General features: G+C 40.2%; 2 protein-coding genes across 2 annotated transcripts; one reads left to right on the forward strand and one right to left on the reverse strand.

Moving 5' to 3' along the window:
- Positions 1 to 8438: 8438 nt before the first annotated feature.
- On the reverse strand, positions 8439 to 9325 carry LOC147890007 (protein SRC2 homolog). Its single transcript, XM_087390943.1, has 2 exons — positions 9184 to 9325; positions 8439 to 9101 (listed from the first exon to the last, which is right to left on the reverse strand). Exon 2 carries the CDS (start codon positions 9066 to 9068, stop codon positions 8616 to 8618), a length of 453 nt encoding a protein of 150 aa, XP_087247069.1. The 5' UTR covers positions 9069 to 9101; positions 9184 to 9325; the 3' UTR covers positions 8439 to 8615.
- Positions 9326 to 33485: 24160 nt separating this feature from the next.
- Positions 33486 to 36653, forward strand: LOC147890008 (2,3-bisphosphoglycerate-dependent phosphoglycerate mutase 1-like). The gene is made up of 9 exons (XM_087390462.1): positions 33486 to 33870; positions 34073 to 34320; positions 34746 to 34969; positions 35062 to 35180; positions 35281 to 35437; positions 35534 to 35635; positions 35788 to 35907; positions 36021 to 36080; positions 36193 to 36653. Exons 2-8 carry the CDS (start codon positions 34074 to 34076, stop codon positions 36063 to 36065), a joined length of 1014 nt encoding a protein of 337 aa, XP_087246588.1. The 5' UTR covers positions 33486 to 33870; position 34073; the 3' UTR covers positions 36066 to 36080; positions 36193 to 36653.
- The last annotated feature ends 35436 nt before the right edge of the window (positions 36654 to 72089 follow it).

A 72089-nucleotide genomic window follows, 5' to 3' on the forward strand; every position in this document is an offset into this window, starting at 1 on the left:
ATAATCTGTACATTTTTACAATCCCTACTAGTGACTATGAAAAATGGCGCACGTACTAACCAAATATGCATGTGCACTTATCTGTTGGGGATGAAACTTTGCACGGCTCTTAGGCTACCCTAGACCTACATCCATGCAAGATTTGGTCTCTAAATAATTTGGTATGTGCTAGTGGAAGATATAATGCGTACATTTTTACAATCCCTACTAGTGACTACGCATGAAAAATGGCGCACATACTAACCAAATATGCATGTGGACTTATCTATTGGGGATGAAACTTTGCGTGGCTCTTAGGCTACCCTAGACCTACATCCATGCAAGATTTGGTATCCAATTGATTTGGTATGTGCCACGTGGAAGATATAATGCGTACATTTTTACAATCCCTACTAGTGACTACGTATGAAAAATGGCGCACGTACTAACCAAATACGCATGTGGACTTATCTATTGGGGATGAAACTTTGCACAACTCTCAGGCTACCCTAGACCTACATCCACACAAGATTTGGTCTCTAACTGATTTGGTATGTGCCACGTGGAAGGTATAATGTGTACATTTTTACAATCCCTACTAGTGACTACGTATGAAAAATGGCGCACGTACTAAACCAAATACAATGTGGACTTATCTGTTGGGGATGAAACTTTGCATGGCTCTCAGGCTACCCTAGACCTACATCCATGCAAGATTTGGTCTCCAACTGATTTGGTATGTGCCACGTGGAAGGTATAATGTGTACATTTTTACAATCCCTACTAGTGACTACGTATGAAAAATGGCGCACATACTAACCAAATATGCATGTGGAATTCTCTGTTGGGGATGAAACTTTGCACAGCTCTTAGACTACCCTAGACGTACATCCATGCAAGATTTGGTCTCCAACTGATTTGGTATGTGCCACGTGGAAGGTATAATGCATACATTTTTACAATCCCTACTCATGACTACGTATGATCCTCTAGTCATCCTCTAACGTGGCTCCTGTATGACCCGCTGCCCAACAGTCTACTGTGTGCCCTCAGGCAAAGCCGGATCAGATGTGGGCCAGCCTCATCTCCTAGATCAGATGGGCTAGCCTCATCCTGATGAAGAGGAGGGCATGCTACACGAGCCAGCACTGCCATCTCTACCTCCCTCGCCTCCTCTATGTATGCGCGCCTTAGCTCCCAAAGTCGTGCATCTGTGAATACTCGTGCCTCAAATCCCGCACGAGTATCTCTACATGTAGAAGACACTGGTGGTCTCGGCCCCGCCCAAGCTTCTGCTCCACCCACTGCTGTAATGATATATGAAGCTCTACCTCTCACTCAATACGATGTGCCTCCTCTACTCGTGCCTCGTCACCTGGCACGAAATCACCATATGAGAAGTGTCGCGGAACACACGCTGCAACCACTGAAGTATCAGCACCCTCCTGCTACAGCAAAGCTCTCTGTGCCTCCTCCCTATAGTGCTTTGTCAAGACCACATGGGCAAATGGATCAATGGCCTGATGATGATGAGGATACAAATCATCCATGCCTAGTCCTCTGTATGTGGCCACATCAATGTCAACAAAGCATATAGGGCACACTGATTGTGCCACCATGTGGCGGGTCATGCAATGGAGATGTGCGATGTGGCTACACCCTAGTCCAAACCACCCTACGGTGTCAAAATCCTCGTGGCAAAGGACGCAAGTGGCGGTAGGAAGCCTGGCTATGATTGGTGCATCTATGGGTGTCCTAGTCGGCACATCTATAGGAGGAGTAGGGTATAGGGCCACACTAGGGTCGATCCTATGGCGAGATGGATCACGACTAATATGTCTCAACTGCAAAATATAGTGCTCTGCTCGATGGTAGGCTATGCATGTCTGAATCCTCTGCTCCTCCAAATCTGCCTCCAACTATCGTACATGAGACTCCATATCCTGTCGCAGTAGATAAGGCTGCCAAGCAAACATGTCGCGTACATGGTGAGAATGAACCAAAAAACTTGAGCTCAAAACATGTAACAAAAAAATAAACTAAAATAATCAAAATAACTAACCTTGATCCTAGACTCAGCCAACAATGCCTCCAACTTTGCAATCCATGCATCTCGAGTCTCCAACTCATGCTGAGGTGGTGTAGATGTGGGAGGTGGTGTAGATGTGGAAGGCTCCATAGATGTGGGAAGTGGAATCGAAAGTGATCTCGATAGGGCAGAGACCATGTCGTGCAAGGATGAGGCCACTGAATGAACATCCCCCCTAATCCATCCTCCAACAGCTCGCAATGCCAATGTAGGGATAGTGTGCAGCTCTGGTGCCTCGCATCAATGCCGAACACCTGCAATCTAATGCTCCTGATGCCCCATCCTACCATGTCCCGCTCCTAATCCTGGATGGCGTGTACTAAGGTAGTCTACCCGATGACCAAGCACAAACTCGGTGTATAGCTGCATGGCAAATGACCTAGCTATCTGACGGTTGTGAGGCAATGGACCACCATTCGCAGCGAGATATCTCGGATAAATGTGTGTTACTATGACGGGGTGCCTACAACGTAGAATATAAAAGGGCTGCCTTGATCGTGGTCGCATCGCCTCAGTGTGACCATCCCAAAACATATCCTCTAAGGCCTGCTTGTGAGGTGACTCATGCTTAAACAACTCTCGAATGGCTCTCCAATGCAAGCCATGACCATCGATCTCTACCTCAGCCTGTGCCTGAAAGGTATCCAAAACGTCCTTAACTATGTCTAATCAACCTAGAGCATCAATGACTGAATCTAGACTCGCAACCAAGTGAGGGGGTGCCCTAGCATCCTGTAGTGCCCTCATCTTAGCTCTCAAAATCGCTATTTGCATATGAATAGTGGTGCCAGAACCTGCACGCTGGCTGGCGCATGCACAAAAAAACACATGGAAATTAATATTCTATTTGGGTAATGAAAATTAATATTCTTTTCAATGGGACTTAATAATCTATTTGCGTAATGAAAACTTTTAGTTGGCCAATTTTGATTGAATTTTTGCAAAAGCTCATGACAAGGTTTCATGGAATCACATAAGTCTTTGTATTTGTCTATGTAACTATATCCATACATAGATCTACAACCTTCCCTAGTTCCATATTTCTATAGTTTCACGTGCCACCTAAAGGGATTTCTAGCCACATGATCTACCCTCTCCTTGCATCAACCTCTCGCACCATATGATTTAAAAATGATGTGTAGGTGAATGTGTTGTTCAAATCATCCTATTTGTTTGATTGATTACACTTAGTCACGTACTCCTTGATGAGGTAGGATGTCATTGGGATTTAGATGTTATTGAAAAAGGGATTTAGATATACATCCTTGATCTTATTTCATTTTCAAAGAAATTTCAAACTTTGTGTTAAAGATGCTACACTTCCCTAATTTGAAAAATAATATAAAAACTACTTTAATATCTTTTTTAAAATAAACGAAATAGATGATTTTAAAAAACAAAATATATACATTTTGACATTTAAATAAAAACTTCACTAACTTGGAAAATAATATAAAAGCTACTTTAAACTCTTATTTTCTTTTTTTTAATAGATGATTTCTAAAAATAAAATTTAAACATTTTTATATTTAATTCAAAACTTTACTAATTTAAAAGCTAACATAAAACTACTTTAATCTCTTTTTTTTTAAATAGATGATTTTAAAAAACAAAATATATATGTTTTTTACATTTAAATAAAAACTTCACTAAATTAAATAATATAAAAGCTACCTTAAACTCTTGTTTTCTTTTTTTCTTAAATATGATTTAAAAAATAAAATTTAAACATTTTTTTATTTAAATAAAAAAAGCACTAATTTGAAAAATAACATAAAAACTACTTTAATCTCTTTTTTTTAAAATAGATGATTTTAAAAAATAAAATATACACGTTTTTTACATTTAAATAAAAACTTCATTAACTTAAATAATATAAAAGGTACCTTAAACTCTTATTTTCTTTTTTTCTTAAAGATGATTTTTAGAAATAAAATATAAATGTTTTTTTATTTAAATAAAAAAAGGACTAATTTGAAAAATAACATAAAAACTACTTTAATCTCTTTTTTTTTTAATAGATGATTTTAAAAAACAAAATATATACGTTTTTTACATTTAAATAAAAACTTCACTAACTTAAATAATATAAAAGCTACCTTAAACTCTTATTTTCTTTTTTTCTTAAAGATGATTTTTAAAAATAAAATTTAAATATTTTTTTATTTAAATAAAAAAAGCTAACATAAAAACTACTTTAATCTCTTTTTTTTTAAATAGATGATTTTAAAAAACAAAATATATACCTTTTTTATATTTAAATAAAAACTTCACTAACTTAGATAATATAAAAGCTACCTTAAACTCTTATTTTCTTTTTTTCTTAAAGATGATTTTTAAAAATAAAATTTAAATGTTTTCTTATTTAAATAAAAAAAGCACTAACTTAAAAAATAATATAAAAACTACTTTAATCTCTTTTTTTTTAAATAGATGATTTTAAGAAACAAAATATATACATTTTTTACATTTAAATAAAAACTTCACTAACTTAAATAATATAAAAGCTACCTTAAATTCTTATTTTCTTTTTTTAAAAGATGATTTTTAAAAATAAAATTTAAACATTTATTTATTTAAATAAAAAAAGCTAACATAAAAACTACTTTAATCTCTTTTTTTTAAAATAGATGATTTTAAAAAATAAAATATATACATTTTTTACATTTAAATAAAAACTTCACTAACTTAAATAATATAAAAGCTACCTTAAACTCTTACTTTCTTTTTTTCTTAAAGATGATTTTTAGAAATAAAATTTAAACGTTTTTTTATTTAAATAAAAAAAGCACTAATTTGAAAAATAACATAAAAACTACTTTAATCTCTTTTTTTTAAAATAGATGATTTAAAAAATATATATATATATATATACATTTTCACATTTTAAATAAAAACTTACGTAATTAAAAAAATAATTAAAAAAAGTTTAAAACGCATTTAAAAATTTGAAATATTTTATAATTAAATAAGATATTCCTATAAACTAAAATTTAAATAAATTTTCGCAAAAAAAAAAAGCTACATTAAAAAAACCTTACCTAGAATCTCCCGCTCCGTCCATCTCCGTTGCTCCGTCGGTCCTTATCCGTCGCTCCCGCAATTCCGTCGATTTCGATGAGGAGAGCTTGATCGAGGTTTGAAGAATGAGGGGGTCCCTCTCTTTATATACGAAAATTTAGGGTTTCAATACCACAATCGAGGTATTGGGATGCCACATACCTCGATCATGGTATTGGACATGCAACATACACCATCGGTCCAGCATACCACTTGCGATGCCATATACCTCGATCGTGGTATTTCACATGCCACATACACATCGCCCCATCATACCTCGATCCAGGTATAGACATGCCACGATACCTCGATCGAGGTATCTCAGCTGCCAGTAAATGTCAGATGTCACATACCTCAATCATGGTATTTGACATGCCACATACGCGTCGGTCCAGCATACCTTGATCGAGGTATAGACTCGAGGTATTGGCTTAGCTCGGTTGTCCTCGTGTGTGAATTTCATTGGAGATAATACCTCGATCGAGGTATTTCACACCGAAGCAAAACCTTTGTATTTTCACTTGAGGGGGTGTCACACTCACCCGCAAGTGGTCCCGAAGTGGACACCCTTAGCTTGCTACCTCCCTTGAACTTGTGCGGTTTATCATAGAAGGTCCTATGGTAGATAAGAAAATATTAACGTTGGTCCGTTTGTGACAGAATCAGAGAGGGATGTCTTGTATGCGAGTTTGACATCTGCATTTGGGTATTTACTTTCAAAAGTATACCATGGTATAGTCTTACGTAATCATATGACTGTCTTGGAAGGCACTGCCATTCAAGTCTTACAGCCTTTCTTGATGTGCTTCCAATCCAGGGGTGGTGGCAATCTAATCAAAATTCCTTTAAGGACTCTTGAGCTTCATTACTTTGAGGACAATAAGGTTGAGCTGGATGCAACAATGGTGGATTACAGAAAGCCGATGGATCTTGATTTGATACTAGAGATGACAAAGAATTTATTGAATGATGGGTGGGAAGTAGCATTGTATCGAATGGATTTTGCTACTGAGAAATTGCTACGCCAAGGTAGAAATGTAAATGTCATTGATACCTCCCATCAGATTGAGTTCTTTGACACATATTACAGTTCTTTGAGGAGGAAAATGTCAAAGAAGAGGGTAGTGAGGAAAATATTAAAGACGAGGGTAGTGAGTTTGAGGGTGATGATTCTAGCTCAGGTGATGATGAGAATGAAAGCTCTGCATCCGATGACTTATGCCGATAAGAAATCCGCACAAAGAATAAGGGTAATCAATTGTTAACTAGAGTCAAGGAGGTTCCACTCATCATACAGGAAGGCCCCCGGTAACAAGAAGTAGTAGTACAGCATGTCGTAGGAAAATGTAAGGATAAAGAGGTGAAAGCACTTCCCTTGAAATTAAAAGTGAGGAAGGCACCCTTGATCTTGGGTGAAGGACATGCAAGTGGATCTCAAGCAAGGAAGCCTTAACCAAAGAAGGTATGGACGAGGCAAAGCATGACTAGGAGGAGTTACTAGGAGGCATAGATGGTTCTTCAACCATGACCTTATAGACTCCAGAGCAGCCTACTAGTCAGGAACCTAGTAGCCAGGACCCTACTCACCGAGAACTTGGTCATGAGACTCTAGAGCAGCCTAGTAGTCAGGTGCTTGGAACTGAAGAGCAAACTACTGAGGACCTTACTACTGAGACTCTAGTCTTAGAGCAACCTATTAGTGAGGACCTTGGTAGTCAAGGGCGCATTGAGGACATTGGTACTATCTTAGAGCAGCCTATTAGTCAAGACCCTGGTAGTCAAGGGCCTGGCATTGAGGACATTGGTACTGAGGAACATGATGGCTGACGGCTTTGTAATCACAAGTGTTGAACTTTGCAAGTTTTGAACTTCTATGTAAAGCGAATATCTAATAAAAAGTTAACTACTTTTTTGATTTCTTTACTCTCATTATTATGTATAAAGATTGTTTATGAGGTCCATTTTAAACTTAATGGTGTATTTTAAACTTTATGTCAATGTATTTTTATAGTTAAGGGTGTTTTTCAATACCAAGTGAGGTGTATATGTACACCACTTACACATAAAAGGATTTATGTACACTACCTTTCTAAGGGATTTATGTACACCACCTTTCTAAAAGAAATGGTCATAAAGGTGAGTGCACACCATTTATATATAAAGGTGTTTATTTATACCACCTTTCTAAGAGAATTGGTCATCTATTGATGTTCTTAGGATGATACTAGCTCAATTCATAAGAAGTTATGAAGATGTTTATGTAGACCACCTTTGTAAGAGATTTGGTTATGCATTAATGTTCTGAGTACTTAATCACCAAATCTTTTGTTTTGAGTTGTCAAATCTAGTTCAAAAAACAACATTACTAGTATATTAAAAAATTTTGGACTGTTTTTAGTCTATTTCTCAAATTGGACTTTACACAAGTCCAAAAATTTTGAATAGTGTGTTCATTATACAATATAAAAAAGTGATCCTAACAAAAAATTTCAAAAAAAAAAAGTACAGAATGTATATCTCTACACAATGATTGCATCCTTGGAGCTTACCAAAATCAAAATTTATCATATGTTGCATTTTTAACTAGAGGCACAAGCATAATTTAAAGCAATTGGGACATTCAACACATTCTAAAAAATATATCTTCCCTAAATGATATGCGGGGTTTTCTTGATAAGGTGAGATGTAGAGTATGTTGTGGATACAGAGCTAACTCTTAAAACCATATGTTCGACTATCAAAAGCATATAAGGAACTTTTCTTGTCTACCGATAAATTATGCTAGTACGCATAACATATGTACTTTAGTTACATTAAAGTTAACCTTAATAACACAATTCCATTTCCATCGTACCCATTATACAATGCATAAATTCATGCTAAAAAGAAATTTCAAAAAAATTTAGTACAGCATGGTATACCTTTACATGATGATGTCCATTCTCGAAGCTTAAACGAAAATCACAATGGCTTTTTATTTTGAAGCGCTTTCAAATGAGTACCCATGTTGTATGGTTTCAATATAGACGTGGCCCTCACAAGAATTTAACAAAAATATTAAGTAGCATTCCCATTGTCCATTTAGTTAAGAGACTATATTTCACAGTGTTCATGCAAGGTCCTTAAAGTACCTATTTTAGTGTTCATGCAAGGTCCTTAAAGTACCTATTTTCTTGGGTTAAAATTTCATGACATTTTAACTTGCATTGAAGAGATTTTAAATAACTATTCAGTCTAGACCCTCAAAAAATGTAACAAGAATATTAAGAAGCATTCCCAATGTCCACCATTCACTTAAAAAACCCTTATGTTCTATATTTCAAAGTGTTGAGAGTTTTAACTTGCATTCAAGACATTTTATATTATGTAGTGTGTAATCGCATCTATCCCACTCCAAATTCAGAAAGAAAAATGAAGAAGTATTAGATGCCAACGTAGCTAAGAGTTAATTTAACCCGATAGGAAAGGTTTTACTTTCTGGAAGGTTTTACTTTCTGGTGGCTAGCTTCTGGGCTACCGTTTCAGCAGAAAACTTCTTGCTCAACCGAAACGAGGTATGCAACTCGCCCTGAACACGCCCGGATGGCCTTTTCACAGAGTAGCTTGCGAATTTGAGCTCGTTCGGACGTGCAACCCCAGTTCTCAGTATGTCCGACAAGGGAATACATACCTTGCCTACCGGCTTTGAGCCCATGTAACCATGACTCGCAATCTCAATCGTCATTGTCCCAGTCCCTTGCTGCAACATTGACTCGGGAATGTTGAATTTAAATCTGTTGTTCCACACGGGATTAACCCCTCCTTTCTTGTCGATCTCGGTCGTGAATTTTACGTTAGGATCAATCCAAACTGAGGCGTATGTTTTCATGTGCGTCAAGCTTGTGACATCCTTCAGATCGTCTGCGGAGATTATGGTAAATTCAAGAGTACGCTGCTCCATGGGTGCTGGAAGGATGGAAGTCTCTGCACAAAACTAGTGAATAGAAGATTGGGTTGGATGAGAAAGGAAACCTCGCTGCTTGTGGAATTTGCTGTCCGAGAAAAAGAAAACTTACAGATGATTCACAGAGAAGAAGGTGGCAGAATCTGAAAGGACTATATCGTGGACATACAAAACAGGAGGGAGATTGAAAGACTTGCCTACTTCCAAGATAGCTTACGGGGAGGAATTGGGCGAGCTATTCCTACACAATCTCAGAGTTGAAGCAATCGGCTGGGCCTATTAACAACACAAGAAGACGGCATTTGCACTTTGCACGTCACTTTGCTTTTGCTAAAGTTCCCATCTTGTCACTCGTGCTTTTTCATTATTCCACATTAATATCTACTCCAACTTTCTAAGAATAAGGAAATGAACAAGATGAACTTCATTCATGTGGCTTGCCTGAGATGGTGCGCAAAAAAGGGGCAAATTTAAAGTTGAGAGAGAGAGAGATGGGAGGATTTCAAGGGATACAAATAGCAAGTGCAACGAGATGGTGCACTGAAAAGAGGGCTGAGAAGAGAGAGAAGAAGAAGAAAAGAGAGAGAGAAAAAGGGGGAGAAAAAGATGGAGGAATTCAAGGGATGCAAATAGAAAGTGCAACTTAGCCCAATCATAAAAATCCAAATGTGAATTTCAAAAAATTAACATTTTTAGCTTCTTAGAGTTGAACCTCCAATTAGACCTTCCCATGGGTGGGCCAAAAAGAAGTGAGATTCTTTGCATGATATAGCTAGGGCACTTGGCAACTTCTCTTGGTTTATCACCCATTTTAACTGTTGAGATGGTCTAACCTAAGGGTGTGGATTACACACCATTTGATTTCTTTCTTGTAAGGGTGGGGATTACCCCCTTATTGTCTCACACACTTTAGTCGTGGATGTATCCCTTTTATGCTAGATCTATGGTACCAATGGTACATATGGCATGGTATTTTCAAAAATTTACTTGTGAATCTAGACGGTTGTTTATGTTCCTAGTAGGTAAAGCAATAACACGCCAGTGAATACATGCATTACCTATCTACCTAATTGAGACTATGATGTTCTAATACCTAGTTTTTCTTGGATGGTGGGGCAGGTAAGTGAACCCTGACCTTGGAACTTGGACTACTTGATGGATTTGACACCCTCTTCCAATCTTGTGTTCCTATTTCAGACTCAATATGATTATAAAATTTCAATTTTGTTAGAATTTTTGCAAACTCTCAAATTTTTGCAAGTCCCAACTTAGATGTCATAAATATTTTTGTACTTGTCTCATATATAACTTTCTATCCAAATGGTGGAATTAATTGTATGGCTCATTTATTAATGGGACTTTTAAATCTAAACATACACACACACACACACACACACACACACACACACATGTATACTTCCCCAACTATGAATTATTCTTTTATGTAACCCCCAATGAAATCTCTCCTTTACACTAATCCTCCCATACCTTCCCTAATCCCTTCTCAACCCATGCACTTATTCGCTCCTTAGTCCACTTGTGACTTAAACTTTATATATATATATATATATAATCTTTACACACACATACACACACACACACACACTCCTCCCCTTACTCTGCAAATAGAGAAAATAAAGGGGAATCCAAGGACCCCTTAAGGGCAGACCCCATGATGAACTTCGATATACCACACCTTGACTTAGCATGAGCTTTTAATGTGGCATATACACACATACACGCTTGCTACTTGGAGGGGCATGACCCATACCAATGATACACACCCACATCGGCATTGAGTGGGACCATAAGCATACAATTATGATCAAACAATGCATGGGAATAGTTAGTGACATAAGAAAAACACGCGAACATTGTACACCAAAAAGGACTTCGAAGAAAGAGGCAATTGAATCAGAAGAGAGAAGGGGTTTCTCCCAAATGGAAGCCATTCCCTAGAGGATAGCAACCTTTTGCCATGAACCGAGCCTTGTACTTATCCAACGTGCCGTCGGACTTGTACTTGGTCTTGTACACCCACTTGGTGCCGATTACCTTGCATTTTGGTGGTCGATCCACAAGGTCCCAAGTGTTGTTCTTCATTATGGAGCCATACTTTGACTGCATAGCCTCCATCCACCTATCATCACCATGTGCCTCTTCAAGACACTTGGGTTCATCACCACGGATCACCTCTGTCATCAACGCATAGTTGACCAAGTGTTCATGCGCCCTTCTTTGCTCCTCTAATCTCTTGGACTGGCGGTGTTTGGATGGTTCCTCCTCAATGGCTAGAGGTTCTCTGCCGTCCAAAAGCTACTTTACCCACTTCGAGAATGGTAGTTGTCGTTGTGGTTCTACAGGCTCTTCTTCCTCTTCTTTATCTTGAATCCTCCCAAGCACCGTTGGGGGAGTTCGGTCTGCTGTTGGTGGTTGTACTGGATGGATATTCTGGTCCTGGTTGTCTGGGAAGGAAGCATCCTCCTCCAATTGATGCAGCTATTCTGAGAAGACCACATTGCGACTTACTATTACCTTCTTGGTAATAGGGTTATAGAGATGGTAACCCTTCGCCTCTTCACTGTAGCCTAAGAAAATACACTTCCGGCTCTTTGGTTCCCATTTGGTCCTGTTAGCATCAGGGACATGCACAAAACAGTCACATTCAAAAACTTTGAAATGTGCAACTGAAGGTTTCTTACCAGAAAAGGCCTGCAGTAGTGGAGTCATCCCGTTCACAGCCTTCGTGTAGCTATGATTTAGAATGTAAACTGCTGTGTTACATGCTTCAGCCAGAAAGTCTTTGGCAAATCTTTCCCTTTCATCATACTCCTGCCCATTTTGCAGATGATGCGCATCTTGCGTTCTGCTACTCCATTTTGCTGTGATGTATGTGGCGGGGGTTTTTGCCTCTTGATCCTGTGACTTTTGCAGTATCTTTCGAATTCAGTTGATGTGAACTCTCCACCTCTGTCTGATCTCAATTTCTTCACCTTCCTCCCCGTTTCTTTCTCGACCATTACATGCCATTCCTTGAACTTACTAAAAGACTCGTCTTTAGTCTTCAGGAAGTATATCCATATCCTTCTACTATAGTCATCGATCAGCGTCATGAAGTAGTAGGAACCACCCAAAGCTTCCGTCTCCATCTTTCTGCAGAGGTCCATGTGAATGAGCTCTAGAGGAGCCTTTGCCTTGCTGGCCTCTTTAGGAAAGGGCTACCGATGCTGCTTGCCCATCATGCAAGCTTCACATACATCGGGCAGATCTGTAATTTCTGGTAGGTCTGCAATCATTCCACTTCTATGCATCTTCTTTAAAGAACTAAGGTTTAGATGACCAAACCTCTCATGCCACAACTTAGTGTTATTCACATCGGCTCGAGCACTGAAAGCTGAGAGTTTGTAGATGTTGTTGTGGCGTGTACCTTTACCAACGACCTTCCCTTGAAGATCTAAAATCTGTGCACCATTCTTATCGAATTGAACTTTGAGGTCCCGATCCGTGATCGCAGAAACGGACAACAAGTTCCTCTTGATATCTGGCACATAAAGACCATCGAACAACTGTTTTACAACTCCATCTGACTTGAGAGCAATTGTACCTTTTCCTTTTGCTGGACATTTTGCATCATTGCTGACTGCTACCAGGATGTCATTCCCTACTGGTTGTAGAGAGGTATACCAATCCTTCCGACTGGTCATGTGGCGCGATGCACCACTGTCAATAATCCAAGGTTCATCCGTAGGTACATGAACTGCCTCTGTGCAAATCTCCTCAATTGCTACAAATAGCTCTATTGGTACTGCCTGCGCGTTGTTGCTGGACTCTTTCTTTACTCCGTTCTTCTCATCTGCAATCTTCTTTGGGCACTCATTCTGCTTGTGCCCTGCCTTGGTGCAATAGAAGCACTTGATCTTCTTCTTTCTCTTTTTATCATCAGAAGAAGATGGGTTACTAGAGTCCTTACCCTTACCTTTCTTTGATCCAGCATAGAAAGCCGAATCTTCTCCAGCAGTCCTCGTCTTTTGACGCATCTCCTCCTCCAGAAGCATCACGCTGAAATCCTCAAAGTTGAGGGGCGGATTTCTATTCTGCGTATTTAGCGCCGTAACAAGACCGTCGTACTTTGGAGGGAGAATCCGTATGCACCTTCGTGCTAGATTCTCGCTGGTGATGGTGATGCCAATCGCAGTCATCTGATCGCGCAAATTCTTCACCCTAGTGATGAACTTCTCTGCCGCTTCAGACTCAGACAGTTTCTCATTCGCGAGTTGAGTCTCCAGATTCTGAATCCGCGTCTGATTCGTGGTCTCGTACTAATTTTTCAAGACCGTCCATGCCTCCTCTGATGTGGTGACATGTTGAATTAATGCCATGATGGAATCACTTACACTGCAGACAATAGAACACAACACATCTGCATTTCTTCTTGTCCACGCAAGAATCTCATCCGCAGTTGGTACTATCTATTGTCCTGCAATGGCTGGATCCGGTCTCGCAACCGGCTTCACGTCCACCCCAGTAGTGGTGTCCCAAAGCTCATATGCGCTTAGGATGGTCTTCATCTTTAACTTCCAGAGTGGATAGTTAGTGCCGTCCAACTTTTCGCTTTCGCCGAATGGTGGGATTCGCAGTCTTGCAGGCTGGGCCATCTCTCACAATCTGCTCGCAAACATAAACACACTACCAAATCTTCTTGCTAGAGTCCAGGCTCTGATATCATGTAAGAAAACAATACAAGGTCTGTGCTCAACAGATAACAGGATCTCGTACGCAAGAGAGAAAACAGATAGTATAGAGAATCAAAATTTTGATTACTGTAGAACTGATACAATAGATGGCACTGCCTCCCAGCCGTGCGCTCCTATGAGAGAAGCTTCGATGGCGTGCTGGAAACAGTAGAGGACGGAGGCTGGATGCTAAGGAATCAGGGTTGCTATAGCCAGTGATGAAATGGGCTTCACAGGCTTGCTCTTATATAGCTACCAGTCGTAGTCAGTTAGACCCAATTGGGTGACCGACCCAGTCTACCCAAAACGACCGACTGGGGGTCGTCGGTCCTGAAATAGGCCACCAACCAACGATAAAACCATTTGGCCTAGAGCCATCCGGGATCATCTGGGGCTCCAAACGGGCCCCGCAACCCGAGAGTGGGCTGCCCCGAGAAATGCTCCATCTACCCTCAGTGCGATCAGTCATGGGATGCCTTCCCACACTTGCATGTAGCCTAGTTGGCAGTGTGCCAACTCCGTCCAGCCATCAGGCCACACATGGCCCCCATTTGGTGTACAAACCAGGACCTACTGGATAACCGAGCTACTCAAATGCCTTCTCCTCATATGGGGGGCTTACAAGTAGAGTTAGCTGGTTCCCATGTAGTTACACGAGAGTGGAGCATTGATATCTAATAGTGATAGCTTTTACAAAGAAAGTGGCAGCAAGCTTGTAAGCAGCCAATTGAATATTTACCACTCCCAATCCCCCTTCCTTTCTTGGTATGGTACAAAAAGATCATCTGACCTTTGAAATACTCATTTTTGTGTCACTTCCCCCCCAAAGGAAAGACCTGCAAATCTTGATAAAATTTTCTAAACCTGATTTAGAAGGGCACCGGCATGAGACGTAGAAAATGAAAATTGGGTAGATACAATGATTTAGGAGAACTCTTCTTCCTTCTAGGTTGGCTTGAAGATCTCTGAGTCTATCTATTATCTTCCTGTCTAAAAACCATTCCCATACGTCCATTTTTTTTTGCTTCTTTTAAAATTGTTTGAACACTTAGCACAGCATTTTTCATTTGTGAGAGCAAGATTCTACAGAGGAGAAGGCCATGTTCCATTTTTCAATGACCTGTTTCTAAACAGACTGAAGTTTGAATAAAGAGGGGTCAGCTTTAAACCATGAGCTACCTTTCCTACCATTTCCCATATCTAGCCAGGTAGAGACAGGTTTATGGTCTGATAAGGTGAGGGAGGAGAAGGTCTTTTGTTTGACATACATACTCTTTCCAGTCTTGCCTCTCTTCTAAGCTCCCCTATCTGTCTATTGCACTAGGTTAAAATGCCAGATGCACCAATGTCCACAAGTTGTAAGTTTTCCTTGACGTCTTCCCATATTTGCAGCTCAGGCCCTTTAAGCACGGACCCTTTCTAAAACCATCTACCCTGTGGCCCCTCAACCATATTAAAGTCCCCTAATATCACACAATCACTGCCAATATCCATCAGTTCTCCCACGTGGCTCTTCTAGTCATAATACCAGTTGAAACCACTGTAAAAGCTATACTTTTCAGTTTGCACTTGATGGAAATCCATCTGTGGTTTAAATCTTGTTGAAAATTGGACACACAATCTTTGTAGTGAGATAAGACCTCTATTGCAATCCCACATCTACCCTCTTCATGACAGGTGAAAAACCACACTCTTCTTATATTAATGCTTTTGAGTCTATTTAACAAGACCTCATTAATAACTTTAACTTCTTGCAGGGCAAGAAAGGTTGGGGAAAGAGAGTTCCCTTTGAGCCAATTGGCTAATTCATGACTCCTAAGAGGCCTATCATGTATTGTTGATGTAGACAAGCAAGCTCTCAAGTATCTATATGAATACAAGTCTCGATCTTGTAGCCTAAGTGAACTTGAGTCTATGCTTGTAGGTGTAGCTCTCCATCATGAGTCTTTCTTACTATGAGCCTCCTTAGATCTTTATTCTTTCATGGTATCAGAGCTTAGGGTTTAGGGGGTTCAACATTAGGTAGTTTTCTATAGAGCTTAGGCTTAGCTCTCTAGTAGTTTTGCTTAGTTTTTTAGATCTTTGCAAAAGTAATTAGAGAATAGATTAGGGTTGTTAAGTGGTAGGTTCCTTTACATTAAATGTTTTTTTAGAGAGTATCTCTTGTATGAGTGTTCCCCACTTATTGGGCCCCTAAGAGGTTTGATAAGGAGCTTCTCAAGAAGCAAAGATGCACTGTAGTATGAAGAAAAGCTCTTGAGAAGAGCTTGCATAGAAGGAGCTGCAAAATCCTAGAGAGACTCTCCTCTAGCTACGAATCAACTGAGTTGAAGATAAACTAAGCTTGGAACTGCTGCCTCCACAAGCCATCTCCCAGACGAGCTCTCCAACCAGCCAACACGCACTGCCTGTCTACACCGCCTCCAAATGAGCCCATGGCTTCCTACGATGACTAGCTTCCCTTATCCTAGCACAGCGAGCTGCCAACGAAAATCAGGGCCAAATTAGAATGTCTTATTTTCAGCAAGGGAGATTAGGTGATCGCACAATTGACAAAATCTATAGATGGTGAATTTCATGGCAACAGGCCAAGAGTAAGAAGCAACGGCGACTCTCCCGTCCAAAAGAAAATGTGAATGATTCCGGGATCCAACACATGCAAATGACAAATGACTTCAAGGGCATTAACACAAAAAACACACAAGCGCACACACAAGCACAATCAGAGCACTTCAGAATCCAGCTACTCCTTCAAGCATGGCGTTAAAGAGAATGATTTGACAACTTGGGCAAAGGCGTAGCCAACACCATCAACGACCTGCTTTGGCTCTCGCTCCATGGTACTTCAATGACCTATGCTTTGGCTCTCACTCCTACAATAGATCTCCGACTCCCACATGACCAACGTGCCCATAAGCTCCACATCGCTCCCCACAAGCTCCTGAACTACCTCGAAGCTCCAAAGGCACACAATAGAAGCACCGCCTTCTTCAATAGACTTCCAATGATGCAGCTACGACAGACTTCATTCGCAATGCTTCACTGACCACAAGCTCCTGCCACGACCGAACAGCTCAAACAGCTGCTCCAATAGGCCAAGCCTTCTTCAAACAGCTGCGCCTTTGAGCTTCTCTAACTACTGCATCAACCAGCCAATTGACGGCTCTTCAATGACCAGCCAATCGATGGCTCTTCAACAGCGCACCTTTGATGCACCTCAACAGCGAAGCATCCTTGAAGGCAACAAAGCTCTCCAGCGTCCCCTCCACGACCTCTATGCAATGAGACCTCCCATGGCTCCACATCGTAGTGTGTCTCTTCTCCAATCAGCAGGCCACATCGACGACATCGCAGCTCATTCTTCTCCCAAGGTTAGACCTTAGGAAGAAAATGACACGTGGAATGAATTAAACCAACCCTTAAGAGATAGGGTGGTTGAGCTAACTCTAGCATGGTAACACATGGCAATCCAGTCACCAGACACCTGGCAGATAGAATTTAACCTGGGTTAAGTGAATTTCACCCTTGGTTAGGTCTGGTCTGCAAAGCCACATCATCAGTGCCTTGTAGGCACACTTGCCTCCTGGTAGGCACAGTTGCCTCCTCACAAGCATAGTTTGAATTCTGCATGTGAATCCGTATGCCTCATCATCATCAAAGGCATCTTCTTCATAGAATCTTCGACAAGCCATAACTTCCAATCCAAGAGGAATTTGGACACGCTCCAAAAAGGAAAAGTCATCATCTTGTTGAGCTCTACGCATTGTCAAGTCAGAATCATTGTATGCAATTAGACACTGCCAATATTGAAAGAAATCAATTGGTAAGACCTTTGCAACAAATGACAAATCAAAGGGTGGATGCACACATTGTTGTCATAAGCATGCCAAAAGCTCAAGTGTATGAGATGACCATAGCTTGAAACATGGCATCCACACATAAAGCATCAAGGCACATGGTAGAACAAAGCATCATGCATCAAGCTATGTCAAGCAAAGAAGACAACGTGATTGACAACATGTATTAAAAAGCAAAAACCTTGCCACCTTTAGCCCATATGTTTGTAATCAAACCTGCCCACCTGAGAGTAGCCATCTAAGCACCCAAGGGAGGATTTGATCTTGTAACTCACATTTGACCACCTCCAAATGAGCCCATGGCTTCCTACGATGACTAGCTTCCCTTATCCTAACACAGCGAGCTGCCGACAAAAATCAAGGCCAAATTAGAATGTTTTATTTTCAGCAAGGGAGATTAGGTGATCGCACAATTGACAAAATCTACAGATGGTGAATTTCCTGGCAACAGGCCAAGAGTTAGAAGCAACGGCGACTCTACCGTCCAAAAGAAAATGCGAATGATTTCGAGATCCAACACATACAAACGACAAATGATTCCAAGGGCGTTAACACAAAAAACACACAAGCGCACACACAAGCACAATCAGAGCACTTCAGAATCCAGCTACTCCTTCAAGCATGGCATTAAAGAGAATGATCTGACAACTTGGGCAAAGGCGTAGCCAACACCATCAACGACCTGCTTTGGCTCTCACTCCATGGTACTTCAACGACCTACGCTTTGGCTCTCACTCCTACAATAGATCTCCGACTCTCGCATGACCAACGTGCCCATAAGCTCCACATCACTTCCCACAAGCTCCTGAACTACCTCGAAGCTCCAAAGGCACACAATAGAAGCACCGCCTTCTTCAATAGACTTCCAATGACGCAGCTACGACAGACTTCATTCGCAATGCTTCATTGACCACAAGCTCCTGCCAGCTATGACCGAACAGCTCGAACAGCTACTCCAATAGGCCAAGCCTTCTTCAAACAGCTACGCCTCTGAGCTTCTCCAACCACTGCATCAACCAGCCAATCGATGGCTCTTCAATGACTAGCCAATCGATGGCTCTTCAATAGTGCACCTTTGATGCACCTCAACAGCGAAGCATCCTTGAAGGCGACAAAGCTCTCCAGCGTCCCCTCCATGACCTCTATGCAATGAGACCTCCCACGGCTCCACATCGTAGCGTGTCTCTTCTCCAATCAGCAGGCCACATCGACGACATCGCAGCTCATTCTTCTCCCAAGGTTAGACCTTAGGAAGAAAATGACACGTGGAATGAATTAAACCAACCCTTAAGAGATAGGGTGGTTGAGCTAACTCTAGCATGGTAACACATGGCAATCCAGTCAGCAGACACCTGGCAGATAGAATTTAACTTGGGTTAAGTAAATTTCACCCTTGGTTAGGTCTGGTCTGCAAAGCCACATCATCAGTGCCTTGTAGGCACACTTGCCTCCTGCTAGGCATAGTTGTCTCCTCACAGGCATAGTTTGAATTCTGCATGTGAATCTGTATGCCTCATCATCATCAAAGGCATCTTCTTCATAGAATATTCGACAAGCCATAACTTCCAATCCAAGAGGAATTTGGACACGCTCTAAAAAGGAAAAGTCATCATCTTGTTGAGCTCTACACGTTGTCAAGTCAGAATCATTATATGCAATTAGACACTGCCAATATTGAAAGAAATCAATTGGTAAGACCTTTGCAACAAATGACAAATCAAAGGGTGGATGCACACATCATTGTCATAAGCATGCCAAAAGCTCAAGTGCATGAGATGATCATAGCTCGAAACATGGCATCCACACATAAAGCATCAAGGCACATGGTAGAACAAAGCATCAAGCATCAAGCTACGTCAAGAAAAGAAGACAACGTGATTGACAACATGTATTAAGAAGCAAAAACCTTGCCACCTTTAGCCCATATGTTTGTAATCAAACCTGCCCACCTTAGAGTAGCCATCTAAGCACCCAAGGGAGGATTTGATCTTGTAACTCACATTTGACCACCTTGCAGTAGCCAAAGGATCATGGCACCAAGGGGAGGTGTTGAGAGTTGTGGTGCCATGAGCACATAATTAAAGGCTAAGGTATGGTATAGGAAAGAATCAAAGTAGCCACCCTAGGACGTGGACTACATGATGTGAAGATGTGGATTGAGGATATCCACAAGGAGAGATGTGGATGAGAGGATCCCACATGTGTTGACTATTCAAAGGGCATTATCTATATAAGAGGCCTATCATGTATTGTTGATGTAGACAAGCAAGATCTCAAGTATCTATATGAATACAAGTCTCGATCTTGTAGCCTAACTGAACTTGAGTCGATGCTTGGTAGGTCTAGCTCTCCATCATGAGTCTTTCTTACTATGAGCCTCCTTAGATCTTTATTCTTTCACTTACCATTTTTGTTCTTCCCATTTTTTTCCTTGGAGGTGGGGCTTTTGGGAGGGACACTCTAGCCTTTGACCCGAGAAATTATTCTCTTATTTTGAACTATGGCTTGAGGTTTATCTGGCACCACAGTACTCTTTTCCTACTTTTAAACCAAAGGAAGAGTCCTCTGAGTCATCTAACTCAGAGTCACTCATATACTTGCATCCTACTGGTTGACATCATCTTCAAATTCCTTTGACCATCTAGCCTTGACCTCATTCTCCTCCATTTTGGCTTCCTAAATCCATTGCTCAGTTTCATGCTCTATCAAGGCTTCATAAAAGCATTGTTAGTAGCCAGAGGAAAAAAGACTCTGTCCTCCCCTAAGTGTACCTTAGTGTTCTTCACTCCTGACTCTTTAACTGGTGCATTGTTGATTCTTTTATTTGCAACCCCTTCCTGTGTTTGAGGTTTTTGTTTGTTATTAACAACCCACTTGGGTTTGGAGGATTGGTTAGCATGTTGCTGAGGATGTTCCTATGGGGTCTTGGATTTATTTCTTTTCAAGGGACAATTTTTAACTATATGGTTAGATAACCCACAAAGGAAACAAGAATTAGGTAAACTCTTGTACACTAATGGTTGCTCCATGAATACACTTCCATTTCTATTGACAATCACTAAGGTGTCAGGAAGTTCCCCAACCACGTCTATCTTGACACATACTTGAGGATGGCCTCTAGGGTTGACAAATTGCTCTTTTTCTACATCAATAACTTGCCTAGACTCCTACATAGATTTGGAGCTTGGTTGACAAGAGAAAATGGAAGATTAGGGAGTATTTTCAGACAGAGTATCCTCTTGTTGATGTGTGTGTGGACCTGCTAATGATCTGGATAGCTGGGATTTGTTGATTTGGAGCCTCCATCTATTCCATCCTTGGGATCTCCTTCACTGACACCGGTTCTGCCAACTGCATTGTCCCCTGTTCTATGCACATTACTTGTGCTTGAGTCAGACTCTAAAGGTCTTCCCTCCTTGTGGAGATTGGCATGGTGATGGTTGGATTTTGTCTATTGTTGGACCCTTCCTTAGTCTCTACTGTAGCACTATGAAAGTCTCCACCTGTGGCTCCCTGTGAAGCTGCAAGAGAGACCTTTTGCACCTCTGTGGGGCCTCCTTTTCTGGTGTCGTTGTTTGGGAGCACTAAGAGAACTATGCATGAAAGGGGGGGTGAAAATCCCTCTTCTAAAATCCTACACCACCCCACATAAGAGGGTCTTGCTACCTTCTGGGAAGATCCACTGCCAGTATTTGGTGTCTTGGAGAGGGTGATTTGATTGCCTCGCAGCTCATCTTCTTGAAAGGTAGCATTGTGGGTGTTGATAAGAGGTGAAAATTGGATGGAATTGACCCATGTGTCATCTACCTTGAAGCTTGGCTTCCATGCTGCATCCATCTCATGATGAGCAAACAACGAACCCATAGAGAATCCATGCATGAAAGAGAGAGGTGTCACCTCAGGTGTTAGTTCAAAGATAGTACAGTGAGCAATACCTTGCTACCAAGTCAAAAACCAAAATTCAAGTAAATTTTAGCTACTCTAATGACGTCATTCACACATTGTTGAGGGCAAGAAACACCTTACTTTTACCAACGTGCTCCTTCACAAGATATTTTTTCTGCATATTACGAATTCAAAAGCTACCATGTTGCTCAACCAAAAAGGGCATACATCACTTGGGTGAACTTTGCTTTCAATGGTGGATGACAATTTCAAGGGAAAGTGAAGTAGTGGAGGCTGCCTTTGACTGTGTGCGGTGCCACACATAGCTAAGCCTTATTCCACACAACAACTTGTTGACAATTTATTTGAATAAAATATGAATGACTAGTTGAGGGAAAACCCCTTTGATTGTTTGTTTCATTGTACATAGCTTTGGAGTTGTGTTCCATTTGCAATTGAACTACAACCTTGGCCATCTGGGCATTCTACTAATGATCGCAATGCTAGCCTCGTGCAAATGATCATTGTTTTGAAACTTTAATCTCTATGCTGACCTCATACAAATGATTTAATATGGCTCGCTATCCCATCATCTTTGATCCCACTAATGGTTTTATCTAGCTATTCACATTGTGAGGCATGAATTGGCTTGACAAGAGTGCTTTCTTGAATCCCATGTCTTCAATCCTTTGGACACAATTACAACCATAGGCACTCTTGCAATTTAGTTTTCCACCAAATTAGAGACATTCCATCAATGATGCTAACATCAAAGGATCATTCATAAAAAGTGTCTACAAGTTGAGCACATGCAATAGGAATCCTATGAATCCTCCCCATGTTTGCCTACTCCCAAGAATCTAATGTTGTGTTGAAAAGCATCTAACTAGCAAAGGAAAAATGTAGAGATGCACTTGCAGGGATTGGAAAGGTGAGGATGATATTAAAGGATGGATCCATAGTTTTAATGTTGTTTGGAGGGTGGACAAGGCTATAAGGAAAAGATGAGAAGGTGCAACAGTTAATCGAATAGTCCTTACAAAGGAGAGGTGGCTGGTAGGTTGGCTATTGGAGGCAAAATGTGTGGCCTCCTAGCTAGTGGAGCTTATGAATCGTAGCATGATACTAGTTAGCTGTGAGAACTAGCATAGCTAGCAATGAAGACTAAAAATGCATTACTTCTAAGCTTGCCATCTGACCATAAAGGAAGAATGCATAACAATTAGGGTTAAAAGGTGCTAATTTTGTGGAGATGGAAATGGAACTAAGTTAATCGCTGATATGAGCAACCCACTCCTACCATGCGTTGGGTGTATGAGAATGTACATCACATAAATGTGTGTCCCTCCATATCACATGAAGGCTAAGGTTGAATAACTTATCACATTGGCAACATGTCATGCTATTTAAGAGGCTATGAGGTGCCCCGAGAGCACTACCCTTAAGGGGATGTTTCTCATGCATGGTCGCAAAGAATAGAATCACTTTAACACTTGAATGTTCATACCCTCAAAACTTTTTCTCACACCACTCTTGCACTCTACAAAGAAGTAGTCTTGTTGATGCTTACTCTTATAAATAGGCTTCTGAGTTTCTAACTTACAAGAGATTGTGCATCTCATAAGTGCCATCCCCATTTACTTATGGTAGTAGCATGTGTGCTTTCTTGAGGATTCAAATTTTGGACGAAGCCATGATTATTGACCCTCATCCGTATGTCATTCCTTTCACAGTACTTTGGTTCACATCAAACTCCAAGCAGATTAATATTGCAAAAGTCTTTTCAAGAGGGCATACTTTTGTCTCCATAAACAAGTAGTCTTAGGCTATGTGCCTTCACGATTATCCTAAATTATATTAGCCTTGAAGAGGATCCTTGCTAGAATGTTGTCATTGGATTCACCACCATCAATCATCAAGCATCCTTAAAGGTCATTGGTCTCTTATGGAACGAGGATGCAATTCTACAAGAGCTGGGATATATATGCATATTGATTAAGTTCCAACAGAAATCACCACAATGTAGCCATGCTTGGGCTTTTGTACCACACCAAACCCAATTAGTCAAGGAAGCATAATGATAGTTTCTCAATAAATATGACCAGGAATGTGGTTGCTAGACCTAAAAAATCATTAGTTGGGGATGGCACAAATTGTCCATTCAATGAAGTAGCAAGGGTGGAAACTTTTGTACTAATAGTGGTCATCTCCGTGTGGTCTTTGCGAGTCAATGAGGGCAGTCACTAACCAGAATCCCCACAATCTAGCATAGTTACACTTGCTCTTACTAAAAAGGCAAGGAAACTTGATGGTATATTGATGGTGGCATGGTTCAGGCATCTCCACCTTAACCATGGTCCGAGTGTCTAATACTAAAAGAATTGGGCACCAACACCCCAGGGGAGAACATGCTCACCAAGTAATAGAGTGTATGCGACAACCAACATAGCTTAGGTTGATGTCATATATATTTTCTAGATACACCTTTGGATTGACAATTTACATAGTTTTGGGATGTTTTTTATCTTTGATACTAAATGCTATGTGGATGTATTTTTTGATTCTATTTATAAAAAACCTTCTAGTCCTCAAAATTATTGTGTTTATGGATTAAAGAAATTGATGGCAAGGTACGAAAGTGCATAGACTTTGTTTGAACATTGCATGCAACCACACTAAAGACAGGGCCCTTGTAACTATCAAAACTTTCTAGTTCTCAAAATTATTGTGGTATGGGCCAAATAAATTGATGGTACTTATGTAAGAGCATGGACTTTGTTTGAAAATTACATTGTAGCAACATTCAATAGAGGGCCATTGTAACTTTGTATGAAGATTTCATTACAATACTACATGGATTATAAGTTTGATGTTGCAATTGCTACCACTAATTATGTTTGACTCTAAAAAAGATAAAAAACACTGGCAAACTTGCTACAAAAAAAATCAACCAAAAACCACTCTGCATGACCTTCTTGAACTCTCACTATTGTTCCTCTTAGATGTGATGCTTGATTTCTCATCCCTCGGTTCATCTTGTTTCTTTCTCTTCTCACCTTAGTTGCATTGGTTTTCACGGATCACTACCCTCTTTTCCCCATTTTCCCTCTCCATCTAAATCTAATAAGCTCTTTCTTGGCTTAATATGGTCTAGACATAGGCTCATGAGCTCAAATTTTTGAGTTTTTGCTATTGATCCAAGTGTAAGATGGGTTCCTCTTAATGAATGCATGAGCCGTATAGATATTCAAAACATATATGAAGTTGCATGTGGCTCTTGTTTTGTACATAGATCTTTCTCCAAGGTTGCTAGCACTTCTTCCATTGCATCCTCCTCCACCGCATAATAGACTATCACGTATGTTCAAGGAGTATTTTAGAAATCCCTTGTCTATGGAATTTGAGTAAATGAAATGGCCCCTTTTTCTATACAAGCAACTTGTGTTTAACATTCCAATAAAAAAACCCCTTATGTAGTCATATTTTTATAAATTTACATCCAAAAGTGAATTTAATATTACCTTCTGTTGAACTCATGTGATAGTCACATATTTTTTAGTGAACCCCCCGAGTCCTCCTTTATGGGTGACTTTCATTATGTAAATGCACTTCTAGTAGTGCCATCAGCTAAGACTCTATTACTTGCATGTGAGACCTTTGTGAGGTCCATGCTCTCGTCTCACTTTAAATGCATGATTGGGGTCAATTCATGTTTTCCATCAAGGTTGCCCTCTACTAGTCCTTCATATGTGCTTTTACACTAAAGTCTACAATGTAAATACCTTCCATACTCTCTTGGTCACTTGTGTGTTCAATGTCATATGAATATTTCACACCTTCACATCAACCAAAGGGGATATTTTAGTAAGATTAAATGTGTCATGGTTGAAGGGATTTTTGTGAAACTTGATACATTGTTCTTATCCACACTACTAGTAATGATTTTATAGTGCTTGAGATGCCACACTCACTAGTTTAGTCATGTCCCCTTGGCCCCCAAATGTACTACCTCTTATATTTCCCTCTCACACCAAAAAACTTTAGTAAAGTTAGAAAGATACATATATATTCTGGTTGTAACTTGTGGGATGTGTGAATTGGTAATTCTACTATGTAATGCCAGCATCCATTGCATGCAAACCTGGCTCCACTTGGGCATGGAAACCTTTATTATCACAGATGAGAATATTTCTTTGGATTGAGAAAGGTGAAAGGGAAATTCTAAATAAAATATTCAAATCAATCCATGAAAGCTCATCTATCATCTATGCCTTCCTTGGCATACTCATGACTACATCTTGATTTGTTCTTAAGAATGCCAAGTTGATGTCAAATTAGCTGAAGTTGTTAAGGAAAGCCATCGGATGAAGACATCTATGACTTTTCGTAAGTGAGAACATGAAACGAACATGAACAAGATCTATTGGATACTTTTCTCTTATAAAATGGCAAGGCCCCTCCATTGGATTTCTTTAGGCATAAATAGTGGATTGTTGGCATTTTATTTACTACTCATATTATATAAATTAACTATTCTCACATGACTTAAAAGAATTTCAATCTTTGAAGGAATTATTTTGAACCATGTTGCTTTGCATGCATCATTTCTTGCCTGGGGCGCCAACTCCCTTTGGTAAGAATACCTATGAAAATTTTGAGTATGAGATAAATTTAACAATATGCCATGAGTAAAAGTTAGTCAAATTAGCATGATTGTTTTGACACTAAAAGAGCTTCAAATATGTCTTTACACCTTGAAATTCGGGTAAAATATGAAAAAGTCATATGATTTTGAAAGGAGTTGGGTTTTAATATTTTAGTGTATTTTTTGTTTTAACCCCCCCATCCAAAAGACGCCCTCCCCCTGCGACTCACATATTATGAAAAATATGTATAGATCTTAAAATCTTTCATATTTTTTTACATATAAACCTTATGCTTTGTGGTAGGGAGGACTCGAGATTTTGCCATATTTTTCCCTTGCTATATTTAAAACTTTTGTAGGAATCCGTGCATATTATATATGGAACTTGTCCCCCCATACCCTAGAGTTTGAACGAGGGTAGTAACATAGTACATATTGAGTTGGCGCCCTAGGATTTCTTGGTCCTTTGTATTATGTTTTTTTTCATGAGGACTATTTTAGTCGATTGTTCCTTGCTTTGCCATGACTAGGATAGCAGACTAAGATTAGGTGAAAATCTAATTGTGCATCTTGTCTTTCACATGACCACAATAATATATTCAAAATCTAGATGTAATTAGACCACAATCCCATGTACCTTTGAGATATTTTAAAACTGATATGCATATGCATCAAGATGATTCTTTTTGGGATCTTGCATGAATTGAATGAGGAATAAATGAAGCTACAATGAGCTATATGCACCCAATAGGATCTATTTTAGGATATCTATCTTTCGTAAGTCAACAATTTTTTTGCTGGAGTTGGCATTGGCTTATGTTCATGCATCTACAACTATTTCAAGACTTTCTAATGTAATTCATTATTTAAATTGATGTTTAAATATTATGCATTTTCATTTTTCCATATTTTTATACTAAGAAAATAGTGGAGATATCCTATGTCTTTCATGTCAACAAACTAAAAAGGTCCTCAAAGTTAAGGTTTGTGTTAAACTTCTAAAATGAATTCACCATTTGAGCCTAAAATAAAGTTGTCAACATACAAGAACTATGTCCTCTGCAATAATCGCATCTTCTTGTGGCTCTCTCTGATCATTTTGTTGATAGGTTAAGTCCCTCCCACAGCTAGATTGAAATTGCTCCTTTATTCCGAATTCTTAGATAAATGTGTTGCATTGTTCTACTCCCAATTATCTCGTTGTATTGGTTTTTTGGCTCTAGTAATGGAAGCTAGCCCACTGTGCCACTGTGTAATGATTGTACTCCCAGTTATAAATATGCCTTATCAATTGTAAACAAAGACATTATGTTTCATCCATACACAAAAAGAAGATTTGGCTTTAGACTCTTTTCTTTTGCAATATATAATTGCATCGATAAAATTATCTTTACAAATGCACCAAAAATTCCTCCTTTTTTGAAAGAGGACATTGACATCCAGACAAAAGACAATTCTTCAATAGCTAGATCCTTGTTTCCAAGCTCCCAATGGTTGTAAATATCTCTTGGCTACATGTCCAATCGTGTATGATCTATTAGAGCCAAGTTCTATTTTTCTAAGTATAGCTTCCATGTCACTCATACATTGTAGAGGTCTCCTTTCTCTCGATATTTTGATTTGCACTTCTATCAATTGTACTGATGAACCAAGTTTACGTTGCCTTTGTTGCTCTGCTATGGCTAGTTGAGTGCTCTTTGTATGGCTTCTTGTGTCCAGTACTATGGGATCTTCAAATATTTGGCATGCTCCTTGGTGTACCTCTTTTTAGCATTGTTTTTTAATGTTTGGAATGTTCTGTGTAGATGAGTGTCTAGAGTCTACTTTTGAGGATCTCTCTCTACTTTTTCTATCTGGATGCATCCTCATGACACACTCAAAGCATTTATAAAATGGATGACTTGGTATCATAGGTTGTTGCCCATATCTTGTATTGATTTGATGACTAACCAAGCATCATTAAATTGTTTCAATTTTAACGGCTAGGGTAAAATCTTGGTGCTGAGCTCATCACATCTCCAATTGCACCTACGAATGGATCCAAAAACAAGCGATTTATTAGATCATCGAGGCAACATTTGTATGGATTATTGTTTGTATTTAATAAATTTCTAGAGACATACTTTTGCATTATATTCATCCATGTATCCAAAATGTCATCCTCACATGGGACCATGTAAATGTCCCACTTCTACAATCCCTTTTGCATCATGCACTTTGTAATCTCCACAAAATCATCCCTTTCGCATCGTGCACTCTGCAGTCTCCACAAAACCATCCCATGCTGTGATAGTTTGGTCATTCCTTTTAACACCCACTTTTGGCTTCTTTGGTTGATCAAAGGCCATCCATTGACTTCTAGCTTGCCTATATTGCTCAATGAAGGGCTCTTTCTACATGACCTTTGTAACCATGAAATTAGCATCCTTGGATATGAGCATTCTATCTTTATTGGGATAATTAAGTAGAATTCTAGCTTTTTTTTTCTTGACCAATACTGCTATGGCTTTTGTTTTCTCATTAGGAATACGAGTGTGCTCCCAAAACAATTTGAACCAAGCTTAGAGCCTGGAAGATGTGTCTTTTTGTCAAAGGGCATAAAATTCATCATCACTAAATTAAGCTATGGGTGCTTCAAGTAGGCCTTAAGGAGACCCATAACATGTGATTCTTTGTACTCCTCTGTACACCCTGTGTTTTTTTCTTGGTTCTTTTTTCAAAAGAAAGATGGTTGAATTATATTACTTCTAGCATATACAACTTGTTCAACTAAAAAGGACGAACAATTGAGACACGAAGAAAAGCAAATCATACATCGGTTAAAGATTGAGAGTCTATGAACTTGGCTTTGAAGTCTTTGATCAAAGCCTTGCCATCCCAAAAGATAGCCCATTTTCGTTTTTTTGGGCTTCCTTTACCTTTGCAAGCTCCGAGGTCTTAGTCTTAAGATGAGATTTTGTGAGTTGCTCTACCATCCACACTCTTAATCCTTTTAACTTATTCGATTGTCTAACACGTTCTCTCAACTTTTGACTCGAAGGTAAGGATTGCATGCGCTCCTTCTTTTTCAATATTAAACTCTAAGTCTTCCCATTCAACTCTTGGGGTAAAGCTTTGCCGATTTTCTCATGAGTCTCTTCATAAGAGTCTACTGCTATGTACTAGTTGTCTAGTAAACCTCCGATACTGAGCATTATTGAATTGCACAGTCTATCAACTTGCTCTTTAACTTCCTTCTATAGTCGAGTAGAGATCTGTGTATCTAAGGATATCTTTACTTCTCCTTTGATCTTCCCTTGGATCTCTCCCTTGAGCTTCTCATGCATCTCTTCCATTTGACTGAAGACAACTTCATCATTTAGAGCTACAATGGGACTTGCCTTTTCTAGTTTGCTCTCAGCCACTTTTACTCTCTCTTCAAGCTGCTAGAACTTGTGCTTTAGCTCATTGTTCTCCTTTTTGAGAAGGAGAACTTTATGTTGTATAAGAAGAATGACCTCATTTTGCCTAGTGTTAGGCAAAGGTGAAGCTACTGTTGCAGTATATGAAGGCTGCTTCTCTTGTTTCCTATCCCCCATTAAAGAAAAAATTGTCTGCTAGTACCCCTTCTGCTTGTGACTTTCACCACGGCCAAACAACAGTGATTTTGACTTTGTTCTACAAGACAAAAATATATTTTATCTTCCAAATAAACTTGCCTTTTACTTTGAAGTGATTTGAGAAAACCTCAAAAAGTTATGATCAATTCTTTGACTGTGTGGAAACCAGTCTGGAGGAGTAGAAAGCTTGACCTAGAGCAGAATGGCAACTAGAGGGGAGCCTCCTAGAGATCAATTTGTAAAGAACTCCAAGGTAAGATCTAACACCCTAGAATGGTCCATGGAGTTCAATCCATCCAGGAGTGGGGAGAAAGCGATGGAGGGGAGAGGAGAGGAGAGGAGGTTGAGATCCCCCTTCGTGGTTCTTTTTTGATGCTCCATCCTCACTTTCTCTCCCCATTATTACTCCCCTTTTTCTCATGTCCACACCATCATCTCTAACAGTAACCTTAAGATCATGGGAAGATGCAAACATTTCCTTCACATTGCCAAATCTGTTTATGATTTTTAGGATCTCTTCAATCCTTACATCCTGAAGGCTATCGAAGCCCAGCAAACCCCACTCAAGTCCTTCATTGATTTATCATTTCTATGCTTGCTCGCATGCATGTACCAACTTTGTATCCTTAGAAAGGAAGACTATATTGCATGTATTTTGGATTATTTCAAATTTCAACAACTCTAAGGCAAGGAGGTGGACGACTTCGTTGTGCCTCTACCACATTCCAAACTATCCCCATATCCTCATATGTTGTATCCTTTGAGGAGACATGGAAGTGAACGTCTCCTTTGTACACCATCAAGTTATCATATGTTTTGATAAACCGACAAATGGGCTTAATTTTTTTGTCGCCAAGAATCAACCAAGTCCATTTCCTTAGTTAAGGCAATTTGGGGTGGTCTGTAATTTGTCTTCTTCAGTAATGAATCCATAGTGTTGAGGTGTGTAGCAAATTTTAGAAAGACAATTCCTTGCTCTTTCTACTCATGTAGAGTGTGTGGCTTCAATCTTTTGTATGCCCAAAAATGTGTGTTGGCTAATATTTCCTCTTTGTTCTCTCTCTCTCTCTCTCTCTCTCTATTTGTGCAAACTAAAAAAAAAAGAGCCAACCTACATGAGGTCTGGCTCCAACTGGCCGAATTGGAAGCGGACGGTGCAGCTCCAAAGGTGGATAGAAAGATGTAGTAGGCTGAAGTATTGTATGGAAGGTGGCTCATAGCAGAGTTGGTGGATGAGAATTGGGCACAACAATTCCAAGGGCCGATGGAGCAGTGCAGTTCTCTCTCTCTCTCTCTCTCTCTCTCTCTCTCTCTCTCTCTCCATAGATAAAGCACATGTTATATCTTGCCTTATGCCATGGTTCTATAATTGGGCATCAAGAACAACATTTTCTAATCATTGTGTGTGTGTGTGTGTACCAAACACTTTGGTCTCGTCTTCAATAGCTCTCCTTTTGCATTGAATCTTGGTCCTTCCTTCACCATCATTGGAATCTTGTGTCTAGCCAGCTCTTGAGCTTCTCCTCTCTCCATTTGCAAGTGAAGGTGCTTTCGAGACCCTAAGGAACCTCCACAGCTATGATTACACCCTCTCTTCAAGAATGGAATTGCAAAGAAGCCTCCTTTGAACTCATTGGAGAAAGCTTGAGTAAGAGGGCCTTAACGTTGAAGTTGAGTCTCCTCTTGTTCGATGCGTGCTTCCTTTTGGCTTACTTCCTCTCACAAGAAGTATAAGGGTAAAGCCTGAGGGAGGCTTTTCCTCAAAAGGAAAATGGCGCGAGCCAATTTCGCGCCATTTTCCTTTTGAGGAAAAGCTAACCTTTAGCTTTACCATACGTTGAGGGCCCGTGGGAGATTGAAGATTACAATGGATGAAAGATCTTCTACTAGACAGCTCAGATTCTGACGCATCTTCGAGGCTTGATGGCAACAGAGAGACGGGAAAACTGATGCGGGCACCTTGCACGCGCAGATCTAAGTTTTGAAAAGGAAGAAGTCGTGATCTGACGGTCAGGATCTCCTTCTGGCCGATTGCGGAATGTGAATAGGTCCTCTCAGTCGAAGGTAGCCTTAGAATATTGTCTAGTAGAATAGCGTAATTGTCATTCACAAGTTTGTTTTTTGGGGAAGTTGGAGGTGATGGGGGGTCCCATCACTGGCAGCCTCCATTCTCTCAAATTGCAAATGGCTTGGGGGAAAGGGATTCTTCCCTTGCTTTATAAGTGGTGTCTATTTGCTTACAATTATAGACATTGACTTGTGTACATAAATAAGTATTAAACTAGATATTTTCCTATAGTTAGAAGCTAACTAGCCCTTTCTTTTAGTGTGTTTTCTTGGTTATGAAATGGACAACTAGGTTGAATGTGAGCTTAAGAGATGACACCTATGCTCATGTTATTGTCCATTACATTTATGAGATCATGTGCTATGGTCTAGTCATGTTTTTGTTGGACTTTAGTGCCTTTAGATCAATAACTTGGTAATAAAAGTACTCCTAGATACTTTTGGGGTTGTGGGTACTAGCTATAGAAAAGATAAAGTAAAGCTTATGGTTTATGTGCACCATGAAAGGGCTAGATTAGATTAATAATTGATTATGTATGCATTATTCTTATCTTTACCCATAGTTCATTATGTATCCACAATTTAGTATGGATAAATTTTTTAAAAATTAATTAGTTCTTCCCCTTGAAAAACTAATACGACCCCCAAAAAGAGTAAGCAATGTACAATTGAGAAACTGCAATGGCTTGATTGCCTCGAAGGCCACTCCCTCCTTGTTTTCATCTCTAACTGACCCAAATTTGTGATGTTAATGTGAGTGTTTATATGTCAGTCTAGAGATATTTGTGATGGTAATGTGAGTGTTTCTAGAGGCGAATGAGGAAGTGAGGTGAAGTGGGAAAATGTAGTAAATGTGAATGATGTGCCTCCGTTGGCAGATTTGGAGGATATAAGAGCAAGTTTCCGTGTTGGCAAATATGCCAACATATGCCAACGCTTGCTCATGCTTGCTCTGTTCCCATGAGGAGCAGCATGATTCTTGATGCCAGAACTTGGCATTTTTGTGCCAAGCCGGAGAGTAAAAAATTTGCTCTCCACCCTAGCATTACGGGGCCAAGGCTAACTGCAGCTCTCCCCTTCGCTGTTCCAATGCAAATCAATGCCCGACATGCTGCCCTGCTTCCATCAAATGCTATTGCAGCAGCCTCGCGGGAACACGTTCCAATGGTTTGAGTGCATTTGCCGGACGCCTAGCATTTTTGCTAGCCTAGACCAAAGCGGGAATGGGCTCTAAACCCCGAGGGTGGGGAGCGTGCAAGGGTGGGGGGGGAGCATCTCGTGAGAGGGGGAACATACTTGAAAAATAGATAGGGCCCATGCAAAGTGGGGTCTTGGGGTGGGAAAATCTAAAGAGGGGTGAAAGGGTGTGGAAAGCATGGGAAACTGGCAACGGAGAACACGCACAAAATTGGCAACTGAACTGGGAAACTGGCAGGGGTTTTAACCATGGATAAATATGGCGATGGCATCTAAGAAGTCTGTCTGTTTGCAGCACAAGAGAATACCTTTGACATTGTCTCTGCCGGCTCGCTCTCTTTGACCCTTCCGCCCCCTTCCCATCGATCCTACCACCCCTCCTGTTGCTTTCTGCACTCTCTCTCTCTTTTGGTAGCTTTAAAGTATACCTCACTTCTCTCGTGGGAGCTACACAATCGCACTTTCCCGCCTACCACCTCCCTCGCAATTCAGCCGTGGTAAGAGCTACTACGACCTCGCAACCATCGTCGAGAGCATACAACCATCGTCGGCGCGAGAGCATACAGCAAAGCCCACAGAAGAGAGAGAGAGAGAGAGAGAGTTTTCTTCATCACTACAACAGAGAGAGAGACAGAGAGAGAGAGAGTTCTCTTTGTCAGCGCGGGGCAAAGCGAAAGAGTTTCTGTTTCCTTCATAACTTCACACAGCCCATAGAAGACACTAGTAAAGCTCCAACAGTCGCCTCGTCCCAACAACATATTGTCGCAACTTTCCTCGCTTCTTCCCACTTATCCCCAATTCCTGCCCAGCATCCAGGTCAGTTGCTACATCCCCTCAAATGCAAATCGATTGTGTCTGTTTCTCAAATTTCCGCCCACAAGTAGGAGATCGGCGTGGAGCGCAAAACGGAGAGCACTCCTTTGTTCCTGCCTTTGTCTCACCTTTTTTCATGGCCAGCGTTTCGCTCTATGATGATCTTTCGAAGATCGGCCGTTTAATCATCCATTTCTCATTGCAGGATGGCAGTTGTGGCTTCTTCATCGACGATCAGCCTGTTTTCTCACAATATCACTGCAGAATCAGATTTGAAGTCTCTTGGAAGCCAATTCGCATTTCCCCCCAATGTGCAGCTGAGAAAGCAAGCGTTCAATTTTGATATCTTGTCTAAACCATCGCCCCGCGGCAGACCAAGAGTTCTTCAAGCTGTCTCATCTTTGCATGCATCGCCTGTCCTTGATGGTGCGACGAAGCCTTCAAAATCCACTTGTAAGTGGTGACTGTCGTTAGATTAACGATGCATGTTCATATATGGAGTTCCGAAAGATCATATTGTTTTGATCTGGTTCTGCAAGCGCTCCCAAAATATGTGCAACGATTTGTTTGGCACTCCGCGCTATGACTTCCGTTTGGAGATTGACAGACTTTGCTGTTTTAGCTTTTAGTTTTGAGCTGTCAGCATTGGACGATAACGATGACAGACTGAATCCACGTGCTCGCGTTACACTCTATCTATATATCCCATCTTCCGCAAAAACGGGCCATTCAGATGCGTCTCAGTCAATGTGATCGCAGTCTGTAGTCTGTGAGCGTCTGTTGTGTCTTCTGTTACGCTGGACAATATGATACCCTTAATGATTCTTGCACTTTATTAAGGCTTATTCTTATGCCTCTTCTTCCTTGAAAACGTACAGCTGAAGCTGCTCTGATATTGATCCGACATGGCGAGTCCCTTTGGAACCAGAAAAACCTGTTTACAGGTTGTGTAGACGTTCCACTCTCACAAACAGGGGTAGAAGAAGCCGTTGAAGCTGGTAGACGCATCAGCAACATTCCAGTTGATCTCATCTACACATCTGCCTTGATTAGAGCGCAAATGACTGCCATGCTGGCTATGACCCAACATAGGAAGAAGAAGGTAAGAATCATGTATTTCTGTTGTCTTCATGCTGTTCTTGCAGGACCACGGGATGCAGGTTCAGAAATCGAGTCATGTAAATTTTGGTGCAGGTACCTGTGGTTATACACAATGAAGATGAGAGAGCCGTTGCATGGAGTAAAATTTTTAGTGCCACCACAACAGAGGAAGTCATCCCGGTAGTAACTGCATGGCAGCTCAATGAACGCATGTGAGTTTCGGGTTGACGACATTGACTTGTTCCTTCATCAAAGTTGCAAAAGTAAAACATGTAAAGTTTCTACCGGTTTCTGATTGGCTTTGCCTATTAGGTATGGGGAATTGCAAGGGTTGAATAAGAAGGAAACCGCAGACAAATATGGCAAACAGAAGGTTCATGAATGGCGCCGCAGCTACGACATTCCTCCCCCTAATGGAGAGAGTCTTGCAATGTGCGCAGAACGTGCTGTTGCTTACTTTATAGAGCAGGTAAGATTGATAGTCCTCTCTGAGCTCAACACAGTGTCTGAAAGCCTGCAAGTTTCACATGTACTTACTTCCACGCTAACCGAACTTTTTCAACAGATTGAACCACAACTTGCTGCCGGAAAGAATATATTGATAGCTGCTCATGGGAATTCATTGCGATCAATCATCATGTATCTGGACAAGCTCACATCTCAAGAGGTGAGGTAGTATTTAGTTTTTTTGGCCCTATGCCTGGATCCCTTGCAAAACCTGTATATACAAAATATGGTCATATATTTTCTGAGCTACCAAGCTTATTGACAATGGCAATCATTCACGACTTATAAAATGGTTGTGATATGGGGTGCCAGGTCATAGACTTAGAGCTATCCACTGGAATTCCCATGCTTTATATTGCGAAGGAGGGAAAGATCCTGAGACGAGGCAGCCCCACATGTCCTCAAACGACGAGTGTCTATGCTTTTACACCTGTGAGTATTATGATTTTAGCCGTTTGTGTTTAACATTTCAATAGTCTTTTGTTGCTTAAAGAAAGTATTTGTACCTGTTTGAATTGATATGGCTTGCACTCGGACTTTTCAAGGATCTTGCACACTATCGTCAGCAGCTAGACAGTATGGTATTGTGAGCTGTTCTTTATCAGGTGGGTAGGGATTGCATCTCAGCTGGAAATCTGCTTCATTGAAGTTGTTCTAAAGATGGTTTACCTGTTCTAGAGGCCATGAGATTCGCTTACTCTATATTGTTGTTTTCAGTTGTATGTGCAGTATTACCCAATGGTAGCAGCACGGTTTCCCTTCGAGATTACATACCTACTGCTCGTGTGCATACTTAATGTGAGGATCAAAATTGTCCCTCTGTTACTGCTCTATGTTGACCTGATTGAGAGGGTAGAGGGTAAAATGCACTACCCAACACAGCAGCATAAATGCCTTGCAAATAGCAGTGGGCAGATTAAATGAGACTGTTGAGTTTTCGTGCTTAGATTCGGTTGATGCTCTTATGTAAATGGAAATTTCGACCCCGAGTTTCCAGGATACATTCACAGGCCAGGTGCTTAAACCTTCTCTACTTGCAGTAAGTTCAATGAGGTCAATTAAGCTATGGCATCAGCTGCATATTGCTGTTGCTGGAGTTTGTCCTTTCGTGGGAAATAGTTAAATTGAGACTTTGTATTGTAATATCTAAAGCGAGTTCTGATCACAAAGCAGTGATTCATACTGTTGTTGCAAGAATTATTGAGCGTAATTGTGTTTTGTGACACTTTTTCGAGTGATTCAAGCTTTTTTGTTTTGCTTATCTATGTGCAAGCTGTCCTGGAATTTACCAAGAAAAAGTTCAAGATTGCACTTCATGGGTTTTATACAGGGTGCAGGGAGATTGGTTTAGGAAGCAGAAGCTCATTTGATGATGGCTCTACGTGGAGGGCCAAATGTCACTCCCTGAGAAGCAAAACTATGGGTGGTCGAAATTTTTAGAGCCTTCAAGCTGATGGTCATCAGTTTCTTCTTTTGCCGCCGTAAGAAATGCATGTCAAGTTAAATTCAGAAGCACTAGCCACTCATGTCAAAGGGGTAATTGCTTCTTAGTTAAACATAAGAAAAGAACATCAGTTACATGGGACCTGCACTTGTGGGTATAACACCACGGGTAATACTGGGTCGAAAGCAAAACCTAGGACTAGCCTCACATTACCCTGGAGAAGCCCAGCTTAGTTCTAAACAAATAAGAGAGTTACCGCCAAAGGCATTACTAGGACAAGTACCCCAACTTAAAGGTCAAGGATTGCAAGAGGGAGTACTTGTCCAAGTGTTCCTCAAATTAAACAATACTTCTGCAAAGGCTACCTAGTCTGCTTTGTCTTTTGTTTGGCCCAGCTCTAAGCCAATGAGCCCCATGAATGTAGCACTTGATCCACTACTTCTTGATTCTAGTTGCCCACTTCGATAATTGAGCCCTTTCTAAAAAAATATTTCTTAAAAAAATGCGATGTGGTGGTTGTCTCGTGATGTTTTGATGATGGGGATTCTCGGTGTGTGCAATGTAGTTTTGAAACGAACCTATTCTATATCTCTCTCCTGGCCAAACTCAATCTCGGGCGATGGCATCTCGTATTTCCACCCAGCCAACTTCATGGATCGCATATTTCAACAGATACGTAATTTTGTCTCATGCCTATCCACAAAACCCACAACTCCCTAGATGGTTCCCTTTGCCACATGTCATCATTTTAGCCCTTTTCTTGGTACACCATTTACCCCTCTCTTGGGGCACAATTAAACCATTTGTCCCTTGGCATTATTACACATTTAGGTGCACCTAGGCCTTAGCACTCAGAACCACCTAGTCAATGCCATTACACCCTCACCTAGGACCTTGGCAGTTACTTCTCTTGACCATTCTATTTACGCACATTAAATATTACAGAAGTCGGTCATCTAAGAGAAAATGCCCACCGATCTTTCCGAGGTCATGCTATCTCGACTAAAGCATAACATTCCTTTCCTCTTCAAGCATCAGCATCCTCAATGATGAAATCTGGGAACACTCTTTGCAACTGGTATACGGATTCCCAGGTAGCTTCAGATTGAGGTAGACCATGCCATGCAGCCAACACCGTGGGGATCTTCCGATTGCGCACTTGCATTGTTCCTCGGTTTAGGATTCTTGTTGGTTTGCGTCTTGCATTATCCTCTATCTCTTGAAACAAAACACCACTTTCGATTAGTGAGTCACCAGCATGCAAAAATTTCTTTAAACGAGAAACATGAAACATTGGGTGCACCTTACACCTCGGCAACTCTAATTTATAGGCTACCTTGCCTATTCTTTTTAGAATTAACTGTGCACGGCCCACAGTATCGAGGTGATAACTTAGCACACTCTCCTGAAGTCAACGACTTCGAGTGCGAAGGAACTTTGAGAAAAACTTTTTCTCCTTCCTTAAATACTCTTACAGACCGGTTTTCATCCGCATACACCTTGGCTCTATCCATAGCTTGACGGATATTAGCTCTCGCAAGTACTAGCATCTCCCGCATCTGAACCACAAAGTTCGCGGCACTAGGCACTTTCTGAGGTACTCCAACTATAGTTGGATTGGCTGGTCTATAATCATAGTTCAGCTCAAACGGATTGAACCCTGTAGAGGAATGTTTTCTATCATTGTAGGCAAACTCAAACAATGGCAACCACTTGTCCCATGTATGTTGCCTCAATGACACATATGCCCTCAGCATATCCTCTAAAGTCTGGTTAACTCTCTCCGTCTGACCATCCGTCTCAGGATGATCCCCACTACTCATTCCCAACTCAGTCCTTAGTGTCTCAAAAACCGCAGTCCAAAAATGACTGGTAAATCTAACATCCTGTCTGACACTATGGATCTAGGCAATCCATGCAGACGAAATATATGTCTAATAAACGAATCCACTACTTGCGGGGCACTAACAGACTCCCTAGTCAGAATGAAGTGAGCCATCTTGGTTAGACGATCAACCACCACAAGGATAGAATCATACCCTCCTTGTGTCGTAGGCAGCCCTACAATAAAGTCCATGGAAATGCTCTCCCACTTACTTAGTGGTATCTCCAAGGGCTGTAAAAGATCGGGTGGCTTCACCCGCTCGGCCTTACTTACTTTTGACACGAGAAACACCGTGTCACATATTCATGAATATGCTTTTTCATCTTTGGCCAAAAGAAATCTCGCTTCACGAGATCATGTCTTCTCGACTCCTGGATGTCCCGCACACGGGCTATCATGGCACTATCGAATGACTCTCTGCCTGAGATCATTCTGACTAGGTACTACAACCTTTTCAGCATACCATCCCTTATGGTATATCTTGCATAAGTTTGGCCTTTTCTGAATGCCAGGTCATCCTTTTCATTTTCCCCGGGTTTAAACACATGAGCTTTAGGCCACAAGCTCTGTCCACCTTTTGAGTTTCTCTGATCTCGGTCATTAGAGCACTCTCTAATACCGTGAAACTCAGGTTGTGCATAATGCGAGACAACGCATCAGCAACCTTATTATCTTTTCCTCTTCGGTACCGAATCGTTGAATTAAACTCCTGCATGAGCTCTGCCCACCTAGCTTGGCGGCCCCTCAAGTCAGGCTGTTTAGAAAAATGTTTCAGAGTATCATGATCCACATCCACATAAAACTCTGAACCATACAAATAATGCCTCCATGTTTTCAAAGCATGGATAACAGCATACAACTCTAATTCATGAGTTGGCCAATTCCTTTGAGAGGGAGAAAGCTTCTTGCTTTCAAAGGCTACTGGCCTTCCCTCTTGAAGGAGAACTGCTCCTACCGCAATGCCACTTGCATTGGTTTCTAGGAACAACGGTTTCTGGGGATCAACTATTTTTAACACCGGTCCTGTGACCACAGCTTGTTTTATGGTGTTAAAACTTTCTTGTTGATTCTGTCCCCAAATAAAAGGTACTTTATCTGAGGTCAGATCAGTCAATGGCGATACTAACATCCATCTTTTCTAATAAGTCAAGCAAAGAAATATTTTAAGAAATTGTGATCTAACAATGCATGGTTTGACAAATGGAAGTCTAGGAGTCTTGTAGTAAATGTGGTTGGACAATCCAAGTCCAAATGCTCTAAGAAGAATGCAATTCAATGTATGAGTTTCCATTATGACTATCTATGGAATAGATTTTGCTTTGCACTGAAGGGATTCCAGGTGAAGGTAGCAAACATCTTGGTGTGGTAGAAGAATTGGGAACGTTGTAGGGACAAAAAAATATGGCAACCACAGAAGATTCAAGGTTGGTTGAATCATGGAAATAGCAAGAGCCTCCATGAATTTGTTCGAAGGGATGAGGAAGTAGATGCCACAATTTAGATGAAAAAGGACGTGGAAGCCCCCCAATTGAACCAAATTGAGAAATGTTTAGTTATTACTTGAAAAGGGAGGAGGGGAGGGTTGGTTAAGGAAAGGGAAGGAAAGGAGGAGGTGAGGGAGTAATGATGAGGAGTCCTCTCTATTTATGAGGGAAGGTCCTCCCTTCCTCTTATTAATGAGGGTGAGAATTTAAAACCCTTCTTCAATAATCTTTTGGTAACATCTCATGTACTATTAATTAGAAAAGAATTCGAGGCAAGAGGCTAGACGTTAGGCATGGCGACGCTCAAGGGCCATATAGGAAAAGGGAACGTGAGGGGAGAAGTGTTAACATGGGTGGGGAAAAGGGATTAAGAGGGGTGGGAATGAAGAGGGAGACTATGGAACAAGGGGAGAGGGAGAGGGGAAAGAGGAGCATGTACATAATGGGACAAGGAATGTAGGGATGGAGACATCAAGGGAGGAGGGTCATGCTTTATTTGAAAGGAAGGATGGAGGGAAGAAATCAAAGTACTAGCTAGGTGGCTTTACAAGAATGAGCGTGCCCCATCAAGGAATAGCCCCCTCCTTTTATAGCCAAGAGAGGGGGTCTCTCCCAATAAATGCATCCTCCCACATGCATGGTGTGTGTGGAAGAGTCTCCCATGTGGGCTAGGTGGTTACACACTCTCAATTGTGTGTGACAACCCTTTGCCTCATTTTTCCACATAAATCAACCCCCATATCCCTTGGTCTCTTCCCAATTTTATAATACGTTCAAACATTTAGGAGGATAAGTGGAGGATTGGCACAAGGAATCTTGCCATCTCATCCTACTTTCCCATTATTTAACTTGCATTCTTGGACTTTCTACACCTCCTCCCACATGGGCCTATCCTACATGGATGGAATAATCCAATATAATATCCATCTCCACCTATTTTATATTACTTCTCCCATGGTTCTTGGGCCATATCTCACTAAATGCAAGTGTGGGACTGCCTAGGTGGAGGGGTGGTACATGGAGGATCCATGTCACCTTATCATTTTATATTATTACTACCATGGATTATGTAAAACACACCTTATGGGTCCTTTTACGTGGAAGGGTGGCACATGGTCATGCCCTGCCACCTCAACCCTGGGCCTTATGCACTCCATATTTTATTATACTATTGCCACACATACAAGCACACACACATATTTATGCCTTTTACTTTGGTCAAATTTATCATAACAGTTCCCTTCCCCCAGGCAAGGAATGCACAACATTTCCATGCCTGGGACCATCACACACAAAGAAGGGCTTGAGATAACGCTTGTTGATCACCTTCTTGCCATATGGCTCATGCAGCTCCTAAACTTGTACAGACTTATTGCTACGTTCCTTGACGACTTTGTATGGACCAGTCCACAGTGGCATGAACTTCTTATCCATTTGGTGGTCCAATCTACTATCAAAGCATAGCACAACATCCCCCTTAGCAAAGTGTCTTTCCCATCCCTTGTGAATTTTAGCATCCAAGCGAGCCTTTTGTCGATTCTTTTGGATCTCTGTTTGATGTAGTGCAAGGCGTCGGGTCTCATCTAACTTCTCAAGTTGTACCAACCTGACCTCTACATGTTCATCTTCTGTCATCCTCTGTTCTTGTGCCAATCTCAAGGTCGGAATCTCTATCTCTAGGGGTAAAACTGCCTCAGTACTGTACTCCAACTCAAAAGGAGTGTGTGACTTGTAGACGTTTTATGAGTGATGTTGTCAGCCCACACAGCTTCAGTGACTTGATCCCACTGGCTCCTCTTCCCTGTGGCCATTTTTCCCATGGATTTACAAAGGAGGCCATTAGTCCAGAAGTGCGATGATCAATACCCATGCGATCCATGAGCAACTCCACTTCTTCATTTAAGAATGGACTCCCATGGTTAGATACTATTTCCATGGGTGTCCCAAACCTTATGCAGATACGTTCAAATTTGAAAGTGCCTTACCATTTGCAGCGGGGAGGGCGATAGCTTCAGCCCAGTTAGTGACATACTGAGTGGCTACCAAAAGATACTTCTTTTTGCGGGAAGTCATGGGTAGGGGCCTAACAAAATCTATTCCCCACTTCTGAAATAGATGGATGGACATCACTAGGTGATGTTGGCTAGGACGCAAATCCTTCCTACCAAAGAATTGGCATGGTTCACAAGTTTTGCAATACATAGTGACATCCTTGAACAAGGTCGGCCAATAGTACCCAGCATGTAAAATCTTCTTAGCTCTATAGTTACTGGCATAATGGCCTCCACAAAATCCATCATGATAATGCTTCAATACCTTAGGTACTTCATTTGCATCAATGGCCCGTCTTAGTACCCCATCCAGGCCTTGACAGTATAACACCCCATCAAAGAGAGTGTAGCGCCTACTATCTCTACGGATTTTCTTTCTCTCATAGCTAGTACTTTCTGGAGGAAAGGAGAAAGCGGTCAGAAACTTGTAGATATCACCATACCATGAATCCCCAACTTCTATGGCCGCTACAAGGGCTACATCGAGGCACTCCTCTAAATCAATCAAAGCATTCTTCAAGTTGGAACAACCCCCTTTTACAATTTTGAAAGAAAAATCATATTCTTGTAAAACTGCCAACCATTTGGCCAACCGGCCCATGGGATTTGGTGATTGAAGAACCTGCTTTGCAAGACCATTGCTACAGATTATAATGAAGGACTTTCCAGCAACATAATGCTTAAATTTCTCAATGCAGAACACCAAAGACAGAGCATGCTTGTCAGCCTCAGAGTAGTGTCGTTCAGTTTTGAGCAATTGTCAAGAAGTAAATCGAATGGGATACATGAACCGATCCTCCCCTTGCTAGAGAAGAATACCTGCCAGAGTATGCTCACCAAACCTAGGATTGATATAGAAAGTCTTTGACCAATCAGGATTGTGTAGAATGGGTTTTAAAGCCAGAGCACTCTTGATTTGTACAAACCCATGATCACAATCTTCATCCCAAGAGAAATCAACTCCATCTTTTAATAGCATAGTCATGGGTCACGTCAAAGCAGCATATTAATCAATGAAGCGGCGATAATATCTTGCTAGATTGACAAATGAGCGTACCTGATGTTTGGTTGTTGGCGGGGAGAGCTTGAGGATAGCTTCTACCTTCTTGGGGTCAGGCTTGACGCCCTCAGATGAGAATATGTCTCAGTAACCTCCCTTGAGTGGCTCCAATGGTGCATTTATCAGGGTTGAGGCTGCCATTCACATCATTGACCCTTTGGAAGGCCAACCTAACCTTCATGACGTGCTCCTTACGTGTCGAGAATATACAGAAATCATCTAAAGACACCTCCAAGAAAACCTCCCTTTGGAAGGCCAACCTAACCTTCATGACGTGCTCCTTACGTGCTGAGAATATACAAAAATCATCTAAAAACACCTCCAAGGTAGCACGAGCATTGGTGAGGCCAAATGGCATTACTTTGAATGCAAACGTCCCCCCAGGGTGTGGCAAATATGGTTTTAAGCACATCCTCCTCAACAATTCTGATTTAATAAAACCCGGAGTAACCATCACAGAAAGTATACATCTCATGACCACTTACCTTCTCAAGAATGAGGTCTTAAAAGGGAAGAGGATGATGGTCCCTCTTGGTGGTCGCATTGAGTTTCTTATAGTCGATGCCACTTGTTGTTTTTCTTTGTGGTGACTACCACTGGTGAAACCCATTCAGTATTGTGAACCGGAACAATAAACCCAGCTTCTACAAGTTTCTGCAACTCTAAGTGCAAAGCATCGGTCTGTAGGGGCCCTAATCTCCAATACTTCTGAGCCACAGGCTTCGCATTAGGCTTCAGCTCTATCTTGTGCTCTATGGCAGTCACATGGCGAAGGTGGTGGTAGCTAGTTGCGAAGAGGTCACGGAAATCTTTGAACATTTCTAGGAACTCGTCTTTCTCACTTGGAGTGAGGTCTGGGGAAAGCATAGATTTAAGCTGTTGAGGACTAGCTATTACCTTTTCTGCAGGTGGCGGGGTCGGAGACACCCCCATCATGTAAACTTCCTCCTCTGAGAACTCCTCCCCCCCATTTGATTCTTCCATTGATTTAGACACCGAGGATGAGAGAGTATCACTGTCTTGCTCTTCTTCTTCTAGTTCAGTGGCACCTGGTTGCATCAGGATCTTCTCCTTAGAAGCACCAAAAGACATGTGTCCTGTCTTCTAATAGCTGACTGCATCACTCTTTCTCAACCATGGTCTCCCGAGTATGGCTGGGTAACTCCTGCCTATATCTTCGATGTCCACTACATAGAAATTGACGGTGGTGGTTAACCCATTGACAGTGATGGGCAAATCCTCAATGACTCCTAGGGTGGCAAGTCATCGACCATCTGCTACCTTGATTCGAGTGGAGGAACGCCTTTGCATTTCAAATCCAATTTCTTCATGATACGGGGCACCATGATATTACATGCAGCTCCCCCATCAACACACACACTTTTGACACGACAATTATCTATGATGACATCTACTGTATGCGGGTGCCGATCAATTTCTTCAGAGATAGAAGAAACCTCTCGTACCTTTCCCTTTTTCTTGCTCCTCCTTGTTGAGAGCCCTTGCTGTAGCTCACGTCTCACCTTAGGGCTTAATGCTATTAGTTGAGGAATCGTGATGCTCAAAGATCGATGAGCAAGGTCCTGAATGACCAAATAGTCCTCTTGCCCCGAGTCGATGGGAAAATCCGAGGGCGACCACTTATTCCTGCAATATCTTTTAGTCTTCTTTGTTGGTGGGTCTGCCATATCAGCATCTGAGGGCTCTGAGACGGGGACACCTTCTTCCTAGGGCAGCCCGGTCCACAGTTTGGAGAGGGGTACGAGGTGGTATGACTTCTTTTCCCGAGGTCAAGGATCTCTATGTTAGAATCCTCGGTGCTTGATTCACTTAGAAGATTCACCCTTGGAATATTGGGACATTCCGTGCGATAATGACCCTTCTGGTGTTACTCGTAGCATTGGCACGTTCTCTTGGAGGGTAATTGGCTTGATTTCTGATGCCCACCATCTCAAGCTGAAGATTATTCAGGGCCTTGGTTAGGTCATTGACTTCGGGTTCTTTAGCAGGAGGGGTTGGGGGAGTAGGAAGGAGGGGGGCTCATGGGCGAGGCTGGGGAAATCTTCCAGGTGGAGATTGAGGATATACTCCTTGTTGAGGGTAAGCATCTAAGGGAGGACCATACATTTGAGGTGGAGGTGGTGGATACATCCCTAATGGGGGATGGGGGTATGCCCCTGAGTTGGACCCCCCAGGTTGTTGCAAGAATTGAGGGGGTTGCGGAGGGACAATGGTCTTCTTTAAAGCAGGGTCAGATTGAACTTGATCAAACTTTTGAGCAATCTCATGTGCTAGCACCATGGTTTCTGGATTCTCCCATTTAAGCTTGAGGCAGAATTCATCACTTGCTCCTGCTACGAGGTAGCCCAACACATGTTGAGTCATTCCAACTCGAAATCCGGCATTGTCCTCCTGCATGGCAATTAAACGGTCTAGGAGCACGACCGCTTGATCCACATATCGACGTGCTGTCTCACCTTCTGACTGCTTCAGGTTTGCGAGGATTACCAAAAAGTGAGCGGAGAAAAGCGAGCAGCCCCAAATAAGCGAGCAAGATTAAATAGGTTTCAAGCGAGCGAGAACCTCATCCAGCATCTTATTCCCCTCAATATCATTGGAAAAATTGATGTGATCATAAGCAAATTAAACATATTCCAACAATGAAGGCATGCCTGAAACTCACAATTAACTTCTCTTTCATCCCCGTACTATCAATTTGAGTCGTTGTGGAGAGGTAGAGACATAACAATACATAAAATTTGCGATAAAAAGGCAACTAGTCCATGTCCTTGAGCTTTGAGTTTTATTCCATCAATCATCCCAAAGAACCTTTCAAAAGAATCCAAGTCCAATTCATGCTCATGAGGTTCTCAAACTTGATCATCTCAAGAACAAATACTCTGATCCTTCATTGTTCCATATATTTGTTCACACTCATTCACACTCGCTAAGCCCCTTCAAGTTGTGACCAAAATCAATTGTCTTCATGATATCTCTTTCAAGTTTTAGTTGGAGGATCCTATCTTTGAGTCATTCCAAGTTAAATAGATGAAAGTAGTTTGAGGCAACATTGGTTTTGTAAACTTGCTTGGATTCAAGTGTGCTTTTAACCACTTATTGAAATACCCATATATAGTTTCATACATCTCATTTGTGATGTTATAAAACTATTTGAGTTCTTGCCAACTCTTGAATCATCAAATTTTGGCTGAAGTTAGATTTCATGCGCCAACATCTCTCCTCCATTGTTATGATCTTTGATGACTTGGATGCTCCCACAAGGAATTTTCTCTCCACTGTCTTATATGCAAATCCAAGATCGTGGAGTCTTCCATGCCTAATAGGAATCGAAACATCCTTGGCCCACATATTTTTGTGTTCTTTGATTGAGAGATTTGTCTTTCTTTTCCATGCATGGCCCTCTCTATTGCTGTCAGTTCCTCCACCAAGAACTCACCCTTTAAAATAGGAAAATTACCTTTAAAATATATGTTCATAATATCCATCCATCTTGCAAATAGGTCATCCAAAGTGATAATAATATGGACATCCTTTTGATTCTACTTGGCTCCAAAAGATATTTGAATTTTGTCAAGGAGGTTCTACATAGAAATAACATCCCAAGATTGGTGTTAAAACCTATCATCTCATAAAGATGCATATGAAAAAAAAGGCATACTATGTTTGAAAGTATTAAAAAATCAAAATTACAAAAAAGTGGGGTCAAAGGATTACTTACATCCCAAACTCTTTGTGATGTACGTCGTTTACTCGCTCTATGTGGAGGCTTCTTGGGTCTGCTAAATGCAATCCACTTACTCTAATGCTGCTTTAGTTTTTTCCACATAAGTGCATCCTTCATGAGCCACTGTATTTCTTCACTTGTGTTTCGTGAAATAATGTGACTAAAGTTCTTTGGACAATTCAAAACCATCCTTGTGGCCTCTTTGTATAAGGTAGTATTATATGCTCAAGCATATCATAAGTTTTCTTGTAGAAGTTTTACTACTTTAATTGAGTGTTTTCCTGAAAGAACCTATTAAGAATAGGCATATATTTCTAAAATGGACACTAGAGAGATCATTTTTTTTTTGTAAGTGATGCAAAGGGCATCATGTCTACTTTTGTGGAGTAGTCCCTTGGATGCTTAACAAAATCATTGAGGAGATTGTAGATGTGTTGATCCACAAGGGGTCTATCCACATAGTCAATCGATGCTTGATTGTAGGTTTAAACATGAATAGACTCTAGAGAACCCTTCCATTACAAAAGGATAGTAATATGATAAACTTTCTCCCCCAATCCTTACTCCATGTTCCAACTATTAAAATCTTCTTTTGATGGACCTATTATTATTGGTAGGAAACTGTTACTATTTCTCCATACTATGAATTTACCATGCCCTTCATCACTACCACTTCCCTCATGTGTTTTCCTTATGCATATTAGTCATTGGTCCCACTTCATTGAAACTCTCAATGAGAGTGCCTTCAACATGTTGGGGTTACTCAATGAGCATGTGAGGGTTAGTATTCTTGTTAAAGACAATAGGGCCACCCCAATTTCTCCATTGAATCCTTTTTGTTCTTTTGTTATTTTGATTCATCATAGGAAAGAGTTGATAGTTGATAGAATTTCAAGCCTAGTCTAACAAAGACAGCTTCATCATCTTCCACATTCACAATACAATTTATTACTCAAGTCACTACACCAAACACCTTTGAATTTTCACTTCTTAAAAAAAAAAGGAATTTCTTAAAAGTCTACCATTTTCACTATACCTATCCATGTACCATGCTTGTTATCGATCTTTACATCAGTTAATACCTAGTTAAAGGGTTTACTCTTTTGCTGGTCGCACTTCCACCACTAGCACTTGTACTTGCTCTCTTTCCTCTGGCACCATTCTCACTTGACATCTCAGTGATTTTGATTTCCATGATCTATTTCAAAATAGAGGTAGTCGATAAAGCGAGCGACAAAAACCGAGCGAGGTAAGAAAAGCGAGCAGCGAAAACCAAGAGAGTACACTTTACATATTGGACAATGACACATGTTGAGCAGCGATACATTCTGGTCCATTAACAAATCAAACATTAATGTTTTGACTGGAAGGACATTAAGATAAGTAGTGATGTTGTATGTGAAGTCATGCAAAAAGGAAAAAATAATAAAATAAAGCAAGCATTTGCCTTCTTGCAAATGGGAAAATAATAGTCCCATCATCACCAGCCCCATGTGGCTATAATGTACCCCAAGTATTCCTTTATGACTTTGTTCCATGGAGGGATCCCAACATTCCCCTCCATCTTAAAACTATTTAGGAAGACAAACAATCCACCCAAAAAATTTGCAAGAACGATCTTATTGGACCTCTATGAAACAAAGGTTTAAAGTTGAAATAGGCTATATACATTTCGTTCCACCGGGCATCATTTTTACATTCATAGTGGCCATATAGTATTTACAACAACAGCCATTCTCCCTTCAAAATTTTTCTATCCAATTTATACAAGAGGAAAAAAGGATGCATTATAGAACATTATTTGGATGTTGACTTCTGTCCTTCAAGAAAAGTGATGGAACTCCATGAAACAAATTGAAGACAAGAAAAAACCTAGAAAGATTGATCACAAACTATGCTATCCGCATGATCTCAAAGCCTGTAGGTGATTCGAGGATTTAGAACCCAATGCAAGAATCAGGTGCACCTCATGATACCAATTGATACCACTCTAATTGAATTGATCTAACGGTTTACATTCATCACATTAAATCCAAGGTCCCACATTCTCTAAATGATCCTATCCAATTAGCATGCTTAGTATATTATAGATATGACAATTGACTTAGGATCTGACAAATAGAAACAAAAAAAGCCAACAAACATGATCATACAAGCACTAGAATATCTTATGGAACATGATAATCCATCACCAATAGTCTTTCTTAGTTTCCTTTCAACGATTGAAGACCAAGTTGAAGCAATAAATTGACTTATAATTCAACAACAAACCGAAGCTCAGGTCGGAACTTGTTGAGCATTCATCATCAATGGACAGATGAGTACCAACCACCCATCATCATCCAACGTTGCTGTAGCTATAGCTATGCCATACTTCAAGTGATCCTCTGTGAGTTTGTTCCATGATGGAAGGCCAACATCTCCACAAATCTCAAAACCATTCGGAAAGTCAAGCAACATAAAGTTTGCAGCCCACTTCACCTTCTTGCCAAATCTCCTATAGTCTGTTTCTTTTTGAGCCACTGCTAAGAAAAATTCATGAGCTTGCATGTAAACACCATTCTTCTTCCCATCAACAAAGACCAAGCCCATGGCAATATAATCTCCAATGGAACAATTGCAAAGCAATGTGTCTCCTCGACACACAGTGGGATCCATAGGTGATGGACGATGAAAGACATAAGTGATCATCTCTTTCACAACCATCCTACTTCCTGTAATATACAATATCACAAATATGACAATACAACCTTTTGTTGTAGTAATGAAAATGATATAACAATGAGTTATTATATAAAGAGCAATTGTTTCATGAAAGGAGAAATGATTATAACTTGATCTTGGCCAATGCTTTCCTGACGTTCTTTATCAACACGAGCTCGAATCTCTAAAACAACGATGCAAGTAAATCGAATCGGTCAATTTGCAATGAAAAATACTTTCCACAACAATTGAACAAATTTATCAAAATGATCTAATAAACACCTTCTTCATCCTGGGTGGAACATCCTTCGATGGTGGCACAAAAGTTGTAGCCTTTTGACTCCCCTTATCTGTCTTGCTTGTGGCCTTATCTTCACTTTTCTTGCTTGTAGAATATTGTGTGAAGAGATCTCTCTCTCTTGTTAAAACTTGACCATCGGTGAAGTCAATCCACCAAGGGCAGTGTACAAGTTCCCATTGAGACAATGCATGCATGGTTCCTGGGTACATGCAACTTGCTAGGTTCCCAATCTCCAACCACCCTTTGCATTGTCTAGGCAAATCAGTCAATTTTCCTTCTTGCACCAAGTGGGCGAGATACCTTAAAGACATATAGTTTAATGTTGTGTCAAAGCTCTTAGAAAGATACTGCAAGGTAACCCTAAACCACCCTTTGCACTGCCTAGGGAGATCTTTCAATTTTCCTTCTTGCACCAAGTGGGAGAGATACCATAAAGATTGTATGACATACAATTTAATGTTGTGTCAAAGTGCTCACAAAGATAATGCAACATAACAAAATAACTCAAAACTATACCTAAAAACCACACGCTGCACTACTTGATCAAGCTGTGTTGCCTTCCTCTGTGCTCCTTCATCTCCTCTTCTCCCACTCTTGAGCTCAGCCTTTGCCATCCCTGGATCTCAAGGAAGCAAACATATGCTTTCGTCCCTCCAACTTAATGTCCTCTATATATTGTTGTAGTGTATAATCTTCCAGCAAATCAAGTGGCTGGGTCATTGCACAAAGTGCACATAAATCCTTCAAAGCCATTGATGATTGGATCTCCACTTTCTCAAGGAATGTCTCCTTTGTTAACCACCTACTTGGAAACAAATCAAACTAGCACATCAAAGAAAGAAATCCAACTAAGCACATACCATCTTGGGAAAATATAGGGTAGGCATGAAACACTTACCCTCTATACTCATGATCTCTTGCAAGCATAAAATACATCTCCTTCATCCTCTTTTTGGCATCAAGAAGTGATAGCAACATGAGTCTCTTCTCATTTCTCAACTCCGCATTAGCAAGATACTTTAGCTTGGATAAGGTAACAATAGAATCATGACTTTCAAAGCGCAATGAGAAAACCTTTTTCTTCCACACATCACCAAGTTTAGGATCAAGGATGTTGAGCACCTAGGATGATTCAGGATAAGGCGCTGGCCATCAGATGTGCTTGAGGGCTGGCCATCAAAGTCTGCTACTGGAGTCACTGCCTGTAGAAAATGGATGCACGTTAAGTTGCACCTTAGGAGATAGTTGCAGCTTAGGAGATATGCCGCTACTGTTGTGGTGATTGCATGAGGCATCGGGGCCAGGTGAGAGCCTTAGAGCTATGTAGAAGTTCATGGGAGCCATTGTCGATGAAGTCACTTGCCAATTGTGGGACTTTGCAAGAGCCGTGGAGCTCGTTCATTGAAGAGGTTGGGCTTTGGAGCTACCGGCTTGTAGGAGCTACTGTGAGAGCTACTTTGTCTAGGTTGGCCATAGCGGCTATGCACTATGATAGTTGGATGCATAGGAGGGATTTGATGTCATCGGCATCAAATGATGCACACAAGGCAACAACTAGGAGCTCAAGGGAGCTTGCATGCACTAGAGCTCGTTGGAGCAATGCTGGCATTGCCTTATGTGCAGAAGGCACTAGTTGAGGAGCCGATGGAGATGCTTTGTAGCCATTGGCTGTGTGTGAAGCTATGAAAGGTGCCTCTTTGAGCCTTCGGGTTGTTGTAGGAGCAGAGGACCAAAAAACCAGGAAGTAAACCCGAAATGGATAGAGAAAGACCTCTAATGTATCATGAAATGAGCCTTCTCTAAAAATTCAAACATGTCTCAAAGAATATGAGAGACCTTACAGAGACTACTCTAATCTCTCAAAACTTGAGCTCCAAGAAACGGAATCCTGATCTTTCTTATCTAAAATGAAGATGGAATGAGTAACTCTCTCTCTCAATGAACAAAAATATAGACAGAAATTAATCTCAAATGGATGGAAGTCTTCTATCAAAGGATGGATGAAGATCTCTCACTGGAAGTGGACTCTCACGAAGGACACTCAAGAGAACTCTCAATCTCTCACACTCTCAAAAATTGCACTCTCAAGAGCCATGTTCTTGTAGATGTGCCTAGTTATGCCATTGGGATTATCTTGGCCCAAGCAAAATGTAAATTGGACTACTAATTCAAGGCAATGTCATGCAAGATCCAACAACTCGCTCTGCTCACGAATCATAGCTACTTTAATTGTCCAATGTGATTCCTCAACCAAAACCCACTGACTATAATCCTCACGATTAGTTCCTGTAGTGGTTCGTTTAAGAGACTCGGTTCCATGTGGCATTTGATTAAGCCTCTCTCCACCATCCACTATCACTAAACTTGTTGTAACACTAGGGACCATCCCAACCAAATTAAAAATTGGGTTTCATCTCACCATGCGATATATGTAATAACAATACAAGCATACCTTTGTTCAAACTCGAGAAAAGTTCCCTAAGACAAATATTGCAACAAGGAATCATACTCATTTTCACTAAAATTAAAAGAAATAAATTGGCATCAAGAAATTCAGTGGTAACTCTTGACTCGAATGTTTGTTGTGGAAGACAAGATAAACAATCTGCTCTTGCATGTGATTTATCATGCTTATGTATAATTTTGAAATTAAATAGTTTCATTTCTTATATTTTAGAGTATGGAACTAAATTTTGAATTGCGGCATTTACCTTATGATCTTCATGATTTCAAGCATGATCATTTCCTAAATTCAATGAATTTGAGGCATCATATGTGCATGTAAAAGCAGTAATGCCAGTTTAATTCAAATTGCTAGAAATTTAGATATAAATTATGTGTATGTACAAGCTCTAGAGCCAATTCAATAAAATGAGTGAAATTTTAGTTTTTGATCTACTTATTTTGATGTTGTGTTTTGAAGAGAATTACCAAAAAGTGAGCAAGAAAAACCGAGCAGAGCTATTACACCGAGCATAAAAAAGCAAGCAGACCATCCAAATCATTCATTTATTGTATTGGGGAAAGAATATTGTAACCAACATCAAATACAACTGAAAACTTGAAAGGACTAGAAGTGTGGTGTACGGAAAGTTGCTACTCGTTTTTGTAGGCTCTAAGCATCCTATTTCTCATTATAGGCACCTCTAAAGATCCATTACCTCTCACATGGATGGACAAAATCTGTCTATATATATATTACCTCTCACATGGATGATCAAAATCTATCTATATATGTATCTATTTCTTATTTACAACAAATAAAAGGAGCATACGAAGCTTCAAATTTTGGATTATTTTCTTAACCTTTTATCCGTCTATCCTAACATCATATGAGCATAGAAATAAACTTTTATTTTGGCTTTTGCATGACACTGTATTGTACTTCAAAGCCACACACATTTTTCATGAATAATCTAAGGATAGAAGAGTTTCACAGTCTCCTTAATCATGGCACCTTAAATTTATGGAAATGGGGTAAGCCATTAGAGAAAGCATGTAGTAACAGCAAGGAAGCCATGCGAAGAATTAAGCCAGGCAAGCAGTGATGCCAAATTAGTTCTCAAACAATCAAATCCCATCAGTCCACTTTCACGTACTTGCTTTATGTAGTGGAGCATATTTTATAATGCATCCAGTATTTTAATGGGAAAAAAGTTCATGCACAGTAGAGTGAAATACCAAACGTACTGAAGCTAGTCCAAACCAAAAGATCTCCATTATTTCCATGTATATGAAAATCACAGCCCATCGACCTTGCACTTACAAATCCTTGTTATTGTATGTGCAAAACATTACCAAAATTGAGACAGGGATCTCTTTTCATCTCCCATACATTGCTACCATTCTCCATACACTCTGCACATGTTAGGATTTTGCCACCTTCTTGTGCACCTACTCCATGCGTGCAAGGTTTCTACAACTGGCTAAGGCATGAAACAACTCCACCTTTGTAAGTGCAGCCTGATGCATGAATTGATGGACTTCTGCAATGAGGCTGAGCACCGAAATGAATATGAAGTATATGTGTTTGTAAGGCATGTATGCATTCTTTTTTGCATCACGTTGTGCGAAGTCCAAACAAGTGCAACATGGAAACTCCGCAATTGTCACAGCATAACTAACCTTCTTAGCTATTGATCCTAGAGTCCGCACATGAAACACATGCGACACATTTGGAACAATGATATCCTCTTTCAAAACCTCGACACTTTCTATCATTGCCTTCACAATCCTTTCTTTGAATTCCTTACTCAATTTAGATCTCCATCTCACAATCTTTCCATCACGATGACATGGACATGCATGGCTTACTATGTTGCCTTGTTGCACTGGATCACCTTTCCCAACATCCTCAAGGACAAAGCCTGCTTTTATCAATTCAGCTCTCTCTTCAATACTTAGAGAGGTTCCCTCAGCAACCTTCCACACACTAGGTGAATCCCTTGGCACACCTTGAATAGATCGATCCACGTTCCAAGTATGGGTCACCGTTGTATTGCAAAACCAAATAAATTGCTCTGTGATTCCATTTGGATGTTGTCTTCTACCTTTGAAGCATGGTGCAGGCACTCCATTATCAGCCCCTCTACCCTATGCATTAATCAACACCCACACCTCCTTCGCATATCTTTCATGTACCCAAAGCATGTGACAACACTATGTGGATCAGTTCTCCGTATTGCCCAATTGGCAACATGCACATCTGTCTCTTTACAAATTGGTTGACCTAAATGGCTTGCTATATTTGGCTTTCCTCTTTTACCAAGCACTCTATTTGTTGTCACTGTGATGTACTCGGGACGATGACTGTCTAGTTCATGCTCCTTAGTAGGTAATCCCGAACCCCTCTTTCTTCTTGTTGTCAAGGGTTCAGTCATGGGTCTCTTCAACTCTGGAGAGTTCAATCCAGCCTCTTCTAGCACAACCTCTATCAAATCCACAAGCTTATTTTGTTGTGCTCTACTTGAATTACCCTCAGAAACTCGTCTTCGCAAAACCTCCAAATCTGGTCCAGTCCCAGAGTGCTTTCCTAACATGTATGCATGATAATGGGCACTTTGTAAAGCACTCATTGCAAGATCTGAAACCGAAGCTTCGTATATAGACACATATTTTTGCAACCCATGACCTGCTCTAATGCTAGAGTGCTTGTTCTCAGATAGATTCAATGTAGGTACAAAGCCAACATTTTCATGTTGCGTTAAGAACATGCCTCCCCATTGACTAACACAAATGTCCCAAAAGGCCATCCAAACTTGGAGGACAGTCAATTCACCTTCCTTCACATGGGTAGGAGACCAAAACTTTCTAATCCTATTTTTCCATTCATCTGTTGTGGCATCTATGGTTGCGTTTCTCCAACTTTGGCATAATGATTTGTGTTCCTCTTGAAACTGGGAGGTAATGCAACGTCTTGTGTGATCAACCATACTCATTTCCCAATGGAAAATACAAGTTCTCTCTTTTCCCTCCATTCTATTTTTCGGTCCTCCATTGTACACAGTCCTTATAGCCAACCAATTTAAACCAGCACTATCTGCCATAAACCCTCGAAAGTCTAGTTTCTCAAATCCATTTTGCAACATTTGCTCATTTAACATGTGCCAAAATTGCACATGTGCATCTATGTTCTATACTTTAAACTCACATGTAGCAATGGTCAATAGCTCACATATATAGGGGTCATATACATGAGCAGCCATAGTGCCCCACCCTTTAACAAGTTGTATGTGATCAAAATGCACCCACATTTGACCAAGATATCCCCCAGGCCTCATTCTATTAACAAGATCTACTCCAGAGGTAGGGCCTATAGAGGAAATTTTAAAAATATGAGGTTGACTCTTATCTTGTAGTTGGCTAGGAAACAATATCCTTTGCAAGAAAGGATAAGTACATCTCTTCTTCAAGGCAAGGATTGCATCCAAGCCTCCATCACCAATGGAATAATTCTTTCTTGCACACTCAATAGATCTTTGAAGGTGCCTCCGATGGCACAAAGGGGTTATTGTTTCCAGCATTTCATTAAGCCTTGTCTCAGTTAATTCTTCATGCTTAGTGTCTTCACCAACAAAAAACATATCCATCAATATGTCTCTTGTAACTGTCATCTCCATGTTCTTACAGGATGCATTTGGAGACACATTAGCATGCATCAAAACCATGTCCTCTACCTGTTGTCTTTTCTGCCTTGAGATCCCTTGTTCCACAGGGTGGTTGTGCATACCCATTATGAATTGCGCATCTGGTAACTCTTTCACGGTCATGCAGGAGACAATAGTACATGATTGCAGCACATGGTTCTACACACTCTGGTGACTCACCACAATGCTTGCAAACTAATGTTCCTATCTCCTTGTTGAGTGGCCCTACAGAGGGTGTCTTCTTTAGCTTGCCTTTCCACTATGTTTCATTTACTAAACCAGTGCACTCATTGTAAGCACAATCCACATTATAACACCTCAAATAACCTCCACATCTATAAATCTTACAACACCTCCAAAAAACTCTTGTGTACTTGTCGTCGTATACTCTGTCCAAATATGCCCATCACACCTCTGATCCATTCCTTTCATAGGAGAGCCTAAACTTATTGGTGGTAGCTCAAACAAAACATATCCATCATATCTCGCTGGAAGTTCTTGCACAACATGCATCGATTGCGCACTTGAAAAGGTGACATGCAAAGAGCTAGACAATGGAAGCCTTTGCAACATTGTAAGTACACTCACCTCTTCAACAGAAGTTGATGATGCATTTGACACTATTTTTCTTACGACCACCATGAAATGTTGATGGGTTTGGCCATCCAATCTGAACCCTTTCTCTCCCCCTTCCAAATCCACCAAAGGTTGACAAATAGCAACATCTTCAATTCCAATCTGTTGATGTACTTGAATCTCTTGATCTCCAATGGAAAAATGGTCCTTAATGTCTGTTAATGCAACCTCACAAAACTCAGTATCATATCTAATAGCAGGTGTTTGAGATTGCAGATATTTCAGTAGAATGGTTTGAGGTGCCATTCTATTGTCTTAGATAGAAGAACATAAGTGCAAAGCCAATAGAAGGTGACGAGAAGGGGAGGCCTTGGAGAATTGCAAAACCAATAGAAGGTGTCAAGAAATGGAGCTTTGAGAATTGCAAAGCTACTAGTAGAAGGTGACGAGAAGTGGAGAAAGGTGACAAGAATGAATACGTGTGTTAATCTTGAATTTATAATTTTAAATTGATATTATTATTATATTGCAAAGGTGGATATGAATTTATTCTGTGAACTTGTACATGATGCGCTATATTTATTAGTAGGAGAACAGTCCAAAAAAAAGGACTAGTAGATGGTGCACATTGCCAGATACATATTAATTGTGCGAATCTCTGCCCACCACTCCTTTTCTTCATGCCACTTTGGAGGCAACCTTCAACTCATGCAATGAGCTACCAACTGATGATGTCGATATTGAAGCTTGAGAGTGTGAACAACTAACTTCATGTTAACTTCTATTATCATGCCAAGTTCTAACTTCATTTTTATGATCTTGTAACTATCCATCAACAAAACTATGATCTTCTAGCTTCACGCTAACTTCTAACCTCCTTCTAACTATCATGATAATGATCTAGCTTTCCATCAAGCTAACTTCTAACTTCATGCTAATAATTCTGCCTAATCGAGTGTTTTGCCTAACTGGAAGAACTAACCGAGTGCTACCGATAATCTAAAGCAGTTCCCATCTGTCAGTTTTCATGAAAATCTGATGCTCTTAACTCAATGAAAACTGACGTTCAATGCTGAGAACTGACGTTCAATGAAATTGTCAGTTCCATCTTCACTTCAGGCTTGCTTCAAGCTTGCTCTCAAGCATCTTCGCTCTTCTCCCCTTCCCCCTCCTCCTTTTTCCTCCTGCCATCCCACTTCTTTTCCTCTTACACGAAGAGAAACTTGGAGAAACAACAGGAGTTGGAACTGGGCGATGATGATGAAGAAGAGGATTCCGATCTCTTCTTCTTTTGCTTCTTCTTCTGACAACGAGAGGGTCCAGGCCCTTCACCACCTCCAACTGCTTCAACTGCACTCCCATCCTTCAGTCCACTAGAGAAGTTGACATCGCTAGATCAACAGCTCGAGTTTCTTGAAGCAACAGGAGTGTCTAGAATGGAACCGCGACGATTAAGAAGCCGATCCGTAATCCGTATTCCAAGTCTTCAAAGTCTTCAAAGATGGGGTCGATGGGATCTGTATTCCAAGGGGAGACTTGCAGATACTTATCATAGTGCCGCCTATTTACAAATTGTATCTCATAACAAGCCAAGGAGTTCCGATGAAGTTAAATCTATGGTGCAGGTCTGTGACTAGTAAACTAGCATTGTTTTCTTATCCTAAATTCTGTTGCGAATTTCTCATCCTAATTTCTGTCGTCTCTCTTCCAAATCACTGCTTTTCATAGCGTGCCGTGCTCTTTGTCCTTACATATTTTTGTAGCTTGCAATTCACGGCACACACTTCCCAGAACTCCTGTTGCTTCAAGAAGCTCAGGTATTCATGGGTGTCATGACACTTTCACGTTGGTTCCTTCATGCTCCAAGCTTACTCGATTCTCCCATACTTTGCTTGCTCTTCATAAGCAAGTGCTCTTCTTGTTCGGTCGACGACCAACTTGATTGCAAAAGCACTTACGACTACCGGATCTTGGGCTAGCTTCTCACTGCTTCTCACTCATGCTTATTACACCGACATGCTTGGCCACTCTTCCTATCGTGTAATTTATCTTCTTCGACCCTTCATCGTCAGTGCCTCATGGCCTTCCCTTCTTGCTCAGACTCTTTTGTTTAGCTCTTCATTCTATTGCTCGTTTTATACTCTCTTGCTCATTGTTCGTCGTCTCTACATTTGTTCTCTTGATTTTTTGGGCACTTAATCTCAGTTTGGTGGCTCCTGCTTGGCTTCTACTTTGTGAAGCTACTGGTATTGTGTCGTGCCTGCTCCAGCATTCGGTTTTACATTTGGTAAAGGATTTCTCCGACCTTCTTGCAAAGGATTTACATTTGGTAAAGGATTTCTCCATCCTGTTGGTGTCGCCGGTTGGCAAGGTCAGAACCTTCAAGAATTTTGAGCTTCATAATGTTTGTGTTCATAATGTTTTGAGCTTCATATTGTTTTGCCGTTTCAGTTTTGCACTCCTTGCGCCTTTCTTACTTTCTCCTCGTTCACTCTACTCCTTCCTTGTGCCGTTTGAATACCTCTACCCTTCACTCTACTCCTCCTTTTGAGCTCAAGCTTATCTCTAGTCGAGCTTTCTCTCTCTTTCCATAGCTCATTGGAGATGGCCAAGCTTTTGAGCTCTGTCCTTTGTTAGTGAGCGGGTCGTGGAGTTATTTCTACTCATAGAAGACAAGCTTCTTCAAGTCTTTGCCTTGCAGATTGCGTGCAGACCCTCAAGTTTTACCAGGATGTGAAGGAAGGCAACCCCTTTTCATGGCTCGAGCACCGCATATTAATATGCGGTGCCAAAGTGTATTATATAAGCTCTTCTCTACAAAGTGCCAAAGTGCCAAAGTGCCTTCTCTACAAGCTCTTTATCCATGGAACCAACATATATCTTCACCTTTTCATGGCTTGAGCACCGTGTATTAATACGCGGTGCCAAACTCTCGTATCAAAGCAAGCTGAAATGACTTCCTTGCATGTGAGGAAGTAGTTTATGTTTGAATTATCACTTCCTCTTAGTTTGAATTATCGCTTCCTCTTTAATTAAATCACTCTTTGAATTGCCACTTCCTCACATATCACAAAGCTTTTTGATCAAATCTTCGTCTCCAACTCAACTAGAGCCGTGGAGATAAAATCAAGTACCATTGTAACAAGTTTGGAATGAAGGCCTTTCAGGCAAGCTCTAAATGCATTTTTTTCATTGGTAGAGCACGCGTATTAATACGTGGTTGAAAACCTTTTAATCTTGCTTTTTTCCAAATGTTCTACCATTTTCTCATGCTACAAAGATTTTGTAGTTTGCCTTTTATCAATTCTCCATTGAGGTGATTTGTTGGCAAGAATGATGTGTTTTAGGCAACGATTTGTTGGCCAGAACACAACGTATTAATGCACGGTTCCAAACATTATGAAAATTCCAGATTTGCACTTGAGGAAGGCAAGATTTCAGATGTCATTAAACAAGGCAATTTGCAGGTTTTAGCTCAGCGTATTAATACGATGTGCAAAAGGTTGTTCCTCGTGCAGATTTAGGAGGGCATATTAGTGTTGTGCTCGTGCTTACTCTTGGAGCCATTTGTTGGGGCTTGAGCAAAAAGGTGAATTTTGGCCTGCCTTGATAAAGCAAATGCTTGAAAAATAACGGATTGATTGTTTTTTCATCATGGATTGCTTTTTGTTATTGGTTGATTTCAGTCTTGGAATCATGGTCAAGAAGAGGGTTTTGAAACTTTGTGAAAACAAAAAACCTCCTCTTGCCACTACTGCAAGGGCACAAAGAAGGAAAAGAGAGTGCCCCCCGAGTGAGGGATCTGTCCATGACAATGTAGGGAACGAAAGAGAGGTTCTTGAAGTGGATAGTGTTGCAATTCAAGGTATGGATGAAGAAATTGAGCGGTCACTTCCATAAAAGGATGAAGAGATAGATGTCGATCTTGCAAAAATGGAGGTGGAGATGGTAAGAGGAGGTGATGTCATTGGCAGATGCGGACTCCTTGGCTCTTATGAGTGTCCACAAATACCATTGTGTAGGATGATTCCATATGCTCGTGTATGTGGTCTGAGGTCTAATGTGGCAACACTTAAAAGTGCTTTTCAATATGAAGGTTACTTACCTGAAAAAGGGGCTTTCATTGTTTCTCTTTGCACTTCAAATGGGGAGGAAACAAAAGTCACAAATGAAGTTAGAGAAACATGGACACCATTGTGGAGAGTTGAAGGTGAATTTGAAAAGGAGCTTGCAAGTAAAAAAGAGTGGCAGTTTATGTGTAAGAAGATGTTTTATGTATGGGAGGGCAATCATCGTACCACTGCATGGATGCAATTGATTTCTGAGGCCTACATGGAGACTAAGGCAAGACACATTAGGGTGATGTGCAAAGTGATAGAACCTCGCCGTACTTCAGAGATTGCATTACTTGCTGGATTGCAAAGAATGAATTCATAAGTACATTAAAATATTTTATTTGATGCCGTGCATGATTTGATATGGAAACTACTAACTAGAATGCTATTTGAACCTTGTCTATTTGTGCAGATTGAATGAGCATGCTATCATTAAATCTAGTGTACAAGACACTCTTGTTAACACAAACAGTATATGTGAGTGTGATGCCACCTTGTTTCTTAGTACTTTGACTAGTGAACAATGTGTAGTCATTGAAAAAGCAAGGACAAGGGATTCAAAAGGGAAAAAACAATGGTACCCTTTGACAAGAGGATATCTTGCACGTTTGGTGTTTCAAGTGTGCTCATTTTTATTGTATTCACATTTCTCATTGTATTCATTCTTTTCATTTAGCAAGATTAGCATTTTTAATTGTATCCATTCACTATTTCTCAAGAGTCTTGATTTCGTAGGTTGAATACACTGGAGACCTTATGCAAGCAATAGAACATGTGGGAAAGACAGTTTCTGAAGAGAGGAGGGCAGAGGCTGAGCGCAAAGAGCATACAAGAATTCACAAAAAGTACTCGAATAAAATGGGAATGGTATGTGACCATCTTTTTCTTGAATGCTATTGATGGCTTTTAATGTGAAGTATCTTATTTTTTTGCTTATGACATCTGTAGATGGTTGCCTTTGAATATGCTCTCTACACGGCTCCCGGCTCCCACCTCCTTGCAACATAGCAGAGGCTCAAAAGCATTAAACACCTGCTCCAAAGCTATGTAGACTGTTGTGCCAAATGACCTCTCAAGCCGGCTTCATGCAATGCACCACCGACTCATAGCTATGCCTCCATGGGCAATGCAAGGAGATCCAAGGCCCATCTCCAGCTAGCACCTTCTGCATGCAGTAAACAACGATTCGTCTCCAAGCCACAACGACTCATCTCCAAGGAGGGGTGATAGAATCTGAATGATTATAGACAAAATCTTTATAGATTCTATCTCATCTTATCCTTAATCTAACCACACATAGGTGTGGTAAAGCATTCAACACGTGGCACTCCACAAACCACACACAATTTTTTTGTCAAGTTAACCCGAGTATGGTTTACAGTGGATAGGGTTGGTCACTTTAACCTCGAGTCAATCTAACCTTGGTTTGGGTCACCACAGAGTAGTGTGGTCAAAATTATAACACGTGGCACCCTTATCCTCACTTGCCACATCAGCATTGCTACCTCATCATTGCCACATGGTAGTCCCCTGATAGGCACTCTTACTCCCTAGCAAGCACACACAATCCACTACATGTGAACACAGGTGCCACCTCACACAGTGCTCCACAGGCACTATCCCTTCACAGGCACAGTTCTTCATTTTTGCATGTGACTCTACTTGCCACATCATCACTATGCATTTTCACTCTTTTTTGCCCCTCCACCTAGATCAAGCCGTATCTCTTGATCCAGGATGAATTTGAGGGTGCTACAAAAAGGTGAAATGATCAATTTTTTGTGCTCTACGTGCTCATTACATCATGTGCACATTTTGGTGCAAGTATCACTCACTTTTTAGCCTCACCGACAAATCCACTTCCTACACACACATCAGCCTCTACATCGACGCATCTGACCCAGCACATAAAAAGAACCAAAGAAAAGATATTATTTGATGTTCTTTCATTGATCAACGGTTGGTATCAACATGTGCACTAAGAATCTTTGAGACAATAACTGCAACCTTATCTTTGCCAAGTCTTTGAAAGTGACAGAGAATTTGGATCACTATCATGGATTGTAGCAAATGCAACTACTTCTCTTTGGCAACATAATATCACCTCCATCCCAGGAATGACATATGTTCCCATCTTCCTGTGGAGGAATTATAAAAAATATTAGTATCTTTTGAATATTTTTCCTATTAGTTGTAACTTTTTATTAAATAATATCTTTTATTTTACTTTTACTCTATTTTATTAAATTTTGATGGTGATACAAGGATACAAGCATTAAGCTAATAGAATCTCTAATCTAAATTTGTGATTTTACGGTTTATAATTATTAAAGATAGTATAAAGAATTTATTATTGAGTTGCATGCAATATGGTGTGCCCATCCGATAAGTACTTGTTCGGATAACACACCTAGGAGTGTGTTTTTTTACAGATGTGCATCACACTAAGGCAAAAACTGTGTTTAATGCGAGAATTGAGCATGCAAAGCATATCGGATGGGCACAATACTTTGCACGTGCCTCACCCTAGGTGGTATTTACTTGCATGCAAAGTGGTGCACCCATACCATAAGTACTTGTTTGGATAACACACTTGGGAGTGTGTTTTTTGATGGTTGTTCATAACACTAGGGGAAAAACAGTGTATAATGCATGATCGACCATGCATAGCATATTTAATGGGCACAATACTCTGTACACACCTCAATCTAGGTGGTATTGAGTTGCATGCAATGTGTTGTGCCCATCCGATAAGTACTTGTTGGAATAGTTACACACTTAGGAGCATGTTTTTTTATGGATGTGAATCACACTAAGGCAAAAACGGTGTTTAATGCTTGATAGACAATGCAAAGTCTATCCAACGGGAATAATACTTTGCATGTGCATTAACCTAGGTGGTATTTACTTGCATGCAAAGTGGCGTGCCCATCCTATAAGTACTTGTTTGCATAACACACCTGGGAGCACTTTTTTTACGGTTGTGTATAACACTAGGGGGAAAACGATGCATAGTGTGTGATTGACCATGCAAAGCATATAAGATGGGCACAATAATTTGCACACACCTCAAACAAGGTGAATGTGGCATGCCAATCCGATAAGTACTTTTTGGAATAACATACCTAGGATAGTGTTTTTTGATGCTTGTTGTGCATGCGACACTAAGGCAAAAACGGAGTTTAATGCTTGGCACATCCAAATCATATCCAATGGGATCAATACATTGCACATGCCTCTATCTAGGTGGTATTCACCTGCATGCAAAGTGGCACGCCCATCCCATAAGTACCTATTCGCATAACACATCTGGGAGTGTGTTTTTTGACAGTGGTCCATAACACCAGGAGGAAAACTGTGTATAATGCATGATCAAGCATGCAAATCATATCCGATGGACATAATACTTTGCAGGCATCTCATGCTAGATGGTATTGACTTGTGTGAAAAGTGCTGGGCTCATTCAATAAGCACTTGTTTGGATAACACACCTAGGAGCGTGTTTTTTGACGGATGTACATCACATTAAGGCAAAAACAGTGTTTAATGCATGAATCGACCATGCAAATCATATCGTATGGGCACAATACTTTGCATGCATCTCAACCTAGGTGGTATTTACTTGCATGCAAAGTGGAGCACGTATCCAATAAGTACGTTTTCAGATAACACACCTGGGAGTGCGTTTTTTGAGGGTTGTGCATAACATTAAGGGAAAAACGGTGTATAATGCGTGATCGACCATGCATAGCATATTCGATGGGTACAATACTCTGCAAACACCTCAACCTAGGTGGTATTGAGTTGCATGCACTGTGGCATGCCCATTCGACAAGTACTTGTTTGGATAATACACTTAGGAGCATGTTCTTTTACGAATGTGAATCACACTGAGCTAAAAACGGTGTTTAATGCTTGATCGACAATGAAAAGCCTATCCGATGGGCACAATACTTTGCATGTGCCTCCACCCAAGTGGTGTTTACTTTCATGCAAAGTGATGCACTTATCCCATAAGTTCTTGTTTGCATAACACACCTGAGAGCGCATTTTTTTACAATTGTGCATAACACTAGGGGAAAAATGGTGCATAATGCGTGATCGACCATGCAAAGCATATCTGATGGGCACAATACTTTGCACACACCTCAACCTAGGTGGTATTGAGTTACATGCAATGTGGTGCACCAATCCAATAAGTACTTGTTGGAATAATACACCTAAGATAGTGTTTTTTGATGCTTGAGCACACGACACTAAGGCAAAATGGAGTTTAATGCTTGGTCAACCATGCCAATCATATCTGATGGGCACAATACTTTGCACAGACTCTATTCAACTGGTATTGACCTACTTGCAAAGTGAAATGCCTATCCCATAAGTACTTGTTTGGATAACACACCTAGGAGCATGTTTTTTGACGGTGGTGCGTAACACTAGGAGGAAAACAATGTATAATGCGTGATCAAGCATGCAAATCATATCCGATGGACACAATACTTTGCAAGCATCTCAAACTAGATGGTATTGACTTGTGTGCAAAGTGGTGCACCCATTCGATAATTACTTGTTTGGATAACACACCTAGGAGTGTGTTTTTTAACGGATGTGCATCACACTGAGGCAAAAACGGTGTTTAATGCAAGAATCAACCATGCAAAGCATATCAAATGGGCACAATACTTTGCACATGCCTTGTAAGAAATTGGGATGGCGAGCCAAGTAGAAGTACGAGAGAAGGAGGTGGGAAGAAATTGGGATGGGGAGCCAAGTAAAAGTGTCATACTGTTAAAAAATACCAGCGAGAAAGAGTGTCAGAAAGATCTCTTACCAGTGTACTATTGTCAATAAGAGATCCTGGGAAAGAGAATGTCGTGCATGTTCAGTGAGGAAAGGATGAAAGAATATATGATGGAAGAATGTTGGCTCTTTTGTTTGTAGTTTAAATTCGAATCCTCCCCAACTTTTTGTTTATACTTCAAATTTAAATCTCCCGGGAAAAATTTTTCGTAAACTCTCTAAAAATTTGAATGCTTCTCATTTCGATTCTCACTTTCCTCTCCTCTTCTTCTCCTAATCTCCTCCTCCCCTAATCCATCGTCATTCGACCCTAATAGGTAAATATTTTCCTCTCTCCTCCCCTTTCTCCCGACCCCTTAATCGCCACCACCGCCTTTAGCTCCCAATCACCTTCGAAACTTCCCTTGACCTCCCAAACTTCCGTCGCCCCGCTCAAATCTTTGTCTCCCAGACGACGAAATGAGAAGGCACATAGACGATGAAAGGCGAAGGCCCTTGGGCAAGGAGCCATGGAGGAATTGTATCCCTCCCCTCATTCTTAGCAGCCACGGCCGCCAAGGAATAAGGGGGGGGTAGTAAACCCCCCTCCCCTTATTTCCTGGCAGCGGCCAAGGAATAAAGGGAAGGCGTTATAGGGAGGGGGTTAGTAAATTAGTAAATTAATTAGTTAATTAGTTAATTATTTAGTGGATTAGTTAGTTAGTAAACCCCCTTCCCTTATTCCTTTGCGATCGTGACCACCAGGGAATAAGGGGAGGGCGTTAGTAAATTAATTAATTAGCTAACTATTTAGTTGATTAGTTAGTAAACCCCCTTTCCTTATTCCTTCGCGGCCACGATTGCCAGGGAATAAGGGGAGGGGGTTAGTAAATTAATTGATTAGCTAATTATTTAGCTGATTAGTTAGTTAGTTAATTAGCTATTAGTTAATCCAGCATAAAGGTGAGAGGGAGGGTTTAATTAATTATTAGTTAATTAATTTGTATGTATTATTTAAATTTTAATATTTTTAAGTAATATATTTATATTATTAAGTTTTAATTCATTTTAATATAAATATATATTTAAATTAACTGAATATATTTAATTTATTTTAAAATATTTTATTAAATTAAAAATAAAATTTTTTTAGAACTCTTGTATTGAAGATAACCTATTAATATATATATATATATATATATATATGAATAATATATATGTACATATATAAGTATACATACATACATACATACATATATATATATATATATATATATATATATGAAAAAAAATGAAGCATTTTTTTAGATGTCTACCATTTTTTTGGATGAAGCATTATAATTTTTTTGTATTTTTGAATTTAAGTTTAAATATCTTAGATAATGTATTTATATTTTTACTTTTTAATTCATTTTAGATTAAATGTATATTTAATTTAGTTTAAAATGTATATATATATATATATATGCATATATATGAATATATATGTATATACATACATACATACATATATATATATATATATATATATATATATAAGAGAAACAAAATGAAATATTTTTTTTAAATGTCTATCAGTTCACCATTTTGTTTTTAATTATTTTACCTTTGTTTATAATTTATGTGTTTACATGATCTTTATTTCAATAGTTTGTAATTTTCATTTAATCTTTAATTTTAAATTCATTTTAGATTAAATGTATATTTAATGTAGTTTAAAATGTTTTTCTAAATTAAATATACTTTGATTATATATGAAAAGAATCAAAATTTGTTTATAACTCTTGTCTTGCAAGGTAACCTATTAAAATGAATATGAAAAAGAAATTATTTCTTGCATTTTCTTCAATTCGACGGTTGGTATAGCTTAGATTAGCATAGATTAGTTTATCCATAGAGGAGAGAACTCCAAAACAACCAATCAAAGCCATGCTCAAAAATTGCCGACTAGTTCCTAATCGGCGTCAGTCCTATGTTCACATGCGATTTCACACTCATAACACAACCCTATGAGAAAAGTTTCACATGATAGATGACACAGAGTCAGAGTTTTAGTGGGCACAATGTAATTGTTAATGATGGACACATCATAGTTTTATTTTTTCTCATCTCATTGTAAAGCCTTATAGGCTATTATTTTTTAATTTATGTATATATATTGAGCTTGTAAAGCCTTTGAGGCTATTTTTGATCATCCATTCAAAGATTTTGTTAAATGGACACACATATAATTGTATCAGTGGACACATTACAGCTTGGGCACATTATAGTATAATGGGCAAAATGCATTGTCTTTCAACTTGGGCACATTATAGTATGATGGGCAGAATGCATTGTCTTTTAGCTTGGGCACATTACAGTATGATGGGCAAAATATATTGTCTTTCAGTTTGTACTTTAAAGCCTTATTGGCTATTTTATTAAAACATTGTATCTAAAGTCTTGTGAATTATTTTTCATGTAGGGTTTTCAATTATTATGGAGCACTCTCAAGAGATTAGAGCTTTTGTCTCTAGCACCACCTTACATGTCAATGGGAAAGAGTGTGCCCCTGATAACTTTCAAGGGAAATGGACTCACATGCACATGGGAATCAAAGAAAAATAGAGCTACATCTTATGATGTTGAGGAAAGATATGGAGCAAAATGAGGAGCCATGGAATGCAAGCATCTCTAAGAAAGATATAACTTCTAGCATGGTTGTGGGAATTACTATGGAACCAAAGAGCCCATACTTGGATATTTTTGTGAATTGTTCACAACCTAATATTGGGGGCTATCATTTTATCTTATCAAGGTCTAAATAGGTTCACAATGCCACCTCCACCATCAAACAGAATTACAAACTCCATTATAGGCTCTCATGGATGAGAATGGAGTACATTTCCAAATGCAGAGGCAAGTAGGTTGCGTCAAAAGATTATGGTTGAGTACTTTAAGACATCATCACTCAAGATAGACCATGAATTTAGTCAAGAGCAGGGAGGGCACAACCAAGGTCAGATGGATGCTAGTTTGGTTCAGAAACAAAGAGGACACAAGTAGGATGAGAGAGCTCCTAGTTTGGCTTTGGCTCGGAAGCAGCCTAGACAAGGAGCCTCACATCAAGGGTTTGCACGCAAACTCTTTGAGATAGAAATAGAAGCAGATGCTACATTCTAACTGAAAAATGAAGAAGCAACATAACCATTGCAGCCTAAAGAAATACAAAAGATAGAGGAAGAGGAAGGACAAGCCGCTGAGGGATCTGAGAGCCACCGCTGTTGCAGGCTATTGATGTTTACATGTGCAGAGAGTTGGAGCCGTCGGCACGTCAGAGACACAGAAGGTCGATGCAGGAGGTTTCACCAGTGGAGGTAGTTGGTCGACTAACACTGTGTAGAAGGCAGATAGTTAGAGAGGCCACGCTGCTAGCAGAAGCATTTGTTACAAGGAGTATGGAGCTTTGGGCATTCGTTTAGTCGTTGTAGGTGTAGCTATGCTGTTGGAGAGCAATCGTGTTGGAGCAGAAGCGGAATCTATGGCCTAGAGAGCTTTGACCTTTGGAGCACTAACTCTGAAGGACGAGATGTTGCTGCTAGTACAGCTTTGTTTGTGAGCTCAGAGAAGCTTGAGCGTCGTTAGAGTTGCATAGTTGTAGGTTTCATAGGGCTTGATGTCTATTAGTTGAGAGAGACCAAGGTAGATGCTACAAATTTTGCTCTTACTAGTCTCTCTGGAACAAAAAACCTCTCTCAATCTCTCTCACATGAATCCTCACAAAGAAAATACTCAAGGGACTCTCTTGCTCTCACAAAATAAGGAACACTTAAGCTCACAATGAATCTCTCATGAAATGGATGGATGAAAAATTTCTCTCTCTAGGGACGGAAACTTGTTCTCAATCTAAAACTAAAACTAACCTAGGAGAACTCATGAGTTCCTAAGGCATGCCTTCAACTAATCTAGGAGACTAAACCTAAGCTCTGATACCATGGCAAAACAAGCGTGCCTCAGGATCTATGGAGCACTCTAAGGTGGATGGAACCTATGTGGAGACATGATGAAGAGAGTGCTCATGACATGTACCTTAAGTCAATTAGGTTCCAAGATAGATTAGCTTGGACTCATAAAGAGAATCTTGAGATAGTGCAAAGTGCTTGATTTATATTACTTCAAATGAACCTCCCTTTTATAATTGAGGGTACTCACATCCATTTGCTTGCTCACATGTGGGATATCTCCACCATGCCATGTGGCAGCTTTCCCTTTACTCATACCTTTGCTCTACATGTGCTCATGGCACCACAACTCTCAACACTTCTTGCTTAGCCTCAGTTTTTGGCTCACTTTGGCTCACTTGGTTGTTGTTGACTACTCTTCTACCTTTAATCTTGGCTCACTATCGTGCTCTTTCTTCATGGTGTGCTCTTTCTGATTGTTCCTTCTTGACTCTACCCACCACCTGATTTGCTCCCTTTTTGCTGTACTTTCTTCCCTAGTGGCTTCTAGTCCCTTCTCACGTACCCACAAACTTGTTTCCCACTTGGCATCTTTTGGCTTCGTAATTCCCTTGCTTGATGTTGTAACTCCTACTCGGTCTCTTCTCTCGTGTTCTTGAGTGTTACCCGTTGGTCCTTTATATATATATATATATATATATATGTATGTATGTATGTATGTATGTATGTACATATACATACGTATACATATGTATATATATATATATATATATATATATATATATAGGCTTACTCTTTGACTTTTTTAATTTTTTTAGTTGTTTCTACTTTTCTTTATATCAACTTATATTTAATATTAGCTAAATGGTCTTCTTTGATTGACCTCCCTTATTTAATTGGCCCCTGTACTTAATACGCGGGTTTTTTTAGACAAACTACCATTTACTTAAATTTTTTCCAACTTTTTTATTCTAGCTTACTTATTTAATAATGATTCATTTCTACCTTGCTATTTTTTAATGGGCATTTTTAACCTGCAACCATGGTTCAATGGTTCATTCGTTGGAACTTTTTTTTAAAATTGAGCTAACTTGTGTGTAAATTAAGCTAGTGCTTTATTTAAATTATTAGTGCATTTCTATTTACTTGTGTACATTAATTTGTAGTGTTGATTGTTAACCTTTAAAGTATAGTAGTTGATTTTGGTTCTTATGTGCAAAATTTGCTTTCTAACGTATAAGTATTTTATTTATTTCCGCTAGCTAATTCTAGCAAGACGATGGAATAATTTTTATTAAATCCATTGCTTCAATTCATTGTTTTCCCTTATTAAACCAATTACTTTATCCAATTTATTTGATTTAAGGACTTTATCTATTATGATGTCAACTTCCTATTACTCCCTTTTAAGTTTATATATATATATATAAATAAAAGAAAAGATTTACATAAATCTCTTTTAACATAATTTATTAAATCAATTAATTCATGCAATCTAAGTTATTTCTTTATTCAATTTAATCTAACTTGCATTTGTCTTTTATTTAATTGCTTTATCCCATTCATTCTTTTATCAAATTTTTATTAATTGTTTTAGAAATAGTCATTTAGTTCTTTTAATTCCTCTTTGGTTTATCACCCATTGTAAATGTTGAGATGGTCTAACCTAAGGGTGTGAATTAAGCCCCATTTGATTGTTTTCTTGTAAGGGTGGGGACTACCCCCCTTATTGTCTCACACACTTTAGTCGCGGATGTATCCCTTGTATGCTAGATTTGTGACACCAATTGTACATATGGCATGGTATTTTCAAAAATTTACTTGTGAATCTAGATGGTTGTCTATGTTCCTAGGTAAATCAATAAAACGCCAGGGAATACAGGCATTACTTGTTTGCCCAATTGAGACCATGATGTTCTAACACCTAGTTTTTCTTGGATGGTGGCAGGTAAGTGGACCCTGACCTTGGAACCTGGACTACCTGATGGATTCAACACCCTATTCAATCTTGTGTTCCTATTTTAAACTCAATATGCTTATAAATTCTCAATTTTGGTAGAATTTTTACAAACTCTCAAATTTTTGTAAATCCCAACTTAGATGTCGTACATATTTTTATACTTGTCTCATGGAATTAATTGTATGGCTCATTTATTGATGGGACTACGAAGTCCCTCCCACCAAGACTCAGGGATGGCTAGGTCAATCTCTCTCATCCACTGCCCTACTCCTCGCAGATGCACTACGGCGTCAAGCCTCACCCCTACCTCCATGGGTAATCTCCTCCATCTACCAAAAGACCCGATTGGAGCATTGTCCCACTGTGCCCAACCAATGTGAGTCTGATGTTCGAGCATACGCCCCTCTTGATCTCAAAATTTTGG

Source organism: Dipteris shenzhenensis, chromosome 19 (assembly GCF_047967505.1).
Source record: "Dipteris shenzhenensis isolate YYH24624 ecotype China chromosome 19, Dip_SZ_1.0, whole genome shotgun sequence".
NCBI classification, from domain to species: Eukaryota; Viridiplantae; Streptophyta; class Polypodiopsida; order Gleicheniales; family Dipteridaceae; genus Dipteris; species Dipteris shenzhenensis.

Excerpts from the sequence above, each read along its gene's own strand:
- LOC147890007 (XM_087390943.1), bottom strand. The coding sequence starts at position 9,068 with ATGGAGCAGCGTACTCTTGAATTTACCATAATCTCCGCAGACGATCTG.
- LOC147890008 (XM_087390462.1), top strand. The coding sequence starts at position 34,074 with ATGGCAGTTGTGGCTTCTTCATCGACGATCAGCCTGTTTTCTCACAAT. Across the intron at positions 35,636-35,787 it reads ACAAGCTCACATCTCAAGAG|GTCATAGACTTAGAGCTATC; the intron begins GTGAGGTAGTAT and ends ATGGGGTGCCAG. Across the intron at positions 35,908-36,020 it reads GTGTCTATGCTTTTACACCT|GATCTTGCACACTATCGTCA; the intron begins GTGAGTATTATG and ends GGACTTTTCAAG.